This window comes from Corapipo altera, unplaced genomic scaffold (assembly GCF_003945725.1).
Source record: "Corapipo altera isolate COAL_440 unplaced genomic scaffold, ASM394572v1 61411, whole genome shotgun sequence".
Taxonomy (NCBI): Eukaryota; Metazoa; Chordata; class Aves; order Passeriformes; family Pipridae; genus Corapipo; species Corapipo altera.
The window spans coordinates 1718183-1789315 of record NW_020884875.1 but is presented as its reverse complement, the minus strand read 5'-3'; the positions used below and the strand labels follow the sequence as shown (position 1 = coordinate 1789315).

At 42.0% G+C, this 71133-nt stretch overlaps 3 protein-coding genes across 9 annotated transcripts in view; 2 read left to right on the top strand and 1 right to left on the bottom strand.

Annotated features, from left to right (window-relative positions):
* Positions 1-753, top strand: part of LMBRD2 (LMBR1 domain containing 2) — a 26496-nt gene extending 25743 nt beyond the window's left edge. For all 5 annotated transcript variants that reach the window (XM_027634966.1, XM_027634967.1, XM_027634963.1 and 2 more), the window contains one exon: positions 201-753. In XM_027634966.1, the coding sequence (XP_027490767.1) occupies positions 201-261 (61 nt within the window). In that variant the 3' untranslated portion in view covers positions 262-753. The remainder of the gene's footprint in view (positions 1-200) is intronic.
* A 20440-nt stretch (positions 754-21193) lies between these two features.
* CAPSL (calcyphosine like) lies at positions 21194-35031 on the top strand. Its single transcript, XM_027635066.1, has 6 exons — positions 21194-21383; positions 25174-25310; positions 26130-26307; positions 26935-27144; positions 30990-31130; positions 34905-35031. The coding sequence occupies exons 2-5, from the start codon at positions 25174-25176 to the stop codon at positions 31089-31091; spliced, it is 627 nt and encodes a 208-aa protein (XP_027490867.1). The 5' UTR covers positions 21194-21383; the 3' UTR covers positions 31092-31130; positions 34905-35031.
* IL7R (interleukin 7 receptor) lies at positions 31731-58610 on the bottom strand. Of its 3 annotated transcripts, XR_003526302.1 has the most exons (10): positions 58467-58610; positions 53372-53510; positions 51875-52029; positions 50106-50260; positions 47903-48206; positions 47102-47192; positions 45177-45252; positions 42680-43941; positions 34464-34561; positions 31731-32323 (listed from the first exon to the last, which is right to left on the bottom strand). XR_003526302.1 is itself a non-coding variant. In XM_027635064.1 (8 exons), the coding sequence occupies exons 1-8, from the start codon at positions 58555-58557 to the stop codon at positions 43435-43437; spliced, it is 1518 nt and encodes a 505-aa protein (XP_027490865.1). In that variant the 5' UTR covers positions 58558-58610; the 3' UTR covers positions 40042-43434. The 3 variants fall into 3 exon arrangements, 2 of the variants coding, with proteins under 2 accessions (XP_027490865.1, XP_027490866.1); XM_027635064.1 differs by lacking the exons at positions 31731-32323; positions 34464-34561 and having other exon boundaries at positions 40042-43941; XM_027635065.1 differs by lacking the exons at positions 31731-32323; positions 34464-34561 and having other exon boundaries at positions 40044-43941; positions 48029-48206.
* Positions 58611-71133: the final 12523 nt, after the last annotated feature.

Sequence of the window (71133 nt, the reverse complement as noted above, 5' to 3'; positions counted from 1 at the left end):
CACTGTTTTTCTTGGCCACATGATGTTTAATTTAATGACTGTCTATCAAATTCTCATGGAAACAGTAATTCAGAAGAACTTCAGGTCTTTAATTCACTGACAGTTAAGGAGTAAGACTGTAGTGAGAGTTATTTGATTTCATGGGTCTTTATTTTTTTATTTCCTGTGATATTTTTTCATATTTAAAATTGATTCTGCAGGTACCAGCCTGGTGGAAGATACCTGTCAATGTCTCGAAGCAAAATATTTGATGATGTCTAAGCTCCTCAATGCTAAAGAAAATTCAGTGGAAGTCTAGCTCCTTCTCATTGCTTGGAAAATACTGTATTATCACTGAACCATCAAAGACTGTTTCTGTTTAAAAAAAAATATGAAGGAACAATTTTGGAAATGCACGTGTATGATAAGTTCACCACTTATGATAAGAACATGCTTCTTCTATTGTAGATACTGTTGTGCATCAGTGTGGGCTTTTGTGTCACGATGAAAAGGAGAAGACTATTAATTAAATAAATTGTATATACCTGGAACTGTATATACAATTTGAACTGTAACATTCTCAGTTCTAGGAAGAGATTTTCTGGAAGGATTTTTGTTGGGTTTTTTTTTGTTCTTTAACTGATGCTGTGAGAGCATCTTAATGCATCCAAAGTGCAGTTATATCAATTACCATAATAAACACTTCCTGTAATTTTTCTATTTGAACTTTAGTTCAAAATCTGCTGAATAAAATTAAGGCTGCTTTTGCCTTCAGCGGTGTTGAATCAGACTCATATAAGGAGAAAGATTGAGTGGCAGGCTGTTCCTCATAAAACCATAGAAATACACGTTCCAGTATTTAAAGACTGGCTACAAAAAAGATAGAGACTCCCTTTTTACAAGGAGTCAGATAGAAAAGATGAGGGGTCATGGGTACAAGATAATCCTGTGGAGATTCCAGCTGGACACAATTGGAAATTTTTGCACAATGAAAACAATCATCCATTGGAATAATCTCCCCAGAGAAGTGGTGGATTCCCTAAGATTGGACACTTTTAAGATTTGGCTGGGCAAGGTGCTGGATTGTCTTGTCTAGACTGTGCTTTTGCTGAGAAAGGTTGGACAATAGAATCATAGAGTCACAGAATGGTTTGGGTTGGAAGGGACCTTAAAGATCATGTAGTCCCAACTCCCCTGCCCTGGGCAGGGACACCTTCCACTAGATCAGGTTGCTCAGAGCCCCATCCAACCTGTCCTTGAACACTTCCAGGATTGGGCATCCATACCTTGTCTGGGCAACCTGTGCCAGTGCCTCACCACCCTCACAGGCAAGAATTTCTTCCTGTTGTCTAATCTAAACCTACTCTCTTTAACTTTGAAGCACTTCCCCCTTGTCCTATCACTACAGTTTCTGGTGAAGGTCCCTCTCCAACTTCATTGTAGGCCCCTTCAGATACTGGAAAGTTGCTATGATGTCTTCTTGCAACCTTCTGTTCTCCAGGCTGAACAGTCTCAGCTCTCTCAGCCTGTCCTCATAGGGGAGGTGCTCCAGACCCCTTTTCTTTCATGGCCCTCCTCTGGACTCCCTCCATTAGGTCAGTGTCCTTCCAGTGCTGGGACTCCAGAGCTGGATGGAGTGCTCCAGGTGGGGTCTCACCAGAGCAGAACTGAGGGACAGAATCCCCTCCCTTGACCTTGCCCACCCTGCTTTGGATGCAGCCCAGGACCCATTTGGCTTTCTGGGCTGTGAGTGCACATGGCCGGGTCATGTCCAGCCTCTCACCCACCAGCACCCCCAAGTCCTTCTCAGAAGGGCTGCTCTCAATCACTTCTCTGCCCAGCCTGTAGGTATGTCTGGGATTGCCATGATCTAGGTGTAGGACCTTGCACTTCACTTTGTTGAACTTCATGAGGTTTGTACAGACCTCTCAAGCCAGACCAGGTCCTTCTGGATGGCATCTGCACCCTCCAGGGTTTTGACTGCACCACACAGCCTGGTGTTGACAGATAATCCTTGAGGTCCCTTCCAGCCTGGTATTCTGTGATTCTGTGAAATTTGGTGGCGTAAATTTTGGAGCAACGTGTGTTGGTGAAGAAAGGCTCTATTTTTTCTTTTCCAACATTATAAGCAGATAAATGATTTTAGCATGTGTAAATAGCTGAAATTGAATATGGACCAGTTTCACTGTCTTAAGAGCATGTGTGCAATAGCAAGAATACATTATCAAAGATACAATGTCTGCTTAAGATCTTTACAGTTGTAATGATTCAAAATTTTGGCACACTAGTGTTTTTGTAACTGTTAAAAAATATACTATGAAAATTGAGTTAAATACTGAAACATGATAATTTGCACGCACCTCAGGCACGGCTTCAAACTGTAGAGTATTTCTTTAAAAGAAGGGAAATACATAGCATGACTAGATAATGGCAAACACTTTCAATATCCTGAATACCCTGGTTGCATTATGTATCAGTTTTTCAGGTGCCTGTATTTTGCAGTAAGTTGTTGCAGAAGGAATAATACTTATTCATTTGTATGCCATTCAAAAATGCCAATTATTGACAGTGTAGAAAAGCTTCACATTAATTTTATTGGTGTAGATACATTTTTAAACCATAGTTACTTGAATGAAGTTTCAAATGTAATCATAAGGTAAAAGATGTGGTCAAATTCATGATAACTTTGGTAATTTGAATAACTTAAAATATTGCTTTTTTGCAGTTTGTCTGAAGTCTTTACCACTTGGGAGTTTTCTTATGTGCTTATTGCAGAGTTATGTTGAAAACTGAAATAGAACATGTTTCTATCAAATATTCTTTATCATGCTTCAAAAAAAGATGTCTCATAAAGCAGCTACAAATGAGTTGTTCAGAAAAGTAAGTTTTCATGAATGACATATTCTACTAATTTTTAAAAATAGTCTGTGTTTTCTGAAGTTTATTGTTAATGGGGATCTAACTCTACCTCCTGTGATTTAGTATGTGTTCTAACAGTAGTGGTATTTGTAATATATTGATCTGCCTGTTTTAAAACACTGAATTGTTACTATGAAGAAGAAAAAAATCTCTATTTGTATAGAAATAACTATATTAATAAATTGGCAGACATACAATAATTGTCAGTTTTGTTCTTAGGTGAATACACTGAATGTCAGCCATGCCCACATGTATTCTCATGCAATTTCTAGATTGCTTATATGAGGGCACTTTTTTAGTTTGGGTATTTTGTGTTTGTAAAAGCTTGTTCCAAATCTTATGGCTGTATCAGGGACTGGAAGTTGAGAAAATGAGTCTTTATTCAGAGTCTTTTCTTTAGCATCTCTATGTTAGCACCTATTTAATTTATTTTAGTTCTACTTATAAGTGCTGTCCTGAATTCAGCCTTATGTGAATGGCTTTGTATATGTTTTTGGACATCCATCCACATGAATGCTCTTAGACTTGATATGTCTATTTTAAGAATTTGTATCTCATTTAATTGCCCAAAAGTTTATTTATAAAAATCTTGGAGTGAAATAAGGTTCAAGTTCTTTGCTTAACCCTTGAAATGTCACTGCAAAAGGGATCTAATTCAGTGCTAATGGCAAAACTATAGAAGGAATGTTTGTTTTTCTGCATGTCTGTGAAGTATCCTTACCTAGTCCTTCGTGACTTCAGAGACTTGGATCAAGCCTTCTTGGGGCCTGGTTTTCCCCTCTCAGTGAAATGGCTGCAAACAGAATTTTCAGGGGAAACATGGTCAGGATTTTATATACAAAAGATAACTAGTCCCTGGTGTAAGCCCTCTGTGCAGTTTCACTGGAATACAATAGTTTGAGGACTTGGCTGTATAAATTAATGGCAGTGGGATTTCAGATTCTAACATGGACATTCTGAGCTCATTGGGATGGGAATCTGCTGACCTTTTTTAATGTTGCAGTGGAGTAAGGGAGTAACCAGTGGGTGCTTTTTGAGCTCTGAAGATCTCTAAAGATTTCCTGGATTCCACTTGGCAATCCCTGGAGTGTCACATCCTCCCTGGATGCTGTTTAAGTAAGGAGTTGATAAGTGAAGTCATGTTTCATCTGTAGTATGCATTGCTGACCAGCAAGTTACTCTTTCTCTGATTATGTGCAATTTGTCGGCCAATTAATCTAAAGTGTGTTGGGAAAACTAGTTATGGGTTCATATCACTAAATCTGGAAGACTTCAAATAAAGAAATAGAGAGTACAACTATAAAAGAACATTGTAGAAATAAGGGATGTGCCAGCACAGCATTTGCTCTCTGCTTGAGCTAGTTTTAAACTCATTTGCTTACTGATCATACCAACAATACAGAACTTGCCTGGGAGCTCTATGTCTAAGGATTTACCCCTCTCCTGAGAGGTGGTGGATGACCCATTCCTGGAAACATTCAGGGCCAGGCTGGACAGGGCTCTGAGCACTCAGACTAGTTGAAGATGTCCTGGCTGATTGCAGTGGGGGGTTGGACTAGATGGCCTTTACAGGTCCCTTCCAACCCAAACCATTCTGTGACTCTGTAGTGCTTCCCAGCCAGACCGTGGCAACTCTTGATGGGTTCTATGCTGCTGTAGCTTGAGTCCCAGCAGTGCTGCAGCTGAACCAAGTTAAAAATCTCTTTGATATGTGGAGCAGTGACTATACTGTAGGCTAATGGTATTCCTGCATCCCATTTGATGTTCCAGATTAGGTGATTTTTAATACAACTCCCTTGCAAACTGTGCTTTTGGAAACTGAGTGTTAATGTATTTTTTTAATCAGTAAATATAGTCATATTTATTTGCAGCTGAAGAACGTCAGTTATGTATTTCTTTATTGTTTCACCTCTGAATTACCGAGCAGTGTGTGTACATTTCACCATCATTTCTGCAGTTTTCTCTTTGTCTGTAAACACCAAAAAAACCCCCCAAACACCAAAAATTCTACCCAAGTTAAGTACAAATGTTTGAATGTCTTCATGTCAAAGATTTAAACGAGTGAAAAGAATGCATTCAAGTCACAATGAGCTTCAAAAAGCTGGAGTGAAAACTGTAGCTGCTTTAGTACTCTGTCAGTGTTGGAGTTCTTAAAAAGTACAGATAGCAAAAAGCTCTTGTCAAACTTAATACTCCTACATTAGATTTGTAGTTCTCTTTTTTTCATGTGTTTAAAAACATACCTATTTTTATATGTATATTGAGAAATAAGTCCTCTACTCTGCTGAAGAGAGGTGCATCTCAGAGGGGAAGTGAGGGAGTCTTTTTGTGAGGGAAGGTAAAGGATATGTAACTTGTAATCTGTGCTAATAGTGACACTTTGGGCAAACGACAATGTAGCTTATTATTTAGGTAAAGTAACCTGTAACAGTAAGAAAAACTTTATACTGTAAATTTACAGTGCTGTAAATTAGCAGTGCTGGAAAAACTATGATATATAATCTGCCTTTATTTTGCAATCAAGCACTTGTAAAATAGCCATTAGCAGAATTAATAGGAATGGTGGAAAGCTGCTGTCTTTTCAATATTTATGCCTGCGGTTTTAAAATATAACATGACAACAATTTTTACATATGAAGTATTAAAAAAGTGATTATTATGATTTTCTGTGATTATGATAATTTTTATTTTGTTAAATTTATCTTGGAATACTGTAAATGTTGTGTGAAAAATGCTACATATTGTTTCAGTTTTCATTATTGCTGTAATTACTTGAAATATGGGGGCATTCACAATACCAAATAGAGATCACCTTATGAAGGAGAACTTTTTATGAGGCTTCTTAAAGAAATCTAACTTGTTCATTACAGAAAAATATGTGCATCTTAATTATTAACAAGAACACTGCTAAGGGGATATGTTGTGTCCTAGCTTTTATTTTTTCTTTGAAATTCAGAAAATTGTTACTTTTTTCAGAGCAGTTTACTTTGTGAATCTTGTAAACTTTTTGAAACTTTTACATTCCTTTTCCCTAATGGGCTCTGCAGGAATATGTACTGCTTCATGGCAGTTATCTAATACTAGCTGTGCCTCTAAGTAGTCTAGTCTGAAGCTGAGACACTCCTACACCATTTGATTATGTTAACAGAAACTCGGCATTCCTAGCAAAAAAAAGCACGTTGAACTAGATCCCTTTTTTTAGTACATTAATCGCTGTCATTGATTTTATTGCATTATATTTGGTACCTTCTGTTTGGGTCATATGGTAAACCCAGTTTGGTTTATTCTTTGTTTTTCTTAGAATGCATTGGAATGTGTTCCTCAGCATGCTTTTGTGTGCAGGCGTGTGTTTTAGTTGTAATTGACAGGCAATAATAATATGCAGCTTCAGTTATTTCATCAGGATAATGTTGCTATATCTGACGTATTCCTGTGAACTATAGTAGTTTTATAGTGGTAGCTTAGCTGTCACCGTAGAAATTAATTATTTTCTATAGAAATACATTGTGTTTCTGTAGAGGTATCTGGAAGAGAAGGGAATTCATTTGTAAGCCTAGGTTTAGTAATAGATCTTCATTCTCCAGTGTATATCAAGATAGGCTGTAGGAGTGCTGCTTATGGATAGACTATCTTCTTTTGCCTTATGATACAAGTATGAATGCATAAATACCTTGTTTTGAAATTCAGAGTTACAAATTTTTCTCTGTAGTGTTCTAAATTATTGTTGTACTGGACATATTTTTGAAATGTGTGTTATAATATATAGTCAAAGAGTTAAGCTGGCATGAAATAAATCATTTCTGCAATACATTTTCCCTGGTGTATTTTAGATATTCATACTTCTCCAAAATGTTTTTGAAAGTGATCTTTTAGAGAAATTGGACCTGTTTCTTTTTTTCCAGGTGGAAATCATGCTTACTTTACCAAACAATCCGGCCTTCCTTAGGTCATCTTTTTGCATTTTCTTTTAAGCAGATTAAAAAAGGGAAACTGAGAAGATTCTTTTGTAGCTGGACATGTTGTCAGAGTCTGAGAAGGAGACTCTGTCCCTTTACTGACACTCCCCCCAGCTGCAGAAGGCCAAACAGGGTCTGCGAGTGCCAGGAGACAAGAGGTGCAGCCAGGCTGGCAGAGGCTGTGAGCGTCCTGCAGCACCTGGGGGAAGCCTGTGAGGGCCCTGTGTGCTCCTGGGACTGAGTGGGCAGTGGGTATTGCTGTGGGGTGAAAGGTGAGGTCCCTGCACTTCACCCTCTCCTCTGTAAACACTCAAAGTAGGACACAATTCCCTCTAATTGACCCTGGCCACCAGTGAGGCCCAGCACAGGAAGGACATGGATCTGTTGGAGCGAGTCCAGAGGAGGCCATGAAGATGATCAGAGGGCTGGAGCACCTCTGCTATGCAGACAGGCTGATAGTGTTGCGTTGTTCAGCCTGAAGAAGAGAAGGCTCCAGGGAGACCTCACTGCAGCCTTTCAATACTTAAAGGGAGTTGGTAAAAAAGATGGAGAGCTACAGACCTTAGGGCCTGTAGCATTAGGACAAAGGGCAGTGGTTTTAAACTGAAAGAGGATGGATTGAGAATTGATATAAGGAAGTTTTTTGCAATGAGAGTAGTGAGACACTGGCACAGGTTGCCTAGAGTGGTGGTGGATACCCCATCCCTGTAACATTCAAGATCAGACTGGAGGGGGCTCTGAGCACCCTGATCTGGCTGAAAATGTCCCTATTTATTGCAGGGAGATTGGAACTAGGTGATCTTTACCGTTCTTTTCCAACCCAAACCATTCTGTGATTCTTGAGTGATCTTCTGTGATCTTCTGTGTATGTTTGTTTTTTTTTTCCCCCAGAGGTGGTTTGAATAGTGAAGTGAGTCATTCTCTGCATAGTTAACCAACCACACTCTTCCTCCAGATTTAGTGTGATAAGTAACTACTCTAAATCTACCAGTATACGGTTTAGATGATGGGAATTGTCCTTATCAAACACTAACTTCCTATTATTCGTGATCAGATGTTTATTTGCTTGGAGAGCAATATAAATCCTGGTGTTCAGTTGTTAGCAGTTGCTAATGAAACTACTTGAGTGGTCAGTGAATTTTACATCTTCTGCCAGGCTTGTGAATTAACTCTACCCTTTCCTCTGCAGCTGTGCCTGCACAGTGCCATGGTGCACCTGCCACAGCATATGTTGCTTGCTCATCCTAGTCTCTGCTCTCCATTCTGTGACAAAGATCTTAATCCTTTCTCTTCATAAACGTCCTGTCTGTTGCATCTTACCATGCGTTGGTTCATTACACACCATTGCCTTGAGGATTTTTTGAGAGCTTTATCAAAAAGCCAAAGTTTCTCAGAGCCCACCTTGGGACAGAAGACACATTTTTTCTTCCCTTCTTGGAGAACGTGACCTGAGCTGCAAAGAGAGATTCAGCTCATGAACAGAGGTCAGGTATCAGAGAGGTTTATGAATGTGAGTTATGCACAAACACAAGAAAAGCTCTCAGGTTCCTTCCACAGAAACAGTTCATCTGGTTAAAAGTGTGTGCTTAGAATCGCTTAGTCAACATCAAAGCAAGAGGACAACTGGAGGCAGTGACCAGACATGCTCTGTGGAAACCCACTAAGCCTTTGAAATCCAATTGAACACTTGGAGTTAAACATTTCATTGTCAAATAAGATAATTTCCAAAGCTTAGGAAAAGTCATCTTTTCTAAGTAAACTTCACAAAGACCGGATGCTGGTGGGAATTTTTCTTGTGTGTTCCCTATTCTTTTTTTCCCCCAGAGTCTGGCTCCTTCCATAAGCACTTGTACTTCTTTAAAAGCATCATGCTTTTTATTTTGGAAGATTTTACTGGTTTTAAATCTAAGGGAATCGTGAAGAAAATGCAAAAGTGATATACTACTCTGATACATTTCAGTTTGCAAGCAACAGCCTACAAGCTCGGATTTCACAAATAACTAACTACTCAGTCTATTGGAAGAGGCCAGTACCCATGGCAGCCAGTGTGACACAGCACCACCCCTTGTGCGTGTCACAGTGTGTGGAAAGGAATGAGGCGAAGTCAACCCAGCACAGAGAGAGGTAGGACAAAGGAAGAGGCAAAGCAGAGCGTGGGAGAGTATTTGAGCAGGGTTGCAATGGAGATGTGAGCTCTGCTGGCTCCTGGGGTAAGTTTACACCTTTTGCTGCTCCCAGCCTCACCTCAGATTTTCTGTAGGAAATCTGATAGCAACATGCTGACGGCTTGGCCCTTGAGGTCTAAAAATATGTAGCTTTGACTGTAGAGGAGCAATAAAAAGCTGTGTTGGGCTCAGTACTGTGCAAACACCCTGTAGCTTTTGCCTCTCATTTCTGGAATCAAACCTTTTCATAGTTCATGGCTTGAAGAGTATCCTGACAGAAGGAAAAGTAGGAAGTGAGCTGGGAGGGAGTGTGAGCAATTGTGCAATTCAGAGCACCAAAATAAAATACTAATTTTTTTTGCCTCTCGGACTGTTCAGTGGCAGGTTGCAAAGACACAGACAGTTGGAATCAGGGTTTCTGGACTAATGCTTAAAATGGCTTCACAAATCCCCAGAAACTTGTTATCTCAGAGCAATAAACAGAGACTGTGGCTGCAGGCTTGAATGCTGATGTGCTGTAAAGTGATAGCCAAGCCAGTGTAGAACAAGGGGACTGGGATATTCAGGCTCAGGGATTGAGTGGGTAGGCAGAGTCTGTCCCAGGTACCCACAGAGGTAGGAGCCCTCTGCTAAAGGGGGCGACAGCATGAACTTTGGTGAGTGTACCCCTGTTGTCAGTTCTGAGTGGAGGGAATTTACAGCTAGAAATAAATTAAAACCCTAAAAACACTTCCAGAAAATGTGATGGACTTGCTTCCTCTTTAAGCAGACATCTGTTGAAATCCTGCAGCAACATAATCAGATATTAAGTCGCCATTTACTGGGAACAATTAGTACTAATGAGCCTTAGGAATTACTAGAAACAATAATTACTAACAAGCATTAGGAACTAAAAAGCTTGATTTTACTCTCATTGAAATTAAGACCTTTGTCAGTAGCAGTAGCAGACCATGTCTTAGGTGTTTATTTCTCTGGGAACTCTTATAGAGCTTGACTGAGTTCACTAGTGTATTTGAATAAAGAACAAATATGAGACCAGTCATTTGATTAGCTACAGATTCTATCTATTGGAGCTCGTAGTTCGTCAATCCTTTGGAGGAATCTCAGCTTTAACGTTCACAGTGTGGCAATTTGTGGCAATTTTATTTACCACAGGTCAAGATGACGCTTCCCCATACTTTGGGGTAAATAGACTGGACCAAACCAGTATTCCTCCAGAAGAGTATGTTCAGTAACAAGGCTAAGAATAGCTGGCCCAATGTCAAACTGAAGAAATTTGAGCTCTTGATTTTTGCTCTGAAAACTTTTGGCACTTGCAGAGAACAATAAAACATGACAGTCTGTAAAATTATTCTCTGGTTCCAACAGTACAGTGTTGGATTCAGTAGTAGTTTCCTTGGATGCTTACACTTTTGAGATATTTTTCATTTCTCTGTTGCTTTAAAATCAAGAACTCCAATAGTCTCTGCTATCTGCCACCTTGGCTTCTGCCACAAAATCAGGAAAAGCAGGCTAGCAACTGTTACCCTATGTAGATCAAGAGAATTGTTAATGTCTTAAAAATAAATAAATAAAAATCTACATAAACAGTCAAACTTGTATTGGATTTGATTGTTCCTTCTTTTGCAACATTTTCAAATTTACTCTATTCCCAACTTTCTGCTGTTAGTGATCATAGAAAGAGGCACAAAACTGTTCTTCACATGGCACCAGAAGTCCACAGCTAAGTAGAGATGAAATACAGAGACACAAGACATAGAAGTGTTCATCCCAGTGGGCAGTCTGCTACATCACACACCTTAATTTTCTGCAGCAGAGCAGGAAGGATTAAAAACGTCAACCACGTTATACCAAACTTCTCTTTCGAGGAACTGAGATCTTTGAGCATAATATATATGCCAGTTGATTCATAAAACTCATCTAAGCGTTGAACTTATATTTGTAATGGAAGAAAAGAAAGACTCTTTAACTGGGTGCTATTGTTTTTGAGCACTGTAATTGCTACTTCCTTGTCAAATCTGTAAATTGTGAATTCTTTAAATTTTAATGATTTAGAAGTTAATGAAGTTGGTTAACTCTTCAGCTGATCCTGTTGAAAAGAATAATAAAGTATGTATAAAAACATCCTTGATACTTGTTACAACTGCAATGGTAAGCTTAAATTTCTTTCAGAACTTGTACTTGCAAGAATAAATTTCTTTCACAGCGTGTCTACTTAAACAGGAACACGTACCTTGTTTCAGCAGCCTCCTTGTCAGCTACATGTGTGACTGTCCCACTCAAACACTGCCACTTCCCATCCCACACCACTGCACACTCTTCTGGACTGCTTGCTCCTTTCCTTGTGACAGGAAGTCAGGGGTTGCTTTCCAGCAAACCTGAGTTAAGTATCATTGTGCTTGAAATAGCTCCAGTTTTCAAGTGAGACAAAGTCCTGCCTTCCAGAAAACCATGGACAGTCTTGCAAAACTCTAGACAAGAGGGTGTGCTAGTGGGCAAAATCTATTTAAGTATCTGTCTGTGTGTACAGCTCACTAGCTGTCCACATCAGCCACTCAATGAGAAACCTGTTGAATGTTCTGCATGGCAGCTCCAAACTCATTAAATCCCCGAGCTCAGTGTAGCGATACTTTCATCTTCCTCATCAATTGAAGAACCCGTTCCCAGAGTTGTCTCCAAGGTTTTACACTGACTGTGGAACAAGATTTAGGCAAGACCAAAGCAGAATTTTTCAAGAGGAGCCCCACCCTCTCTCCTGCAACAGTGAAGGACTAGGCTGAGGTCTTAGCATGGGCAGAAGGAATCAGTGTTTGTGCTGGTTTAGATCTGAGTTATGACATTTCAGAACAACCATGTGTCAGGAACCCCTAATTCAACACATTGTTCCTTTCCAGGAAACTTCTCTAGGAGAGTCCCTGGGCTAGAGAATCAATGAATCGAGTGTTTTGTAAACTTTTCAAAAGAAGCCTTGTACCACTCAAGGGTTACTACAGTATGCTCCCTGACTTCTGAATTAGACATCAAGGCAGTGGATTATGCCTTACCCATTCCACACACAGAAGATTTCTTGCACTGATGACCAGAAATGTCACAATGAAAAATCCAAAAGCTTGAGAGAAAACATCACTCCACCCAAGTAAGAGACGTGTTGCTTTTGTGCTTCATTTTCTTTCCACATGCCTCAGTTTAGTTTAGTTTAGAAATGCTTAGTATTTTATTCAAAGCACAGGATCCACCAGGACTTGAAACTGTAAGATTTAATTCCTTGAATGTGTATACCTAAAGTCTGTTTTATCTTGCAGCATTAGCTTTGACTAGGAATAGCAAGGTAAAGAACTCTATGTGCATGGAAAAGGGAGAGATGACTTCCACAGAATGACTTTTGCAGCCTTACTTCATTATTTGAAGCATATTATTTAAAAAGCCACTCTGGGACTGTGAGGAATGGTGATGGGCTTTGCAGGTAACACAAGCTGCCTAAGGAACTGTACACAAAAAAAGATCAAGACTGTGCCCTCCACAAACCTGTTGGAGTTGCTGTCAAACCCTTTCTTATATTCAGCAGTGCAGTCCTGGCCACCTTGGCCAGGTACTTTGTACCTTGGCAGAAATTGGACTATTCCCATTTTAACTCACACAATGATTCCAGTATTTTCAAATGGAAGACATTTTTAACATACAGCCGTTAACTCAGCCTTCATTTCTTTTTCCTGTGGATTCTTCAGAGGCTAAAATGAATCTTTTCTTAAAAAACGAGGAATAATTAATACTTACTACTTCACAGCTTTGGGGTAAAAGGAGGCAAAGAGTTCACAGTTAGTTCTGATCTGAATCACACTTGTGACAATGTCAGTCAAGGAACAGCTGGATGTCAGGCACTAAACCTCTTTGGAAGACCCACTGGCTGGGGGTAAGTCTCTCTGCTCTCATCCTCCCAATTTACCCACTTTGTCCCTAACTAAGAGACAAACACTATTTTGTGATCTGTAATGACAAATCCTCCAAAATAAGCTTGAAGCTCCAAATTTCCCAAGGGTCCAGGACCCCCTGTTTTTCTTTAAAAGCTGAAGCAGTCTCAGGACTTCTCCCACCTTATTTCTTGATCCTACATGACATGTCGGTGATGGCAGGAGAAGGCTGTGCCAGGTCAGGCAGTGCAATATCAGAAGAAAAGCTGGACTTGCACACTGGAGTTGCCACTTGGGGGAGCCTGTTACAGTCCAGGAAGCGTCATGTCATGGACTGCAGCGCAGGACTGCAGCCTCTGTCCTTGGCAAAGGTAGCTGGTGATGGAATAAACATGACATTCCTAGAGCTTACATAATATTTACAGTAGTAGTGTAATTAGAATTAACATTTGTCTTGTAATATACTATTCTAAGAAATGTTTTTTTATTCTTTTTTGTGAACCAGTTTTTTGGTTTGGGGTGAGTATTTTGTGTTTGGGTTTTTTTTCCTTGGCATCATCAAAATAGCCGTCTTTGGTGACATCCAGGTCGTATGACTGTTTGTACAGAAACTTGTGAGGTTTCATCCATCAGAAGATAGTGACTTCCCCCTGTAGATAACAAACATGACAGATTATGCAATATCTGTGTAGATGATGTTAGCAAATTCCTGTTAGCATTATCTGGCCTCAAACACAGGAATGGTATATCAGAAACATGGCAGTAGTTGTAGTCTAGTTTCTTGTTCATATGGTAGAACTACGTTTTCCATTAGCATAAATCCATTTGAGACCATATGACTAATTTGTTTTTAAAAAGGATACGTCTTCAGACAGAAATAATAGCTTACAAATACTTGAATGCTGACTCGTGCCAGTATTCCAGACTTGATTCTGTGTAAATGACTGCATCTTGGTAGCTGCTAGTGGTTTGTACTGTGGCAGGTTCCCCATCAACATCAGTGTCTGCAATAGGGATGTACTACAAGACACAAACTGAGAACATTAACTAGTGTAAAGGGCTGTGGTTTGGGTGACTCACTTCAGGGAGTAGTATAGACACTGGCACTTCATCTCTATTGCATCAGGCCTAACTACACACCTTAGACACCACACTTCTGAAATCAGAAGGAGCTTTGCCAAGGAGTAAAGTTAAGACTTGACTAGTGGAAAAGGTCTTGGAACACAGCAGGGGCTGTAACAAGTTGTAATTTGGCATGTGGAGTTAGAAAAGTGTGGGGAATCCTGCTACCATTTCTGCAGCATGGGGTGTGCCTACTTGCCTGCATTTACCTGTCTGTTGCCTGCTACAACATGTACCTGCAGATCTGTGCCACTGTCCAATGTTCCTTGGTCTCTTCCCACTCTATGCACTGTATGAGGTGGGGTCATGAATGATGGGCTGGGATCAGTGGTCTCCCACTTCTGGTGGCACTCCCACCTACCCTGCAGAGACAAGAGCATCCGGGTTATGGAAGAAAACCTTGTGTGCACTTGGAGGAGTTAACATAGTTGGTTTTTTTTTTGTTCCCAGGAGTTGTTCCCAGGTCACACAGAGGAACAAAAGTGTACAGGAAAGAACACGGCACAGCAAGGACACAAGTCCTACAGGCTGGACAGAAGGATCTGTGCTGGATCATCTGAATAACTGATGTCAAATCTGCTGGGCATAGCCAAGATATGCTATCACCTCTATTTGAAATCATTCTTGATTATCTGCTTGGTCACTTGATCACAGGGTCAAGTGAGGGGCCTACACAAAGACATCACTACCCTGCAGCCCATATAGAGAAAGACATCATCTGCCTAACTTCTCAGCTCATAAAGAAAGCACCACCCCATTTCAAGGGAAATGGCAATGGGGAGAGGCAAAGCAGTCTCACTGCTGAGACAAACCTCAGCTCTGTGGGTGTGAAAATATCACACAACCTAACAGTCAAACTTCCCATTAATGCGGTTTGCAGCTGGCAACATGAGTCACGTACCTCAGAAAGAGCAGGAGTGATGTTACAGAGTGCCTGTTGTCCCCCTGCTAGATGAGTCTGAAAAGGCCTTCATGTTCATCTCCCTTCTGCTGTGCTGAAGGTCTTGTTTCTGGTCGAAAAGAAAGAACAGGTCACATATAAGTAAGGCCAAGAATTTACTGTTAATTAAAATCTAAAGAGTATATTATTGCTAATCCAAATTTAATTGATATAGAAAAAGAAATAATAATACTGCAGTTATAACTTCAATGTGGGAAAAGTGCCAATAATAATATTTATAATACAATTGCAACATAAAATAATACAAATACAATACACCTATTTTTTTATCCATTTTCTTGGATTGTACCTCACCCTTCCATTGTTCCTCTAGGTCTTACAGTCAGCATCTTCAGAGTGCAGAATGACTTAAAGCTGTAAATCTTCAGCTTCTGATGTCCTTTGTGGGAATATTATCACACTGATGCTCTAGGATCTCCTTGAGGTCTTTTGTCTGTGACTGCTAAAATGCATTTACACCTTTCTCTTTTTTTTCACTGGTCTTCAGCTACATATTACAGGTGAGTTTACTGTATGTGGTGTATTCCACATATGCTAAAGGCTCTTAATTTTTGTTCTCTTTAGTACCCCTAAACCCAGTTTTGCCCAGGTCTGTGTTTCTCTGACCATTGATGAGGAGCTGTGGGATCTCCAGTGCCAAGCCTGTGTCCCAAATTTTATCACTTCATACCTGTACTGCTCTGTGCTCCATGCACTGTCTCCAGCTTGGTATTTCTTGATCCTGTATTGTGTTAGAAGTAAACATCTCCATTATACATACAACTACTAATAGTTACTGCTATCTATATAGAACTGCACCATATAAAGATAAACAAAATTAAAATTAATTACTGTAGGCAACTGGTCAGCCAGAGAAATTGCTGTCACAGAAAGTAAAGCTATAGGAAGATAAAGCAAGCTTGGCAGGCCTTCATCCTGAAGCTCTGCCAGAGCTGGTTGCCTGTTACTAGCAATGGCAACACCAGCTTACAGGGCCACCTTGCTGCTTTTCTGAGCATTTCTTGCTTGCCTCTCAGGGAATTAGGCATGTTATGGTGTAGTACATCCAACACAAGTCCGTATGTCTCTAGTTGAATGTTTACAGATAAAAGAGATTATCTAGATTTTGGAAGTTTTAGAAATCAATAGCTATGAGTGGAGCAGAGGAGCCTGGCAATAGCTCATCTTATGGGCGACAAAAGTCACTTCTAAAATGCGCAGGCCATGGAGAGAAGGGACTCTGGGACATCACAAAGCTCTCTAGAGCAGTGGGTGTCCCCAGCCATGTTGATGAGTATCACCAGCATGTTGAATGCTGAATTGTGCTGCCCTGTCTAGCATGCCCAGGTCGATAAAAGCATCTAACTCACGTGTCACCAGCAAGTTTCTGGAGTCAGGAACCAAAACAGTCCCTGGTAGTTTGGAGAGGAATCTCCAGAGAATAACAAGAAATAGCTACATCCTACTTGTGGTTGTTTCAGAAATAGTACCACACAGGCTGAAGTCTCAGCTGCAGTCAGTTTGGCTCCATGGGCTGGCAAGGGAAGCAAGCATTCCCCTCCCTGCCAGTACTACAGCTCCTCCCTCCACCACCTTCCTCCAGATACTCCTGCAGCTGTGCCTTGCCTGGCGCTGCTCTCTCCTGTACAACTACTGACATTGCTACCTACCACCTTTTACCTTCCTCCCTAATGGTGCCTGCATGATTCCATTTACCTGTAAAAGCCTACATTTCAGAGGACTGGGAGGGGCGCAAAAACGTTGTCAAGACTTCCCCTCCTGGCATATTCCTGTGCCAATTGCAGAGACTTCACAACAACCCTTTCTTCCCCAGGCCATTCCAGCACTTTGTGATTGTCTTTAGGGAGGCCTTTCTGAGGAGCAGCTGGCTGAAACCTTCTCTCTGGTTTTGGCTCCCTCCTCTTTGCCCCCTTCACTAAGGACAGATTGTTCTGTTTTTTGTTGCAGAGAGCTGCAGAGTGTTCTTGTTCTATTCTTCCTTACTTGCCCCAATTTGCAGTTATTAAGGACAGCTTTTCAGCATCAAAAGGTATTTGATCCCACTAAATGCTGGGCCCATTTAACTGATTTCTTCTGTGGACAAAATAAAGAGAGGGTTGAGTACAGAAGTTTCTCATGCATGTTAGATTTCTATTGCATTGTTTCTCTGTGGTAGACAGAAACTTGCCAATATTTTTGAGAAATGTAATAGAATAAAAAAAAAAAACTAACTCCTGCAACATTGTTTTTTCCGCTTGGCCTGAAATATTTAAAACCTTCAAGTTTCATTATTTCAAGGCACGGGATAAAAATAAGCAATTTTTAGTAAACATTAATTGCTGAACTTCTTAGAAAGCTGAAGTATCTGGTGTTTTAATTTTCCGTTCTCCAACTGAGAGCAGATTTGTGGGAGATTTTCAAGAAAAATAAAAATTCTAAACAACTACCTCCACTTCTGGAATGCTCCTGGTCTCAAATCACCTTCAAAAGCTTGTCGAGTGACACATGCCTTTAGCAGGTGACATAGTGTTAAAAAAATAAGATCTGTTTGTGCTGCACCAGAGTGAAGTGAGAAGGCAACTAAAGGTAGAGGTTAGGAATGCTGCACATGTGTAGCCAAGCAGATCAATCCATTGTGCAGGTGCTGCTGGCAGTGTGCACTCCTCCGCCTGGAAAGGCTCCTCAGCCCAGAGGGATGAACTGAGGGCCAGTGCTGTGGTGTCAGACCCACGTGGAGGGACTGGACTGCATCTCTGTTACCAGCAGGTCTGGGGACCCGACCACGCAGGCAGGTGGGTGGTGACCCCCCTCTTTGGAATTAGTTCAGTAGCATGAGCACAGTCTGCATGTGGCAGCTGGTCTTTGCTCTGGAAAGCAGACAGTTAATTTCAGCTGGATAACTAAAACCCATACAGGGACAGAGTGTTTCTGAATATAAAAGCATTTTATTTGGAGTCAGAGTTCAGGTGGATTTGGTTCCGGTGGATTTGGTTCAGGTGATCTGTAAGGTCCCTTCCAACACAAACCATTCTATGTTTTTGTGACTTATATCTTGGTTTAAAATCAGAATACTTTTTCCTTTACAATGTACTTACCACGAGGGTTTCTTTTTTAGTGTATATGAAACTTTCTTAATTTTAATGGCAGGAAAAAAACCTGAAGGTTTATCCTGTAAAATTAGTCTTCTTTGGTGCATAGTGTTCTGAGAGTTCATGCTTGCTACTTTTTTTAACCTACTAATTTAGTTGCGTTGAACACTAACAACCATGTCGATTTCCCTACCAAGGACAAGCAGATGTGTTCACTTCTCACAGCTGGGGAGCTTCTCCACAATGAAGGTCACAGGTGGCACATTAATAAACAGTGCTATCACATGAAAACTAAATACACAAAACACCCAACACCTCTTTTTTTTGAGACACTTCTTATAATGCTTCTAAGGCATTTCTTATACCTTCCCTCCTGCCTAAATTCAACATGAAATCTTAACTTTTGGAAACTTGAGTTGACAAGTTTTCAATCTCTGTCATGAGTTTGTAGATCATGTTACACCTCAATAGTATGTTTTTCTTAGTAAACTCTGTCCACTGCTGAACCACAAACTCAGCAGATAGTTCAGGGTGTTCAGGCAAAACCAAAAATCAAACACGTATGTATTCAGAGGTAGTTGGAAAATAGTGAGGAAAATTTCCAGAGTTCTGATGAAATATCTATCCCCTTTATGATAAATTCCGAATTCACTGAACTCTGCTTACAGCTTTGTACACAGTAATGGAGCAGGTACAATAAAATAAGCTTCATCACAGCCTGATGCAATCTGAGACACCTGAAAGCATATTAATAATTTTTCAAACTGGTAACTCATTAACCAGCTCAGAGATGGCACAGTCCAGTTTTCAGAGGGGCATGTGGAAGGAGGATTAACATCTATGTGTGTCTGTATATGCCTTGGCTCACTGGCAGAGGACAGGAAAGGCAGCAGAAGGCTGCTGAGTGTCCACATGTTAAGTTCACTTATTTTTTTGCTTTCAAGAGCCCATCCTTGTTGTTCTAATCTTTCCTTTTTGAAAGTCAATGCAAATTCTGCATCTGAGGAATTTCTTTACTGAAGTGGAATGATGAATTTCAAGGACTGACTTGTTCAGTGGAAACCATTTCTCCAGGCCCCAGTGCCTCTGCAAAGTGTGTGGGCAGGCAGCAGAGCTGCTCTTCCCATGCCAGCAGCCCAAATAATGTTTCTAGGCCCTTATCGCTTCTGTATTCCCAGGAGGTCTCTGGAGATCAATTCCCAAAACAAAGCTGGTAGATGGAGGGATGTTACATTTTCACAAGGCCAGTATTTCTGAATCAGTAAATGATCAAATAAACATTGTTTCCTGCTTGTGCATTAATGTGCAATCAGCTGCCAGATTAGAGATATAAAAGCATATTTTAAATCTTGCACAAGCTTCGGTTTAGTACCAGGAAGTACCTGTTGATGAAAGATAAGCAGCCTGCCAGGGTGCAAGTGGTACTACTCTGGCAAGTGCTTGAAACAATTTTCTGCTTTTGCCAGGAAACAATGCACTTTTTCATTCTTGCTCAGTGTTTTATCCATGGCCAGAACTGGGCTTTACCTCTGTTTTACAGAATCACAGAATCAACTAGGTTGGAAAAGACCTCTGAAATCATCAAGTCCAACTTTTGACCTTGTCAACTAGACCATGGCACTTAATTGCCACATTCAATCTCTTCTTAAATACTCCAGGGGTGGTGAATCCACCACCTCCCTGGGCAGCCCATTCCAATGTCTGATCACTCTCTCTGTAAAGAATTTCTTTCTAATGTCTAACCTAAACCTCCCCTGGCACAGCTTAAGACTGTGTCCTCTTGTGCTACTGCTGGCTGCCTGAGAGAAGAGACCAACCCCCACCTGTCTACAACCTCCTTTCAGGGAGTTGTAGAGAGTGATGAGGTCTCCCCTGAGCCTCCTCTTCTCCAGGCTAAACAACTCCAGCTCCCTCAGCCTCTCCTTATAGGACTTGTGCTTGAGTCCCTTCACCAGACTCCTTGCTCTTCTCTGGACCTGCTCCAGCACCTCAATATCCTTCCTGAACTGAAGGGCCCACAGCTGGACACAGCACTTGAGGTGTGGCCTCACCAACGCGGAGTACAGGGGAAGAATCACTTCCCTGCTCCTGCTGGCCACACTGTTCCTGATCCAGGCCAGGATGCCATTGGCCTTCTTGGCCACCTGGGCACACTGCTGGCTCATGTTCAGCTTCCTGTCAATCCAAACTCCGAGGTCCCTTTCTGCCTGGCTGCTCTCCAGCCACTCTGTGCTCAGCCCGTGGGGCTGCGGGGGGTTGTTGTGGCCAAGTGCAGGACACAGCACTTGGCCTTGTTAAACATCATACCACTGGATTCAGCCCATCTATCCAGCCTGTCCAGGTCCCTCTACAGAACTCTCCTGCCCTCCAGCACATTTTCCATCTGCTCTTACACTAACTTGTAGGTGCTGCTATTGCCATCGGCTTTGGTTCTCTGTGTTTATCTTGCTGCTGCCCGACAGGACATGACACAGGCTATTTCTTACACCTAAGGAGTCTATCAACACCCTGATTCCTTACCAAGTGTTACATTACCTCACTAACGTTTGTGACCTTCTGTAGACAGAGTTGCTAATAGCTGTGTCTAGGCAGAGAACAATTTTTCCTCATCATATGAGTGTTTAACCTTTTCAGTTTTCTTCTTGCTGCAAATGAACACAAGCCCAGTGTCTCCCCAGAGATTCTAACCACCAGTGGGTCTACAAAGCGGCAATTAATCAGCAGGAAAAATATATACGCTGGCGAGTTGTTTTTTGTGAAATACAGTAGACAATCTTTTACTTAAATTCTCCTATTAGGTTTTGAGTGCAAGATTGAACCAGCGAGTTTTTTTCAACCCCATCAACTATGAAAGTAGGGAAACGTTCTCAAAACATAACCAAGGCCAGCATGGCAACGCAGCTCCTTTCCACAATCACACCTGGCCTTCTATCTCAATGGGGGAGGTGGCACGAGGTGTTTCCTACTCTCCCACATCCCCCTCTGCCCACATGAGAAGTGGGGCATTATTTTTAAAAGAGATAAAACGAGTCTCGAAGGCCCACAGCAATCGTACAGGGAAGCAGTGTAATTGCAGATTGGGCCACCGCAGCCTCCAGTGTCACCTTGGAGATTAGCTGGAAAACTCCAGGCCTCCCAAAAAGGGGGGGGCCAAGGCAGCCGGGTGTGTAAACAAGTAGAACGAGATCTATAAGTAAGCTTTGCAGGGAGGCTGCAGAGAAGCAGGTGGGGCACAACACCACCCCGGTGCTCTGAACACCTCCACAGTCCTTGGTGAAAACCTCACGTTCAGGATAACATTGCAGGTAGAGGATTTTTTTCCCTCCTGTTTGTTACCTTGCAATAAGTTTCTCTGATCAACCAAAAGCAGGTTTCTAAAATATATATAATTATATTTATTAAAATCATGTATTATTATATATAATTTTATAGTAGAATATATCTTAATATCGTGTATTTTATATTTTATTAAAATTATATATTTTAATATATCATTGTATATTCATATATATATGCTATCTATCTATCTACCTATCTATCTATCTGCAAAATAGTAAGAGCAGTAATGTTAACCTGCCAGAAGGTTGGGGATGATGAAGTGAGAGACGGGCAGCTGCTACAGGGTAGCTCTAGTGGGGGTGGTAAACCAGATTTTTAAAGAGGTGTTTAGATGGTTGTCAGATTTCATGCTCTTAATAATTTAATGGAATTATAAGGAGTAAACCAAATATGTACAATTGGTTTAGGGCACTTAATCTAGTCTCAGATCGTAAGAGCTTGTACATTGGGGTGCGTGGTGTGCTACTTCTGTCTTTGGCCAGGACAGGGGCTTTCTGGAGGCCCAGGTAATCCAGAGGCAAGTATGCGGACTCTGCCTGTCATGCTGCAGCGTTTTCCAGGATTTCATAGGAGGCTTTTGGGCTCAGCTGAGGGATAACATTTAAACAAATGATGCAGAGCTTAGACTGAATCTGACTCTTTCCAGGTTTAATCCTCTGGCACAGAGGAATGTAAAAGGACCTGGTTGCTGAATGGCCCAAGGTTTTGCTGGAAAAACTCAGCCCAAAATTTAAGGGTTTGCATTTGTTCGGAATATATGCAATAATTTCTGTTTAGCGTGCACAACACAACATCACCCATAGAAACAAACAATGCTGACAATGTGTGCTATTGTAATTGCTCATAGCCCAGGCTGTTAAGCAAAACAAAACTCTCTAGCATTCAAAATTAAAATAAACACTGTTGGTTAATTTTAGTGAGGGAGACGTCTGATAATCTTGGGTAAGATATAAGAATTAAAACCATGCACAATTATGGTTATGAGCTATTCTTATTTTATTAATGGGTTTAATATGTAACACATTTGTACGGTGTACAGAGAATTGTTATATTCAGCAAACCCTGATTGCATCTTTAATTACTTCACATTATCCAAAAAGGGGCAAAAGCAAAATAAGAGGAAAGAGCATGTGATTCCTCCTTCCTTGCACTGATCTGGAATCTGTTTTTTTCAATATGGCCTAAGAAAGGTTTATCTCTAGCTTAAACCAGCAGCCAACAGAAATAGGAAAGTGGTAAAAGTGTTTCTGTGGACCAGGTTTGTGTGCTGCAGGGTTTGTATTTAACTGGTTTTCTGTATTTACTGGATGTGTAGAAAGGCTTCTCAAACAGATACTGCTGTGTGACACAGAAAGCCAGGTCATGTTTAAGGTGCTTTAAGATAAAGTGTAAGTGCAATCACTTTGAAAACAGACTTTAATTGTTGAGTTTTGTATAGCATACGCTTGTATAGTTTGTATATGGTTTATAAAGTGTGTGTTTATTGGTGGTGATTTTGTTACTGAACGTTATAGAGAAAGCAAATTTGCAAAGAGCAGCAGAAATATTTATTATTAGTGTTTCTAACCATGATACACGGGGGGAGGGAAGTGGGAATACCTCTACCTATGGCATTAGTGATATTATTGGAGTGCTCTGACCCACTTCAAAAGGAGCACTGGAAAAAAAATTTGAATAGTTCAAGCATAATTGCAGAATTATCTGACATCTGGAAATTCATTTTGTATCAGGAAACCTGAGCTCTGCCTAATTATTTAGCCAAAATGGATTTAAAAGGGACCTTGCATCTGGACAAATTTTTAATAGGTAACTCTTTAGCCTTGTAAAAAAAAAAAGTAAGCAGCAGCTAATGATGGGGGAAATTCACTAGAAGGGAAAAACACCTTTTAAAAGGAAAATGGTTCAATACTAGAGCAACTTGGCCTGGAGATGGTGAGTTCTCAGCCAGAAATGCTTGTAGATGTAGAAGCAAACTTTTTGCTTACTGCAGAGATAACAGAGGATTGGCCAGTTTCAGTGCCTTTTACTGTGGCACAGGAGATCATAATAGATATCAAATCAGATTATCCCTCCCTAGTCTCAATTCATGAATCTTGCTGCAATGATTATTTGCAGTATGCTGGAAATGGTTCCACTGAACCCGAGGCAACAAAATGTTACACATTTTTCATGGTGTGTGTTTGTATAGATTTTTGCAGTGTGCAGTGGAGACAAATTATGTCCTCATATAAATACATATAAATACATAACATAGTGTGGAGGCATACTGCACAGTGCTATGCATGCATTATGCGCTCTGTATTGAAGTATAGTTGTTATATATAAGCTATAGTGGATAATTATATAATGGAGATATAGTTCGCACTGTGTTTATGTAACCTCACTGTATTTTATGTTCTTTCCAACTAAAAATTTCCCCTTAAGGACAGGTCATTGTTTACAGAAAACATTTTTGGCTGCTGATCTCATGCAGCTGTAAGGTCTTTCTGGTCACTGGTTAATGAGTTCCCAGAAGAACTTTGCTTGTTCTGTCTAAACCAAAGGCCAAAATGGTCTCTATTCTACCTCTCTAGACTTCTACAATCATCTATTACTGAAACCAACTGGGGTGTACAAAACCATTTTATTTTTCTGTTTTTCCAAGCTCAACTGGAGTCATCTGAAGGGGTTATAAAATTCATCATATGTGACATGACCAGCAGCCATAGTCATTGCTCTTCAGACAGGAGCAGAGTAGTTAAGAAGAAACAGTTTGATTCCATGTTTCTCATAAGTTTTCTCTGACTATTTCAATTCACACTTCTGTACATGCAATGACAATGGGATTAGAAGTGCCAGGTGCACTAATGCCTCACAGGGCTGCCCATTTTCATCTCCTCAGCGCAGCACTGCCTTAGCAAGTGTCAGTCTTGGCCCTGAGCATGTGCCCAGGGGCCAGGATTCCGCGTGGTCCTAAAATATTGGTTATGGGCATGGACAGCCCTGGTTTTTTTACCACTAGGCAAAAATAGTGTCTGTGGGAGAAGGGGTGACCCTCTGCCAGCCCGGGCATGCTCCTCTTGGTGGTGCTATTGCAGCACTGCAGATTCCACAGGCTGGTTTTCTCCGTTTATTCCTCTGAGGGAAGCTGGAAGGCTTGTGTGACTTGGCAGAGTCTGAAGTCCCGAGGTTCTAAATGCTGTGCAAGTTTAAGGTACTAATTTATTTTGCAGTTGTGTTAAAAAAGCAGGAGGTGTCATCTGCAGGTGATTTCTGTTGCTCAGACATGCCGTGGGAGAAAGCTCTGCTCTGGAGAATTAGGGACTTAGTGGAACAAAAGCAAATCTAAGGCAAAGGTCCTCACCCAGGATAATTTTTGTATTCCTGTGGTCAAATGCTAACTGCAAACCTCTCCAGGTGGAGGAGAGGCTTGGCAGGGATGCAGGGAATGTGGAGGCAACCTCACTCTCCTGGCTTCATCCACTGGTTTTCACTGTATTTTCACATTTTAGGCAGAAAATTCTTACCCAGGCATTCCTATCTAATCACAGGATGGTTGACTGAGCTTTCCTTTCATGGTTCATGACCTATACTGGCAATTTCCTTTCTGATAGAAGGATATAAGGGCAAGGAAATAGAGAGTCAAAATGAGTTGTCATGAAAGAATTGCCACCAGACCTTGCAGGTGAGGGTCTTGGGATGTTCCATATTCTAAGGCAGGTTTCAGCACTATGCCTGAATGTGAATCCATGTCACAAGACTGCTTTTGTCTTTCAGATGTCGGGCACAGCAAGACATGACCGAGACATGGTAATACAGGCTAAAAGAAGCCTGTTGGGAGCTACTGACCCCATCGAAAAGCTGCGATTGTTGTGTTTAGCGAGGGGATCCGCTGGCATCAAAGGACTTGGAAAGTGAGTCTAAGAAATCAAATCCATTATTCAGCCTAATAGTTTTAGCTGCAAGAGGCTCACAGGCTTAACAGGGACCAAAATTTGAGTTTCCTGTTTCCAATGCAAACGCCACAACTTACAGCCTGGCCTCGGGGCTCATGTGTTCTGGGGCATAGGACTGGCCTGCTTGCCTGTTGAAGGGATGAGCCATGTGAATCTCTCATGGGAAGGTGCTCCTGTGAGACCCAGAACAACTCCTGCGAGGGAGAGAAGGGAAGCTTAAGACACATATCTCTCTTTGGTGTTTTTGAAAATTAATTTAAGTATCTCAGTACAGGGGATTTTATGCTTCTTTTCTTTCAGATGTGATTCCCTTGTGTGTAATGGTCTGTGTAATGGTCTGGGTAGTTTGTGGGAGGCACCTAGACTCCTTTTGTATCTCAGTCCTAGGAAAGGGGAGCTGCATCACACCTTGAAACCCCTCCCAGGCCCTATAAACCACAAAAGGATCCAGGTGGTGACTAACTGGAACTTCATTTAAATGCCCAACTTGCCGAAGGCAGAGGGCTATAATGAACAGGAGGACCATGGCAGCCTTCCCCTCATTTACCTTCAGATGTGTCATAATCAGGCACCCAATAGAAACCAGTCATCTCTGCTGCCTATAACTGTGGAGGGTTTTGTTGGTTGGGGGTTTTATTCCTTTCCCCCTGCCCCCCATCAGAAGACTGAACAATGTTACCTCAGTAAAGTGACCCTGTGCTCCAGCACTGTGATAAACCACTGCAGCATTCTCCATGTTTTCCTGTGCATTTTCCTCAAATGTCATGTATCCTGCAGAGTATTTCGAATGATGGATGTCGAGAATAGCAGAACCCTTGATTTCGAAGAATTTATGAGGGGATTAAATGTGTACGCGATCACACTTGACAAGGAAGAAGCACAAAAGGTTTTCCATATATTTGATAAAAATGGCAATGGAACAATTGACTTCGATGAATTTCTTGTTACACTGAGAGTAAGTCTGGAAATTTTTGTTAATACTGCATTAAATGGAGAAAAATATAGCAGAACAGAACAGAACAAGATAGAATAGAATATTTGCAAATAAATTGTTGTGATTTTTTTCAATGAATTGCAGCCTTGATTAAGTTACCTAAATTCCTATGTTATAATCTGAGTACCTATGTCATTCAGCTCATTAATCTCACTTCTTTATGCGTCATTTCATGATGCATCTCTTTATAACACAAACTAATCCAGTTTCCATGGATTAGTTCACCATGCCGTGGCTGATTTTGGTTGGAGTCTCTTTGCTCTGATGAAGTCTAAACAATTAAGATAGAAAATATTAGTGTTTAGAGTAATCAGTAATTTCTTGTTAGAAATATATAAAATGGGTGGAACAGGAAAGTGTTCTATGTAGTATTTTCTCTCTTATTGTCCATTTATATTGTACTGGTTGATACTGAATAACCTCGATCACATTGCTTTTTTATGGTAATATATTGTCCTTTCTAGCTCATGGACAGTGTAGATTGTCAGCCATGCACCTTGAAATAGTTTTACTGCTAACAACAGCAGGTACTTGAATTTGGCAAGTAGTTGGCAGAAATAAAATGATTCTGTTAATATTTCCTTACAGCCTCCCATGTCGAATGCAAGGAAAGAAATAATAATGCAAGCATTTCAAAAATTAGATAAGACCAGAGATGGTGTCATAACAATCGAAGACTTACGAGAGGTATACAATCCAAAACACCATCCCAAATATTTAAATGGAGACTGGACAGAAGAACAAGTTTTTAGAGCCTTTCTGGATAATTTTGATTCACCCTATGACAAAGACGGGAAGGTAAGTAAAACACCTAATGTCAAGCCATGAAATCACCATCTGACTCAACCCTTGACTTATATCATTAAATGTATGAGCAATTGCAGTACCACACATGCATTTGCATCACATTTATATGGAAAAATAAAGTAGATGCATAGTGTGTGCATAGCACTGCTGGTACAGCTTGCTTGCACATTCTGAGGCAAAGGGGCTCTGCAGGAGGTACAAGAGATTACATTACCAGGCTTGTATCCTTCATGCTAAAGCATGCTGATTTTCAAGATCCACATGAATTGGAGGATTTTTCACTTAGAAGAACAAATACTAGAACTCAGTTCAAAAGCAGGTTCCTTAATATGTTAAATACTTTACAGTTAGTTCTTCTCCAGTGTGATTACTCAGACATTTGACTCAGAAATCTGTCCATAATAGAGATAGATTTATCTACAGAGAGTTGGAGGGAGGATGGAGTTGGGGGTGCTGCCACCAGCTGTGTGCCCTGAGGAGCCATGAGCTGGGGCAGAACTGCAAGCTCTTTCTGCCCTCTGCCTAAGCTCTCTGGTGCAGATGCAAAGCCTGGGCAATTTTGGGATGGACTTCTTGTGCATCTGCTTTGCAACCATCTCTAAAACAAGCTGGGGTGGGGAGAAACAGTTTTCCCTCCCTGAAGGTATAAAATAGTAAAACTCCAGGGGGTGGTGACCGTTGAAGTTTTGAGGTTTTACCCAACGAGCACTTTTGCAAAATATAAGCATATCACAAGCAGAACAGAAGAGAAGGTGGTTGTAGTTGTTGTTGAAGAGGTAGCCATGTTGTGAAAGCCACGAGGAAGGGGCTCGGAGCCCCTTTGGGCCTCTGGGCCTCCCCAGCCCTCGGCAGAGGGGCTACAGAGACTTGGAACAGTTTAAAGACTGGGCTAAGTAGCTGTAGCTAAGAGCTGGGGGATGTTTCTTCACTGTGAGCAGCAGCAGCAGCGGCAGAACTGCACTGACCGAAGAAACGGTGGCAGAGAGCCAGAAGAGATAAGACCAAGCAACAACGACAGGCATGCAGCAACACAGAGAGAACTCCTGGAAGGAGAGCCGAGAGAGAGCCAGCAGCAGAGAGAGAATTAGACTCTAAAGAGAGAGAGAGAGGAAGTTGGGGTAAGAACTGAAATAAAACCCCATACCCCTCTGAGACCTCCGAGAAAGGAGGAGGATGATGAACTCTTACTTGAAAGAGTCTTGAAGTGCTACAGCACTGCAGAAAGGAGCTGTAAAGCTCAGAAGGAATGCGGAGGGGTGACCTTGCCCCCCCCCACTGCTTGAGACAGAGCACAGAGCTCTGCAAAGGGGACTTGAATCCCCTGAAGATACAGACCGTCACAAAGACCCCCGTGCTTCGTGGTATGATGTGGTGACGTGACCGTTGTCTGGGTGAACGCAGCCCACGGAAGAGAAGACCCTTGCTTGGAGACGAGTGGCTGAGGGGCTTGGATACCCTCTTGTGTGTACTGGTAGAGATCCAGCTACAGCTGCTTCATGGAAGAGAGAGACAGAGAAACTGTTGCTTTAGAGACATTGCTGCTCTGAGAGTGGAATGGGATTTTTTCCTTCTTCCCTCCTGGACTTTTATTTGGAAGGGAGAAGAGATTTGATCCATTGTAAATACTTTTATGTCATGGTAGAGATAGCTAAGATTGTGTATAATGTATTGTAGTATTTATTTTGTACAGTCATTGTAATATATATTCCCTTTCCCCCATTTTGAGTCTCGTGTAGTGTCTGGAAAAAACCCATCTCACATTGCATTGAGATGTGGGAGAGGGCTTGGACTAGGGAATTGGATTTTGGAGCTCTCAAACCATGACACAAGCCTGCTCTGTTTCCCCTTGTTCTGTGCCTGTAAACTCCTTTTGACTGACCTTAATGCTGGATCTCCATAGTTCACATGGTAATATTCTCAGTCTGAACAGTTAATAATACCAAACTGGGTAAGGTTTTATCAGTGCTTTGTGGAACATCTTTAACACTTTCCACTCTTGAGGCTGCACTTCTGTGTTCATACCTGCATTACACGGATGACTTCTACCTGTCTAGTGGCTGGCTACTATACCCAAATCCTTCACTTGCTCTGCTTCCAACACCCAGGCTCTCATTTGTAGAGAGGTAATGGATTTTATTTTCCTTTGGTATGACTTTGCACTTCGTAGAGCTGAATTTCATCCCTTATGCTGTTGTGTCATCCTTGGAGCTACTAGTTTTGGGCCAGCTGTCCCCTTCCTTCTCTACAACAGTGATGATATCTAACAAATCTCAAACAAAAGGTTCCTGCTTTTTGTGCTGAGGTCATCCAGGAACACATTAAATGAATCTCCAAAGTGATCCTTGATGTGTTCAGTGCCTTGTTTTGCTGAGCACCCACCTCTTGTTCAGCAATCCTGATGTTAGTTCACCTGATTGCTGTTTCTTCTGAGAACTAACTGTGGCTTTCCTGTGCCTGAATCAGAAGACACTAATGATACTGAATACCTAAAATGTTTTTAACAGAAATGCCTCAAGGTAAAGCAATTGCTAAAAAAGGTCCTCTTCACTGTGATCTCATGGGGTCCCTCTGAAATAGGCAGGGTCAGCAAGGCTTGTAATCAGTTCATGATGATAGGACAGTCTATAGTGATCACTTCTCCCTATTGTCATGTTTCACTTAGCTCTCAAACACACAATGCAATCAGAGTAAATATCATAGATTCATAGAGTATGCTGAGTTAAAAGGGATCCATCAGGATCATTGAGTCCAACTCCTGGCTCTGGGCACGACAGCTCAAGAATCCCACCATGTGCCTGAGAGTGTTGTCCAAACACTTCTTGAATTCTGTCAGGCTTGTGCTGTGACCACTTCCCTGGGGAGCCTGTTCCAATGCCCCAACCACCCTCTGGGTGAAGAAACTTTTCCTGATATCCAGCCTAAACCTCCCTGACTCAGCTTCAGGGCATTTCCTCAAGTCCTATCACTGGTCACCACAGAGTGAAGAGATCAGGACCTGCCCCTCTGCTTACCCTCGTGAGGATATTGTAGACTGCCATGAGATTTCTCCTCAGTTTCCTCTTCTACAGGCTGAGAACAAACTGAGTGACCTCAGCTGCTCCTCACAAGGCTTCCCCTCAAGGCCATTCACCATCCTCATGGCCCTCCTTTGTACCCTCTTTAATAACATAATGCCTTTTTAATTGTTTTTATTTTTCTGTGTGTTGTTGATTCAAAGAATGAGCTACATGGTTCAAGAGTTAAGACACCACGAGAGACATGCACTGTTCATCTGCTAATTTTATCCTTATTTTTTGTAATGGTCATTTTAAAATGATTCCACCTCACAGTACCTGTGAAAGATATTCAAAACCCTTAGGTATTTGAAAAACTAATTACTTCATTAAGCGAGACTTGTTTAGAGCAATGATATTTTCTCTCTGTGGGTAGATATAAAGTTCTGAGTTGTCTCTGGATTGTATCAGAAACCCCATCCACCTTTATTAATAGTAACACAAAGAATCAGATCATATCGTCCCTGGAAAAAAGTACTTTAAACATCTGTCTTCTTAGGCAACAGTGATTTTAACTTTAGTTCCTGGTAATGTTTGTGAACTTCACAAGTTTCATGTCCATCCAAGTGTTCTGTATGCTAGACAAGAGCTCATGTCTAGCAAAGAAGTGAACTTAAGCAATTTTTCTGTGTCTTTTTTTGCCTCCTGTTTGATTCCTTTTTGTTAGCAACAACATGAAATAGCAGATGTTCTGTTTCCTAAAGAAACACCTCCATGTGTGGTTTTGACTTACAGCATTAAAAGAAAATATTTGTTTTCCTATTTTAAATCTCTCTGTCTCAGGTCACAACAGAAGAATTCATGAACTATTATGCAGGAGTCAGTGCTTCAATTGATTCGGATATCTACTTTATCGTCATGATGAAGACTGCTTGGAAACTCTGATAATATGGTTAAAGAAGCAAAACTTGACTTCCACCTTCGGTAGGTTTCTTTTCTTAAGTGTATGCACAACAACACCCTCATGTTCCCTAACAACAGTTTTCAGTAACTATGCCAATTACAATCAATCTGCAGAATTAATTCCCAGATGCTTCAGTAGGCTCAGCTTCAGGGGATTGGAGAATAATCAGAGAGCAGATCTGGCATCCAGCCACCCCGCACATCTGTCCCTTTTCTCCCTACATCCTGGCATGTCTTTTCTTTTCTCAGATGAGCTGCTCCTTTCTTTTCAGACATCTGCAGTAGGTCCCTGAGGCTCCTGAACATATCCCCTCCTCCAGTGTTAGATACAGCTCTCTTTGACAAGAGGAGAAAACCAAAATATTCTGAAAGTGTGGTGGTCTTGCAGGAAAAATCCTTGCTTCCAGTTTAAGAAAATGGCAAAAATACCTGCTGGACAAGGAAAATTACAGCAAGAAGTTCTTTATTGTAGCGCTGGGTGCAATCCTAAGTGACATGGGCCTGGAAAGCACACTGCCATTTGAAAAACATGCCTTTTTGTATTCTCTTGGTTATATAAGCTGTTACATATTCAGTAGGTGTCAGGTATTTTACCTTAAAAGGTAATTTTTCAGACTTAGGAGGGGGTGTTACCCTCCCTCTTGATTGATTTGTGACATATCCCCCCCGTACACTGTACAGGGGAGTCTCTCTGCACACAAAGGTCGTCCACGTGGCCGAGAGTACATTTTTATTTTTATACTTTTCCCTATTCCCGGCCACAAAGTTTCCCTGGCGTCAGGCCCAGACAGGACCTTCCACCTTACAGCTTTCATGATATGCCTAAAAAAATCTTGGAATTAAATGAAACAAAAGAAAATCCCACCCCCTTCTGTTTTCCACTAAATTAATTTTGCTTATAATAAAACCAGATTATTTATACCTCATAATCCCCCTTTTTTCTCTTTATTCATGGTTTTATTATAAGTCTTTTATGTCAACTCTCTCTGGGCCTTTCGAGTCCGTTCCCACTCGGTAATACATCTTGTGCTTCATCCATTCTTTCCATTTGTTTGGTAAGGTCCCACTCAAGTAATGCTTTCTGCGCCTTTCCCATGTCTTCAGTTTGCTTGGGGGCCAGCCGCAAGATCATGATTTTTTGGATTCCCAGGCCTCTGGTTGTAGTGGTCTTTGGATCCACTGGCATGGCAGTTAATTGCATTCCTTGGACAACACTAGAAATTAATCTCATAAAACATGAGATTAGGGTAGAAACAATAATCCAGAGATAGCACATAATGAGAAAAGCCCCACTTGCTTCCACCATGCCCCTCTGAATAAGTTAGTCCACCACCCTCCATCTACTATGGAATTCCATTTTTGGACTGGTACATGGGCTATTTCTGGATGTTGGAGGCTATTTCCATTACGGCTTCATAATTATCATAAATCTGTAAACAGCAGTCTGAGGTGTTAAATTGTCCACAGACTTCTCCTTCTTCTGCTAAACGATAGTCTAGGGCTAATCTCTTTTGGTATATGGCTGCTCTGCTTTGACACTGTTGTTCGGCTATTAATTCTAACCTCCCTGCAGTCTGATTTATGACTATTTCAACTACAGTTTGTAGTTGTATGATTCAACTGAGCATATAAACAGGTATATGATAACCCCATGTCTCATCCTGTGCCCATGTAGCTGGTCCATAATAATCAATAATTCTCGCAGGAGGCCACTCCTCCTCTCCTCATTTTTGGGTTCCTCCTATTGAGTATCCCTTAATCCTGATATAGGGTATTTTCTCTTTAATTTGTCTTTTTTCTCGGTTAAGGGAGTCGTATAACAGGACTCCTAATTTGTCCCCGCTTTCTAAGGGTAGTAGGAAAAATCCAGGCAAAATTATTCCTATGGCACAGCAGCTTTTCCAATTTTCTGGTAACATTGTGTACGCTCTTTTTCCACAAATCCAAAAGAACCCATTGGATGCCTTCCAAAAGTTTTTGGACATGTTATCAACGTTGTCCCAAAATTTTGATATTTCTTTTATTCTGGAAAAAGGGTTTATTTTGGTTTTGTTGCATTGGTAGAGTTTCCGGTTTACATCCCACTCACAGCTGGGCTTCTTTTTCTTGACCAATAGTCAGCTGGGGCTTGTGGAAAATACTCACTGTGAGTGAAGTTAGTCTTTAGAGTTTGTTTGCACGGGGTTTCCCCAACTGGATGTACAAAACGAGTTCCTGTTCTCTGTATACAATCCCTTGCTATCACTGTGGAGCTTAATATCTACCCTTCTGGCCTATTTGCTTTATTATGAGAGAATGTATAATTTCCCTTGAGTATTTCTCGAGCATCTAGACTAAAACCTCTCCAGGGCCATTCTTCTGCCATTAAAGGTCCCCCACAAACCAAACAGTGATTCACTCTTAACCCTTTAGCAATTTTCTCTGCTAGATGAACAAACAAATTCTGCCCCACTGTGGGGAGTTCAAAATCTCTGTTCTCCTCTCTTGTTAGTTCAGAATATAAATCATTCAACTGTGACAGTAGTAGGTGATCTTTAGATGTTTTTTGTTCGGTATCTGTGATGATTTCTTCTATTATTAGGTCAGGGACTCCTGACTCACTGATGATGTCCCAACAAATCCATGCCTCACCCACGGGGCAGTATGATCCTAATCGTGCTCCTTCTGACCCTAAATTCTTTTCCACTCCATAGCACCTGTTACCTACTACACAGGTTTCCAATTCTTTCTTATCATAACAAGCTTTGTTCACGTATTCATATGCCATAAAGGTGGTTACCACACCTGTCTCAGTACGCATTTTGGTAACACTTTTTGCAGTGGTCATCTTCTTGTTCTAGTGTTTGTTTATTCGTTTCTTTAACAGTAGCCACCATTATTTCGATCTTATTTCTCTGTCTTTCCTCATCCCTTCAGACATGCACCTTTTGAGCTTCTTTCAACAACTCATTCAATCCTTTTTCATTCCAATCCTCTATCTTTTCTAATTTCTTCCTAATATCTGGCCAAGAATGAGTTACAAAACAAACTTTTAATAATTCTTGTCCTGCTTGACTGTCTAGCTGTATTCCTGAATATTGTTGTATATTTCTCTTCAGTCTTTTCAACCATTCCGATGGTGACTCATCTTTATTTTGCTTTTCATCCAAAGCTTTGGCTGCGTTTTGCCCCCGAGGGACCACTTCTTTAATTCCTTTAATGATATAATTACAATAATCGATCGTATTTTGCCTTCTTTATCCAGCAGGTATTTTTGCCGTTTTCTTAAATTGGAACCAAGGATTTTTCCTACAGCCTTGGGCAGGCTGTTATAAATGGGAAGTCTGTCCCAAGAGGGTCACATAGCCCTTTCACCTGTAGCACTGCAGGCTCCTGTAGCTCTTGGCTCCTTGAGGAATGCAGCAGCTGCTTATCTCTCTCCTGGGAACATTTGAGTTCCCAGTGCTGGGAGGCTGAAGGGAGAAACAAATCAAGAAGGGGAGACATGGACCAGAACTGCAAAATGCTCTTAAAGCCCTGTTTTCTCCCTGACTCACAACTAAACATGCAGGCATCTTTCCTCTGCATGCTTTTTTTCAAACCCCTGTGGGCCTGCTTATAGATTTCCACTTGCCTTCTCCTGCTTTGATTCCTTTATTTTTGTACTGTGAGATCATTTTACTAATATTTTTCTTAAAGGGGATAAATGTGTTACAGTATTTTTTTCTCTATGTTCCTGGAACATTTGCTGGCTTAGTAACTGTTGTCTGTACATACCTACACTGAAAGTTGCTTACTACTTTTTTGTATTTACAGGGGTTTATGACCAAGCTGTGACTTCTGGGAAGTATAGAGCTTGTAACTTGTCCACCAGATGAAAATTCTTGAGATATCTTTGCTTTTCAGTTCTTTTTCTGATGCTGAATAAAGATTGGAAACCTGTCTTCGTTGTCACACCAATGAAGCTGTCTTGGTTTGTCTTTTGTCCTTTGCCCATACAGTGGGGAAATCATGGCTGGGCTTCGCAAACGAAGATTTGGGAAGGGCTCTACCCACATTTGTTACAAGCGCGTTGGTGGCTAAAAAGGCCAGTATGAGATAGGCATGTCTGGTTGCAAAAAGCACAGCAGAAAGACTCCTTAGGTGGTATATTCTGCAAGGCACGATTCTTTCTGCGTTGTCTTTTCTCCTCAAGAGTGATCTTGCCTGCGTTCTCAAAGGCATCAGCAGCGTTATAGATGGTGTGTCTCCAGACCTCCCGACTGGAGGCCAGAGTAGACCAGTTATGTTGATCAATATGGCCAAGGCTGAGATGTTGTTTCAGGGAGTCCTTGTATCTTCTTTTCGGGGCTCCTCTCTTGCGGCAGCCGGTGGCAAGTTCACCATAAAGCAGGATCTTAGGGAGGCGGTGGTCCTTCATCCTGGAGATGTGTCCTGCCCAACGCAGCTGTGTTCTCAGCAACATGGCCTCAATACTTGTGGCTGCTGCTTGTTCTAGAACAGATGTATTGGTCACATAATCTGACCAGTGGATGTTTAGGATTGTATGGAGACAGCATTGATGGAAGCATTCTAGGAGTCACAGGTGGTGGCGGTAGATGACCCATGATTCAGATCTATATAAGAGAGTAAACAGCACTATGGCTCTATAAACACTGATCTTTGTACTTTTCTTCAACATGTCTATCTCGTATTGCCCTTATTAGCCACCAGCGTGCTTGTAACAAATGTGGATAGAGCCTTCCCAAATCTTCCTTCGCGAAGCCTAGCCATGATGACTTTTCTTCAAGTGTTTATTTTGCCAAACTCTTTGCTAACCTGTTGTCTATCTCTCTGTCAATCTTAGTGTCCAAGGAGATGAGGCTACCTAGGTAATTAAACTGTTGGACTGATTTGATATGGTGCACATGGGAATGGTGCACAATGGTGCAATGTGGAAATGGTGCACAAAGAAAACTGTTAAAAAACCAAACAAATAAACAAAAAGAATGCTGTGTGTGTGTGTTGTCTAATTATCCCTGCTTTAGTTCTGTTTTTCTTCTACTTTCTGCTTCTCTCTCGTCATTTGCTGCTCTCCCAGACTGAGAAGCTGCTGCTGTAGCAAAGAGTAACTGGCTTGTGCACGGCAGCATTTGCTCCATTTCAGGCTGGCAGCCAGCTAAAAGCAGTACAGGGTTATAGACCAGACTTTCAAAAGAGCCTTTCTGATGAAGTCTCACTCTTACTTGGTCTGGGTTGCTAACAGTTCAAACACTGAAGTCCTGAGTGCTTGCTGCAGTGATCCTGTGCAAACCCTGTTTTTGTTTTGTTCCATCATGATCTCAGTATAAGCAATAGCTGCTTGAAATTCCTTAGGGAAGGCTGTGCAAATTCAATTATTTTCTTTGACCTGTAAGCCTCCAGAAACTTGCATACTGGCTGACACTGGAAGCTGGTAGAAAAATTCTCCTTATGATTGCCATCAATCATAAGAGGAGCGTTTACTTGCAGCAATGCTGCTGAAGTGCCAAATGCATAAAAACCAAACTTGCTATCAAATAGGAGCTGTACATGTTTTGGCAGTTTCAGTAGAAGCCATTTATTTCTCTTTTATTAATTGATTTTACAGCAAGCTGTCGTGCTATCTCTCTTCTCTTTCAAATAAAAAGAAAGTATTGTGGATGGACTGTGGGAATCACAAAATGAAAAAAACATTTCCTTTTGACATGCTATCTCATGTCTTCAGACCCCACAGCGATCTGACAGGCTGATATTTAATCAAGTGCAGTGGAAGTTTTAATCTGAATAACTGCAACCAGTTTGTCTTTGATTACTAATACCTTCCAGTTTTACTTAATCCCCCTAAAATATATTTTTTCAGAAAGGAGGAGTAGTACATAAAGCAACTGTTCTTTTTTAAAACCAGCAGAAGCTTTGTCACTGACCTCTGGGAGTCTTAGCTGAGCCTTTGGTGGCTGGGGAAAGCCAGTGCTGGGGAAAGTGCTGGGGAAAGCCAGTGCTTCAGGACAAGATCTCTACGCTGAGCTTGACTAACAGAGTTTGTGTGGGGATCTGAAGGACATGAGCCAGGAGAGCTCAAACCCCCTCATCCTGGTGGTGTATCCCTGGTGCTTTCAGAGCAGTTCCCAGCTCCTCAGGTCTGCCTGTGCATGGACCTCATCACTTACTGGGTAAGTTTCTCAGCATAAGAACATTGTTCACAGACAAGGCATTTCAACATTTGTACAGAACCATGTTTCCAAGGGCTGATTTCAGATTCTGTAGAAGTCAGTGGCAAAGTTTCCTTTCACTTCTGTAGGAACAGAGTTGCTCTTGGAGCAGTCTGAATAAAAACTGGTAACTGCAGAATAGGCACAGTTTTTCCAGGAGAAAAATTAATAATCTGAGAAGGAGTAACATGATTTTTCACTCTTAATCAGATGATGTCGAAAACAAAGTGGAATCTGTCCTATAAGAACTGTAATTTGATTTATGTGTGTACAAATTCATGGAACAAACAGAGGCATTGCATCAACTGCTAGGTAGGAAAATCTCTCCTGGGAGACATGCAGCCATAATGACACACTGAGCAAACACATTGGAGTTTCAAAGGAAGCACTTTTCAGGGCTTAATGGCAGGTTAAAGGGATTTTAAGCAGACATGAAGGATTATCAGGGCTAACAGCAAGTGCCCTTCAGAACCATCCTTTAGCACTTCACTGTCCCTGTCTGCAATCGGGGAGAGCCAAAAATTAAGCTGAAATGCCTGTGTTCAGCTGCAGGCTGCTGTATGCTGGCTACAGACCCACCAGATGCAGGAGATAGGTGGAGATGCAGGCTGTCCTGCCAGCCTGTGGCTGCACAGCACACACAGCAGATTTTGGGAGATAGGTGGCAATGCACACCATCATATCTAGTGCTAGCATCAAGATTGTAGATCTTGGTTGGTGCTTCATGTTTGAAGCAGCGTTTCTTCTTTCTGATTGTGCAACAGATGCTAAACAGGATGGCACAAACCATAGGAGCATCTGAGTCTGCAAGGCTGTGGGGCAGTCCCAGAGGCAGAGGTTTCACCTGCACCTTGAGCTCCAGCCTGCCCCCGTGGCACAGTGCCTTGACAGGGATAAGTTCTGCCCTCCCCACCAGGCAGCACCAAAGCTTGCTCCAAAATTGCTGGTAGAGCCCTGAGGAAAAGAGGGAAAAGCCACCCTTATAACTCCCCTAAAACTCTGCCCCAGCTCCCTGCCTCTGCCTGAGCCATCAGAGCATGTCTGTGACAACATCCGACCACCCCAAAAAAACACAAGGATTGAGGGCAAAGAGGTGTGGAACAGCCTTTTCTTCTGGTGGTTTCCCTGGGAAAGGTGGCACTTCTGCAGCATGCTTCATTGCATTTTGATTTTGCTCTTTTTGTGCTATTGGTGGCTTTGTGTTTTTGTCCTGGAGAGGAAATTTTTGGGTTGATATGGTACAGAATTGTTGTTTGGCTTACACTGTCTCCTGCAGCATAAAATTCTGCTTCAAGCAGCTGAGTTTAATGCAAGCCCCACTCTCAGCCATATATTCTTAAAACTAGACCACAAGATATATTCAGTGATCTGATTCATTTTGCTGCCCTCCTGGCACAAAGCTCCTGGCAGAAGCAAATGGAAGCAGCTGAAGTTTTGCAGATGAAACCACCTGTGCACATTGCTGTACAAAAGCCTTTACGTAACTCCTTCTACACAGTGCCTTCTCAAACCTCTGCAGATGCGTGGGCAGAGCACAACTTTGCTATTCCAGAGCTGGGCTCATGGCCTACCTTGTCAGCAGCTGGCAGAAGGAGCGAGACCAGTGCTTTCAGGGATTCTTGCCTTCCAGCTCCTGTCCTGCCCACTGGGAGCAGCAGCAGCACCAGAACACTCAGCTTTCCCCAGGAAAACAGATAATGCCGAGAGCAGCCTGCCACTGTCAGCAGCTGCCCACTGCCCGTGGCTTTTGCTGTGATTACAGCCCACTCTGTTTCTCCAGCAATCCTCCCTCTCAGGAGGACAGGGTGAGCAGAAAGCGGGTTTCCCAGTAGACTGTACTTAACACCAGGTCCTCGGGTGGCTCAGAGCAGCCTCACTACTCGCAGCAACCCCTCGACTATCCTAGTTTGCCTCAGCTAGGTTTGAAATCTCCGTGATTCCGAAGTGAGCACTGGTTTTGGCTCCAGAGGCGTTTCCACTCTCACGCTAACGGCGACTGCAGGAGGAGGGAGCGCTGTAGGACAGAAGATCTTCAGCTCCCTGGTCTGCAGCCACCCCAGACACGGCAGCCCCGTCTCTGCCAAAACCTGGATGCAGGTTTCTTCCCAGCTCGTAACACTGCTGCTGATCCCAACAGGAGCTGCAGCTGAAGCCTGGGGACAGCATCCAGACTTTTTGAATGTCTTGACAAGTAGGAAAAAATGAGAAAGAAAGGAAGCACAAGGTATTGTGGAAGTTAAATTGAACCTGTTTTTCTGTGGAAAAGCAGCGGTTGTGGTAAAATGTGAGAAGTGTTTATTTTCCAGAGATGAATCTCTTCTTTTTTTCATTGAAAGCATGGGGGTTTTGCCAAAAGCTGAAACACATTTTTCTTAAATTTCAAAATGTACAAATTGGGGTTTTTTTGTTTTGGTTTGGTTTTTTTGTTTGTTTTTGTTTGTTTTTGTTTGTTTGTTGTTGTTGTTGTTGTTTTTGGTTTTGTTTTTTGGTTTTTGGGGTTTTTTAGCTTCTGTACCTTTCCTGGAAAACCAAATACTAGCTTGTGTTAGAGAAGCTCCAACTTTGTGGCAGATATTTTTTCCTTTAGACATTTCCATCAATGCAGTTCTGCTTTGTGTCTCATTTTTTTGTTGTCTGACAAACCTTTGAGGCTTTTTACGTTCATTGTGATGGTGCTGATGTTGGACAAATCTAATTTTACTGTGACATCTAATTTATGCAGTCAATATTTAACGATAACTGGAATAACTCTTCTTATATTATTTTTTTTAGGACAAAGCAGCAGATCTGTTCCCCAACGCAAGAAGCTCAATCCTTTATGTGACGTTTTAGCTGGTTTTAAAGGATAGTTTCAGAAAGCCACAACTACAGAGATAACTAGCTTGCTTAGACAAAAGCATATTGTCTAAAATCCAACTTCTGCTCCCCACAGGCTCCAGCACTGCAGCGTTACTGAATTAAGTCAGGTCTTTGACTCAATAAACACTTCTGCTAAGTAGCTGAGAAGGGGCTGCACTCCTGCCCTGCAGAAATACGCTGTCAGCGTTGCCAGGTCCCTTGCTGACAAAAGAGATGGCTCCCTGGTCAGCTTCTGCCTGCCAAAAACTTACTGAATTCAGCCACGTGTCCCTGTGGCAGTGGAGGTCAAGCCACTGCTACACCATTTGTTTCACAGCCTAGACTTCACATCACATGCATTTAACCATCCCTTCACCCTGGCAGAAGCAATTCTCCTGCCTCCCCACACTTATTGGTTTTGTGCTGCCCCACTGACACACAGAGCATTTATGTGTGTTTTTTCAACCCGTCTGATGAACATGCACAAGAGGAGTATATTTGGTAAACAAGCTGACAATTTAAGCAGGGGATAATGTAATTAACATTTTTCAACATCATTAAAATTAGTCCATGACTCAGTGTTGTAACTGACAACAGTCCAAGTTTATTTGTGTATAGCTAGGAGACATTTGCATAGTGCAAATGAGCTGCACATAGATAAGGGGAGAAATAAAGATAGGAGAGCATCTGTATTGTGCCACAACTGCAGAAGAGCTGTCAAATTCCATCGGGCACATGCAGAGAAAGGAGCAAGCAGCTCCTGTGTCATAAGGCAGCTACATACAAACCAGGGTCACCAACTTCTTTTTGGATGTGCAGCCGAGTAAGAGCACCAGAGGCAGAAAGTGTGGAGGAGGAAGATTATGCTGAACTAAAGAAAGTGCATGGAGTATGTGAAAGCCAAGCAATACTCCTGTGTGGATACTGAGGCAGATGGTAGTTGTGAACAGGTATAGGAAAGCTCTGTCCTGTAGAATAAGGAAACTACTCAGTAAAGTGTTGTCCTATATTTAACCTGGCATTAGACAAGAAATACTTGTGGTGCTTCTGGCTTTGGTGCAAATTTGGCTTTATTTTTTTTTTCCAAAAAGTGATTATATAGGAATATGACCATCAAATTTGTTGATGGCTATAAAATTGAAGAAAGCATAGCACATGCCATAGAGAATTTTCCTGATGTGCTTTTACTTCTTCTTCTTCTATCCCCTTTTTTGTTTGTCCCTGTTTTGCTGGAAGAAGATATCTTTCCAGTACAGTCTGTCTCTATCTACAGTCACACTGTGCAAGTCTACACAGTATGAGCATGACCAGCAGCTCTTTTGAATAAAAATACAAGCGTTGTAAACCAAATGAATGTCCAGGGCTTTCATCTTTTTCTTCTGCATCAACCAGTGCTTCATTCAGCAATAAACAGCAGTAAAAACCATTCTGTAAAATGTCACTGGAATGCTTTGAGCTAAATCTGAGGCCCCATTGCACACAGTGACTATAAGTTCTCCCCGTTTGAAGGTTTCCCTGGTGCTGAGTGGAGGTGAAGAAGGTGGAGTACTGTCTTGGGAGGGCTGTTTTTGGCTTCATATGGTCCAGAATTTTTTGTCTGTCTTCTGCAGCATAAAATTCTGATTCAAGCAATGGAGTTTAATGCAAGCTCCACTCTCTGCCATATCTTCTTGAAATTAGACCACAAGATATATTAATTTTGATGTTCTCCTGGCACAAAGCTGTCTTGGCAAAGGCAGATGGAAGCAGCTGAGGTTTTGCAACATCTCTGTGACCATTACCAGACAGAACAAATTTGAGCAGCTTTGAGCATGAGAGAGGACTCTTTTCACCCTTAGACTCTGGAAATGTGAATACAGTTTGGTAAAGGAGAATTTCAAACAGCTAGAGGAACTGAGACTGCACAGTGAGGTGAACCTGAATCCCAGAGGGCAACAAAGCAGTTTGGATGTCCCAAGGCCACACTGCTCTGCTCTCATGCAATCATGTGGCTGTAGCAGCTTTATCTCCAAGTATGTACTCCACAATGTACAGAATCTAAGGAGCACTGTGAAGTGGCTCAGCCATAATGTAAAAGAAAAAAAATAAAATGTGATACTGTAAAGAAGAAAAAAGTCACAATGCAAAAAACCCCCACAAACTCCCAAACCCAAACAAACAACATCGCCTCTCCAACAAGAAACTAAATACTATCTCCTGGCAATTTACAAGTTACTTTAAAAAAGAAAATAGGTCTTCTGATCACTGGCAGAATTCATGACATTCCATTCATTTTCCTAAGTCAGATGTTGCATGAGAACATTGCCTATCCAAATTCATAGTATTCATATGCAGTCACAGCCATTGGGAATAATGCTAGTAAAAAAACATGGTCAGCTCAGCCTCTGCCCTGAAAAGTACTTACATGCTGGACTAATGCCTGCACAAGAGCTGCAGAGAAAGACAGCATTGTGCATTTTACAGTCCTAATTCAGTTTCTAGGAAGAGAAAGGACTTCGATTTACATAGTTGAAATATTGAAAACGTTAAAAGTATCAGAAGTACCCGTGGATCCTGTAATTGGCTCCAGGGCAGATCTTTGCCAACAGCAAAAAGCAGTGGCATGTAGAGTTTTACTTTGTTTTGTGTCTCAAAAAAAAAAAAAAACCAAAAAAAACCCCACCAAAACTTAATCAGCCTCAGGAAACATCTTTCTAAAGTGGGTCTATGTACTATTTCTCCTGAGGACTCAGCTAAATCTATTTGTGGTGTTCAAGATCCTGAATCCCCAGGCAGTTAATGCTTGATAGCAACTCTGATTTACTGTCTTTTTGCAAACTCATGAATTTACCCTGACTGTAGAGGAATTACCCTTGAGTTACTACTGTTTAAAAGGGATTGGGTTCTGATTATCTTGAATATGTTGCCGTATTTCTTGCTTAGGCATTAATAAGAGCGCATCTCTGTAACCAAGAGAGTAACAGAAGAGTTCATTAACTTTTACAAGACATGTTGTGGTCCTCAGCTGGGACTGCACTGTTGTTGCTCCAAATTAATCAGATTTGAAGATTAAAGTCAGGTTGAATTAAATTTAGTTTCTGCTGCAGTGGAGACTGCTAGCAGTGTACTGAGTGCTGAAGTTAGGCTACTTCTAGCTGGAACGTAGGAGAACCGACTTTCTTGCAGATACAGCATTGCACTGTGAGCAGGGTGAGTGGAGGAGGCGGGAACACGCAGGATACAGGAAAACAAAACAGAAAGCTTCAATGTCCTGCTTGTGTTAGAGAAAAAAAAAAGACATGTCGTCATTCTTGCAAGGTTTACTGAATTTTGTAGAAGCTGGACATTGTTACATAGGCTTCCTCCTTGTTTGGTGATCTCATTTCACTGTTAGACAGCATCTGGGATACAGTGTCATCATCTGGGGGCTCTGGACTGGGCTGGCCAGAGGGATCCAGGGGAGGAGCAAAGGAAAGGTTGGAACCTCTGCTGTTGTGCAGGGGCACGCTGTTGCCGTGGCACACCTCATACGTGCTGGAGCTGCAGTCTCCTTCCGTGACTGCAAACTGACTTGTGCCCAGGAGTCTGTGTGGGGCCTCAGCTGGCCAGAGGCCTCCATAAGTCACAGACAGATTTAGGTTGCTTTTGTCTGTCATCGCAGGTATCATCTTCAGGTCTGATCCCTTCCTGAATTTTTCTGGAAGACTTGTCTCTGGAGCAACTGATGGCTGCAGAAAATTTTCCAGTTCAGCTTTTGCCTGAATACTGTCCACTTTATGGATATGAACATAACCAAAGCTCTCTGGGTTAAAGCTTATATCAAAATTCTGTGTGGCAAAGGGAACAGCACAGTTAGTTAACAGTGGGTAATAGCTTAAGAGAAAAGGTACTTTGATAATTTATTTGTTTTTAAAAGGGTATTCATTAACTCTGGATGTAACCTTGAGCACACTGAACAGTAGGTTAGCAGAGAATAAACTATCACATGGCTGAAAATCTCTTTCCCTATTAATCTAGATCTATACTGTGTCCTCCTGAAGGCAGCGTGTTTATGCTGCAAAGTGTTTCATACTCTACATGATGTGGTGGGAACTGGAGTCTCAGAGACTTTTCTGACACACCCATCTGTTGCATGCCTGCCATTTCACAGGACTGAGTGTGTCCATCCAGGCAATTTTTTTCCATTTTACCTTCTTAACTTAGCAGAGAGGAAGTAAAAGTTTGCCATGACTTTCTGAAACACATCAGAAATCCCTGCATTGGGGAGCACAGGGGGTGGGAGAGTTGTCTTAGACCTCCTGTTAAATTAAGAACGTGCTGATAATGTACCAGCTGGAGAGAACAGCACTGATGACTTTCTTTGTGAAAAAAATGAATTAGACATACAGCTTTAATGCTACAGGTTAAACCCATACCTTATGGTTTGTAGCGTTTGCCCATCTGGCTTTTAACTGGCTGAGCAGTTCATGTACTGCATGTGTATGTACAATTCTGCTGACCATGTAAGGGTACGTGGACATCACTAGGGATGTTTGCAAAAGGTCCCCATCCAGCCCTATGATCACAGTTTCACAGAATCAACAAAGCATCTTGATTGGAAGAGACCTCTGGAGTCCAACCTTGTGTGAGAAACGTGACCTGGGTTGGGTTATCCAGAGCCCTATCAAGCCAAGCCTTGAACATTTTCCCAAAGGATAATCTACCTTGTCTCTGGGCAAACTACACAATATTTAATTATTCTCATGAGAAAGATTCTTTACTTATATCCAGTTTCTATTAAAAAACCTTAATTCTTTCAGCCTTTCTTCATACATCAAGTTCTCAAGCCCTCTGTAGTTACTTTGTATGAGTTGAAGCTCAGCCTCTATTTGAATTGTCTGTTATTTCCATACCCTTGGCTGGCATCTGCCTGTGGAATTGTGGGCTCTCTTCAGTGAAATGTAGCAGAATTTCTGAAAGATGTCCTAATTAGTGCAGAAAATGCATGTATTGTCTCTCATGAGTGTTAGTTTTGTTCCCAACGTTCTATACTCAGGTGGAAAAAAACAGTGGAAGAACATACATTTTTTGGCTTCTTGCATAGTTTCTCCAGTGTTTTTTTATGATCAGGAAGGTTTGGCCATACAGCAGGCTTGATCCTGAAACAGCAACAGCAGACAAAAAGCAGCAAAAGGAGGGATATGTTGAGGTATCAGAGGTTCATATTGCATCATTGGTACTAATTCTCACAAAGCTTTAGGGCTGGGTTGCATTATCCAGAATAACAACAGAAAAGTCACAGAATAAAACAGACAGGAGAAGAGGAGTTGTAAAGGCCGCCATTGCTCTCTTGAGTGCACAGATTGTCATAGTTAAAGAAAGACACTTCGCTAAGTACTGGAAAAGCAGCAAATTGTGCTGGCAAGGAGCTTGTTTGCATCTAGCTGTGTTAACAGGGCTCTGTGTGGTGAAACTGGTTTCTGCCAGTGCAAGAAGATGCTGTGGTTAAAGTACAAATTTGCTGATATTTTCTGCTGCATGTTTACATAAGTCAAAGAACAGCATATTGTCCTACTCCTTGGCCAGCTGTTTGTGTCTCAGATATCTGTTCTGTAGCCTTGTCCCACAGGTCTTATTTTCACTCTCATGTTGTTTGTTCTGCTGCATACCTCCAGCTAGGATGCATCTAGAGAATATTGTCCAACTGAAATTCAATGTTGCAATGATATAACTGTATGTGTGTATGAATATATATTTCATTTTATTTATGTGTCTCTATAAGTGGGTGTATATACACACATATATAAACCCCTCTTTTTTTTAACATGGAAATATCTGGGATCCAAAAGTCTCAATTGTTTCTGCTGCAGTTTTACATAAGCAAAACTTCTAGCAAAGTTAGAGAAGTACAGGTTGCCAGCAACAGTAAAATACAAGAAATAGAAATCTCAAGCTATGTCTGTACTTGCAAATAAAACAGCACTAGGGCAGATAACTCCAGTGTCTAAAATGTTTAGTTATTAAAATTGTTCTTGGCATGGTTTGGCTGATGGCAAACCCCATATTTAACTCAGAAATTAGCACAGCCTAAATGATGTGCCGAAAAAGCAGCTCCCACACAGCCACCTCTCTTGAGGTGGATGTCGTGGACAGGCTGCTCTGAAAGCCATTGAACAGTCCTGGGCTTTCTGCCTTGCAAGGAGTTAATCTTCTATATTTAAACTTGAATTTTTTCACTTTAGATTCTAGTGTCACCAGATTATCTGCATATCTGTTCACTTTCTTAAATTTGTCAGCTCTTAATGCCCTATGAGTATATATAGCCATGTGGTTGAAATTGTATTTACAGTTATCTGTCTACTGCTGTGTAGCAAATACATAAAGAAACCCCAATGCAGACAAAGGACTTCCTGGGTAATGAATCTATCTCCAGTCCCACTTCTGCTGTAACTGCTTTGGTGGAGGATGTGGAGCCTGGTTTCACCACATGGCTGGCTGGATGTGGATCTGACCGAGCTGGTGTCTGACACCATAAAGCTGTTTTTGCAGAGGGCTCTGCCCTGCTGCTTCTGAAAGTGCTGCAGAGCAAACACCCCGCTGACTCAGCCTGTGAAAGGGAAAAAGTCAATCTCCCTGGTATGCTGTTTTCACACCTCTTGGGACTTTACTAAAACCTGCAGGTCGCTTTCTTGCTCTGGATGTTGCTTTTGAGTCAAATCTGCCCCCAGCGGGACACTGACTCTATACATGTTTTGTGGTGACTTTGGCTTGCAAAAGTCCCAGTGTTTTGGGCTCAAGACTGAACTCTGCTCAAAGTGGCAGTTCATCTTCTGCCTGCCAACACTATCTCCTGTATTGCCCATTTCTGCTCTTGGCCTCCCTTCAGCTTGATAGAGAGGTCCAGAGATGGAGAGTGAATAGTTCACAGGTACAGCAGGGAAAGCAGTAAGACTGTCAGAACAGGATTGGCTTCCAACACCTTTTCTGATATTAAGAGAGTTAGATTACCTGTTTTCCCAAAAAATTATGATCAGTGCAGTCATAACAACGCACAGCATGAATCCCAGGATGGAGAGTATAATCATGACCACGCTGCTATCTGAAGGAAAACAAAGAATATCAGCTAATGCATGTAAATGTCTTACTGTTAAGCCATTGTAACTGTGATGTCTTTTCAGATCATAAATTGGAAATTAATTCCAAGAATTGCACTTGCCTATCGTTGGACTGGTGCAATGATCCATTTCTCTTGTCTCCCTGGAGGAGGAAAAAGGTAGGCTGCCAGAGTATCTGCACTTGGCTGAGCTCCAGACTGGATTTCCAGACTGGATTAAAGCAGTTTGAAGTCTGCTGTCACCTCCAGTGCATTGAAACCACCATTTGCTGTGTCCTGACAGCAGCACTGAAATGACTTCCAACACACGTAATGCTGAGGTGCCTCTGGGTACTGAAGGGACCCAAAGGACTACAAGATGAGATTTTAGCCGGTGTTGTGATTGTGATTAAAGTGCCATGTTTGCACACAATCCAGGGCCCTGAAACAGATCATGTTTCACTGCTCTTTGTGCCTTACTCAAAACACTCAGTGCAAGCTCTTCCTTCTCCTGCAAGCCAGCTGGCAGCAAACAGAGAATCAGCCTTCAGCTCCCTCTGCACCCACCCCCTCCTGCGCTTATAGCAGCAACTCCTCTGAATTTATTGCCCGTGAGTGAGATTTAAATTCACATGGAGGGTCAGCCCCAGTCCAGCAGCAATACAGCTGCTTTCTGAGTCCCCTCCTCGGGGTGCCTGGCATCTGTGAGGGCTGACCCTGTTGTGGCTGTGGGATCTTCCCTCCCCATGCTCTCATCCCTCCTGCTGCTAAGGGTGTCCAGGGAGCCCAGGACCCCCAGCTCTGCTTTCCTCCAGGTAGACCAAACCATTTTCTGCCCTTACAGCTCTCTGTGGAGTGCTGATCTCTTGCTGTCCTGAAGCTCTTGGAAGTGCTCCACTCACTCCATGTGCCTTTAAAAAATTTTCCGTTGGGTTGGGAACGTACTTTCACCTCATACGATGCATTATTTTTGAGATTTTGTCCCAACAATCTTACGTGATCGTGTGGCGATTCTATTGTCTAAACACACAAAAAAATCCAGTTATTTTTCCAGCAGACAATGGAGAATTACCTTTGAGTTTCAGCAAAATGTGCAAGATCAAGTGCATCCCTGCAACATTGTGCTGTTTGTTCCATGCCTTTTGTTACTACACAGGTGTTTATCAGGGCATCAACCTAGTTTAACAGCAAGGTATGCCAGACAGTATTGACAAGAAGACAAATGCTAGGTAAAAGTTCTTTGGAAAACAGCTGGGACTATCAACTGTGCTTTGCTACTGTCGACACTGCAGTGGGAAATACATGCTTCCCTAGGAAGGCTCAGAAGAGAGAAAGGTGAAAAAATACATTTGTGCAGTAGAAAAAGACAACTTCTGAAAGAGAAGTTACAGGGAACTCTGAAGCTGAAATCCCACAGTGCAGCTCTGGTGCTCTTCATTTCAATATATTTTGCTGCCTGAATCCCCCCCTTTTTTTCTCCTTCTAGTTACAGTTCTCTTGTTTTTGCAAAATGTGGAGTATGTAAAACTTTCTTAAGAAAGGTTGTCCTTTGATCTTTGTATATTTTCAGGTCTAATCAACAAGAAAGGAGACATAATCCCTGAAACAGACAGCTAACAAGCTCTAAGTGATGCCCAGGTGTTAGAAAAACTTGTTGGTAGAATTGCCTTGTTATTACTTAGGGCTTGGCATGTTTGAATTATCTCAGACTTAGGAGGAGGTTAATAAAGCCTGGGAAGAAGGATGTACCACTGATAGTGGACACAAAGAATCCAGAATTTACAACCACAAGGACATCTGGCAGAACTCCCAAGATAAGGAAGAAACTGGGAAAAACAACTCAGCAACGGTGCTGAAATTAGCTCCAGCTGGGTAAAAGCTATTTCCAGCAGGGCCAGATCATGACCACCAAGTCACAAGCAACTAACCCGAGAAACTCACCAACTTAGAATAAGGGAAAGATTGAACACATAGATTAATTAAAAGGAGAAGCGAGAGAATTATTAACCAATAGAAAATAGAATACTAATTAATAAAAGAACTATGTAACTTGTAGTCAACAAACACTAATTCCTTTGTTTGCTAAAATCTGTAGTAACATAGTGTATAGTAATATAGTATATAGTAATATAGTAAAAGGGTAATATAAAATAGTTAAAAGTTTTGATAGGTGGGTGTTTGATTTGTGGAATACCACCGGGCATCCAGGCTTGCACAATTCTGAAACAAATAATCAATGTCTCTTTCATGTCATTATTGGCTCATTGCACACTGTGTAACAAATCCTATTTGTTCCCTCTGTAAAAACTGTGGACAACACTGTGTTTCCTCCATAAAAAACAGGTGTGGCCCATGCTTTTGTGACTTGTATTTGCGTGGCTGCCTTTGTGACAGGGACACAGATGTCCCTGCAGCTGGGCAGCCCAAACCAGACCCAGTTCACAAGCAGTTCACAAGCAGCGGTAGCCTCAAGGAGTTTGAGGGTGGGAGAGCTGCAGGGCCACACCCAAAGCCTGGAAAGACTCAGTGAAAAGGGGAATGTGAAGAAACTTGCTAAACAAGAAAAGAGGGTATACGTTTTACTGGCTGATGAGCACAGAAAATAAGAGCAAAAGTACCACAGCAAAAATCAAACCATCGAAACACTTAGAATGCTTCACCACATCATGTCTTTTCTTCCCACTGCAAAACCTAAATGAATAAAACTTTGTTAGCCCAGAGAGTGCCTAACTGAGAAGGGTGCTGCTAGCCCAAATTGTTTTGACTCATGAAATTTACAAGAGCCAAACATTGCACTTTTGCAAGTTTTCAGCTGGAGAACTGTAGAAATGCAGATTTGAGAATATTTACATGCTACTGGTAATTTTGATAATGTTTAATTTTGGAAATTAGTGCAAACCACAGCAGTACATCACTTACCTTCCAGGTACCTTCTTCCTGCCGATAGGCTATTTGGTGCATTAATTTGCCCTCTAGGTATTTCTTCCCTGAGTGTGGTGTACGGTAACGAATAAGATATTCATTTGCCTCCCTTTGATAAGTGATGTTTATAGCAAATGGCACTTCAGGCTTAACTGCAAATGACAACAAACCAGGATACAACAGGAGTCAAATAATGTTACTAGAAAATAGGTTTTGAAAAGTAAAAAAAAAAGTCCAACTCAAAGCCCCTGCAGGGTGACCTATCCTGAGCAAGCAAGGGCTGTCCTGGGCCAGGCATGCTAAGCCCCAGCTCATCCTTACTCCCAGATCCTGCAAGGGGCTTGGTTTTGACCTGCTGAAGCAGCAGTTTGACTAGTAGGGAAGGTACTTGTGATGGATGTGACATTTAGCCTTTGAAAGCAATTCCTGAGCATGCCCACCCCTCTGGTAGCACTGCTCGAAGGCCTGAAATTCAGTCCCTCTAACCAGTGCTCTGAGATAGAGGCCCCATTGCAAAACCCATCTGGGAGGAAGGCACTGGGCAACAAAGGTTCCTGGGTACAGGAACTATTGGGGCTGGCTGTGAGGGCAGTGGGTCTGAGGAAGGGACAAAGTCTGACAGTGTTAGAGCAGAGTGGGCTGTGGCTCCAGACCCTCGCTACGAACCCACACCCAACCTGGTCTGCTGGACACTGGGTTAAAGGCCATCTGTGCAAGTTCATCGAGTCTGATATGCAGCCCTCAGGACTCTCCCCAGACAGCCTGAGCTGGATGTGCTGGAGATCTTTAGGGACCTTTGCTGTGACACTGAAGCTTCCTGAATTCAGCTCGTAAAGTACATCAGCTCTCACAGGAATGGAAATGTGAATGCCCACACCTCCCTCCTCTCAAGAAAATGCATATAGCCATAAATTGTGCTCACTGCTTCTACAAGCCCCAAATATTCAGTCCTTCCATGCAGATCCCACAGTTTCTAGAGTAGGAACCACCAGAGATGGTCCAGGCTGGCCCATAAACTGAGACGTAGTGTAAGATTATTACAAAGCTATTGAACTGAGGCAAAAATGTTTCACAGGAGAAGGATGTTGTAGTGCCTACTTCAATGGAAGACAAAGCTATCTGGCACCAAAGAAGAACAGAGAAGAATCTGTCCTACATGGGCTTCTCTGCAGACCTGGAATGAAACCAGTTCCCAAGAGGGGTAGATTCTATGGACACCCTCTTCCTCTTGAGTTTCCTGTTTCTTGGCTCAGGCAGGTCCCCAGTTGGTGTTGACAAGGCCATTCATGGTTCTCAGTGCAGGGTGCACCTTGTTCAGACAACAGAATGCACCACAATGCAAGGTGTGAAAAGTTAGATCTTGCAACCTTGTGGTCCCTGTGCTACCGAGCTCATGTTGTACATGGGGTGATCAGTCCCAAAACTGCATAATCCCTAATAAGAGATGAACAAGATGTCCCTGCTTGACAGTTTATCTACACTCAGGAACAGCTGCTTCACCCATGGAGGGGATTTGGTCTATGCCCAGGTCTAGGCAGAGTGTCACAATAAGCCAGAGTTCAGCTGCACATTTTGAACAGAGCTTAATCTTGTTTAGCTTTGAACCACACTCTGACAACACCCCAATCCAGGCTACATGCCCTGCTAAGACACTCCTTTATACTGCCTCTATGTCATCCAGATTGATGCTTAGGCTTTGTGCTGGGCTATTTTTGCCCCCAATAACCCCTATATCTTAAAAATATCCAAGATGTTAAGTGTCTTACCAATGTGAGTCACAACCAGACTCCTGCAGACCCTTCTCTTTGTCTCAGAGAACACGCAAAGGTCTCTATTTGAGAGTATATCAGTGAACTGTAAGAAGTATGCATCTTCCTGTTTCTTCATGTTGTTGCACATGTACTTGTTGTCTTCCTTGGTACTGTTGGCCAAAGTGATATGACATTAATTTCTTCTCAGTCTTACTATAAATTAACTACTTGCTATAAGGGATGGATCCTGATTGCCCATTTCGCTTCAACTGAAGTGAGACTCTGTATGAAATAAGAGAAAATGCCATGCAAATAAGGAGTTTGAGAGGCTGATAGTTTTTTTCCTTGTGGTCTTCAAGCACAATAATCAAGTGATATGAATCACATTAAGAGTCATGGAGCTCTCAAAGAAAAAATGTATTTTTTAATTAGAAATATACCTGTTTGAATATTTTTATCTTTAAAAATTATCTCACTGCTGCTGTTTTTAAACATATGGCAATAGGTTTTGTACTCAGTGAAGATAAAGAAAAATTTCTTATTGATTTAAGTGGTAGCAGATACAGGGTCAACAGTCAGCCTGGCCATGAAGGAGTCATATGGCACTTTCAGAGCTGTGTTTTCTCATCTCTGTGGCTCCCATGTTTGAGGACTGTCATAAAATTTCAGCCAAAATCCATAATAAATCCCATGAAATAGAAAAATTCTAATAAATTGGGGGGGGGGAAAAAAAAAAAAAAAGGAAATAATTAATGGTTAGAATAACAAGAGTTACAAAAAAATCCACTTCTTTTGCTTGCTGTCACAGAACTTTCCTTTTCAGGAAAAGGGAAGAGCAGAAGTATGCTAAAGAAACAAAATTTAAGCTTCTTCAGGTAGGTGGAACAGTGAAAAAAAAGGTGGAAAGAGTTTCAAGGCCTGGATAAGAAGTGGAGATGACTGATTAGTGTTGTCACTGTTGGGGTTTTGCATACTTGTTCTAGTGTGCTTTTTGCATGTCTGTGTGTCCAAAGACAATAACTTAGTTTAGTCTTAGCCTAGATAAAGACATTTCCTGTGATGTGGAAAATTAACCTTCTTGCTAAAGAACTTCCTGTGGTAAGGATCTGTGTCTTCACAAACATTTTTTACTTTTCAGTTGATAAAGGCTAAGTTTGAGGGTTTTTTCAAATATCATTTAATTTAAATAAAAAAGTTCTCAGTTCATGCTGGGCTGCATTCATAATTACAGGTGTTCCAGAACAACAGAGGCAAGATAGAACTATTGGAGGTGTTATAATCCCCTTTAAAGACCTTTCCAGTTCTTTTTTTTTTCTTATAAGAGAGTTATGTTCTGTTTCAGTAAACTCTTCTTCCTTGCTGAATATAGTATTCAAACTTGGCAAAACAGTCTGAATAAGAATTTTGTCTAGCTCTGCTGTCCCTGTTTCCCAGCATGTGGCAACATGACTCACTAGTGCTCAGGATTTCACTTCCCAGAAGTTTACCAAAGGACAGACTGACAGCACTTACCACAGAGACAGGGTATAGTTAGTGTTGTGAGGAGGCAGCTCAGTAAAATTGCAGGTCAGGCTGCTAAAGGGATCCTTAATGTCCAGCTGGCTGAAGCAATCAATGTCAAAATTGTCTGGTTCATCGTCTCCAAGAGTCCCTAAGGAGAGATTCACAGGATGTTACTGAAGCAAACCTGAGAGTGTATTTGATTTGCAGCTGCATTGTATAGGAGGGTGTTGCTTCATGTGATTGCCTAAAAGGAAGAGGATCAACCCACCTGTTTAGCAAGAAGAAAAAAAACCTTGTTTAAAATGAAGTTAAATCCATTTGCACCTTCCAAGGTTGCTCTCCCTCCATGACAGTGAAGCCCACCCACTTGCAAGAGTATTTTGGTGCCATGAGGCAACTAAGCCCCATTTTGATTGTACTGAACAGTTTTCTGAAATGTCACAAATTTGGGCTCAAGAGGGAAAGCTCAGACTTGCTGCCAGAATGCGTGGTTTCCTGCCAATTTTCTTCAATGAGTAATAACGCAATCATGATTTGACTAAGAGCATAAGTCTTGAGTCCTACACTTGAGAGGTATAAGTGACGCAAACACTGATGCTTCTGAGAGAAGTCCTCTCCAGCAGAAACTGCAACTTCAGCCTCACTTCATGAAATCTCATCCACCACAGCAGAGTGGATGAGAAAAGGGTAATTGCCATGACCCCTTGAGTGGATCCTTGGGGCAGGAATGCCTCTGTCTTCTTTCACATAAACCTCTTCCTTGTGTCCAGGGACTATGCTTGATCCCCCGCTCAGTGTTCTGCTACCCATTCCTCATATATGTCCTTGCCATGTGAGGCACCTGATGCAGTGAGAAAAGAATCGAATCAGAGAATGAGTGGATTGGAAGGGACCTTAAAAATCATCTCATTCCAACCCTTCTGCCATGGACAGGAATGCCACCCAATAGACCAGGTTGCTCCAAACTGGCCTTGAACACTTCCAGATCTGGGGTATCCACAACTACTTTGAGCAGCTTGTTCCAGTGCCTCACTGCCCTCTGAGTAAAGGATTTCTTCCTAACATCTAAACATCTTCACTTTTAGTTTAAAACCCTTCCCCCTTGTCCTATCACTGTCTGCTCTGAGGATATCAGTGACTCACACTCACAAACACAACAAGGAAATACTGAAACATTGAAATGTTTCCAATGTAGAATTCCTCCCAGAAAAAATGATGGTCAATTCTGCTGTAATCCAATTGGATCACTGAGGTGTGATCACCTCTTCAAATACTGTGATTTATAGTCCAAATTGTGATGTCCTATGAACCCTGGACAATCCTGACAGTGTGCAGGGAGACCCAGACCTTGTCTAGCATGGAAGCATATCTGAAGATCCAAAAGCCATATGGTTTGACAGCAGGGAGGAAGCAGAGGAGAGTTTTTTGATTGCTTTAAAATGTAAGTCAAGAGCATCAGCAGTGCTTCTTTCTGACCTCAGAGCTGAGCTGCATCTGAGGGGTTTTGAGTAAGAGAAGAAATTCAAAAGTCACTCAGGAATGCAGAGTAACACACAAAAAGCACTTCAGGCAGAGGCTACGGAGACTGCTGCCACTAGCACCCAAGATGGGCAGCAGAAGGGATGGGAGCATCTGATGCTGCACTAATGCAGAACCCACAGGCAGATCTATGCCCTGTGAGCTAAGATTTAGTGCCGTTTGTCGCCATGAGCAACCAGTGCTGAGAAATTATTACTGGTCTTCTCACTTCAGTTCTGTGAGCCCAAATCTCCCTGAAGGACAAGGAATGCAGTGTCTTTTACCAGTGTTGCTGCTTTGAAGGGAGAACCTGTGCAGCACAGAAAGCCTCAGCATTTGACCATTGTATTCAAGAGAGAGACACAGAAGTCAGCACAACTCTAGAGTAAGCCTTGCAGCAGTTTCACACAGCTGAGAGTCTTGTCCAATGCAGCTACATGGGCGGGCATACATGTACAGAAACCTGTACCACATAGAGTTGTGTATTTGTGGGTAGAAATGCGGGCATATAAATGTATCTATATTCAAAACTCGTGAGATAACAAGTAAGCTCAAATGAATCTGTGTAAAATGGATAACCCCCCCATATTTCATATAGATATATACACACCCAAAGTTGACATGCACAGTTATGTCACATTTTAAGCCTGAGATTTTACTTGCAACTGCCAGGAGTCTTGCTAATGTATACTCCAGGCAATGTTAAAACTTATAGATTAGGAGGACTAATCCTCCTTTCTATAAGACTGCTTGGTGCTCTCTGTATACGCAAAATACATAAACCAGATTTTACAAAAATACACAAAACAGATAATCATCCTCTTAATAAATTAATTCATCATCCTATTAATAAATGGCTTATCATAAAAAAATCTTTCAGCTGCCCACTCCTCCTTTGTTGAAAAGTTACAGAAATTGGAATTCATTCTCTATCAGGCTGGTTGCAAAATGAAAATAAAGATTTAGTCTCGCAGGTCAAACAACCATTTAAGGCTTAACCAACACACCACAGCTTTGGTGTCACACTGGAAGGAAAGCTTACTTTACCTCTTTTACACCGAACTTCCACATTGTGATTACATGGTTCCTTATTCATGGAAATAACATACTAACCGTAGAGTATATGGTAATTAAATCTCATCAATAGTGTGATGTAAGCAATTTCAAGTGTGTTTTCTGCTATGGTTTTTCCATGGGCTGACTAATTTTTTTGTCTGACATAAGTATGCATGCATCTTCAGTCATAATTCTTCCCTAAACCTCAGAACCACCATGTGCAAATGTGTTTGCTATGTGAATGGTTTTGATGACTCTGACATGACTCATGCCACTAAGGACTCTCCACTCAATTAAAAATTTACGAGATTACAATACTTGCCTTGAGAAGCCCAGATGAGGCAGAGCCATGAGCCCAGCTCTGCTGAAATCAAGGCAGGGCTTGGAAGGGAATGATTCTGCTGGGATAAAAGCTGCTATCATAGCTACAGCCATGACAGGTCCTTCACAGAAATGGCTTTGGACAACATCCAACAGGATAGTTTGAACTACAGCAGGAATCTCAGGAGCCTTTACCAAGGGTGTTAGCAGAGGCTATGGACATGCTTCAGCTTCAAGCTCTAAAACCGCCAGGACTGACAACAAAGTGTGAAACTGAAGGCACTGTTAAGCACTGAAGAATCAGTGGCCAAATTTCCAAAGTCAACAAAGTGACTTTCTCCATGGACAGAATAATGTGGGATCTTTAGCGCTGATGTGATTCAGACAGAATTCATTTTAATCACAACAGTTTCAATGTGGGTTGGACAAACCATTCCAGTGTGGGTAGCAGGACCACTGAAGCCATGGGACACCACAGCCCACAGACCTGCTGCCTCCCGCTCCCCCTACCCGTGCCCTCCTGCCCCTCCCTGGCTTCCCTTTCTTAGCTCTGCTTGTAGCTCTCTCAGGCCTTTTGGGGACTTCCACCACTTCTGCCAGGCTGGGGGACAGTGCTTGGGAGGCTCAGAAAAGAGGAGAAGAAGACAAGTGCTGCCATTATTAGCTTTTCCCTCCTCTGCCCATAAGAGCACCCATAAGTGTAAGTTCATGCCCAAGTTGGTGGGTGGCACTTTGTCAGAAGGTGGGGTGAGTCAGAAAGGCAAAGAGTGAAAATCGAGCATCTGTCGATTTTACCAGGGTGATTTTACCCTGGATTGATTAGTTTGTTGGCCAAACCTAGGAGATTCATAAAGAAATCGTAAAAGCTGGTAATTGCTCAGTAGGGATTTTCTGAATCTATTTGTCTTTAATTCTAAGTAAATTATGATTTACTGGAGATAGTGACAAAACATGTAAAGGTCTGATCATATCTGCTTTTGGGAAGCCCTGGAGATTTCAGTGACACCAACAATAAATCACTAGCATTGAACATTCATCACCATAGCTGCTTGCCAAAGCTGCCTCTAAGCAGCTGCAGATTGTATGGATAAAAGGCAAATAAAAAACCCAAGGTGGTTAGATGCAGTTCTGAGCCAGACCCTCTTTTCTTTTAATTAAAAAATCTGTCATGCATATCTTATCTATGTATATATGTACAATTGTCTACACACACATATGTTACATGTACAGCACAGGACACCCAGGGAAAAATGAGATTCCCTAACTCACAGGAACACAGCCATTCTCTTTCTAAAAACCAAAAACTCTTTTGTCCCCAAACAATGGAGCTCTAAACTACTACTTAGCAAATGTCCATGTCCTTCAGGCATAGTGCACAAACTCTGTCACTGCTGTTTGTTTAGTATCAGACAAATAAAAGTTTAGCAGATCTGGGACTGAATCTCTAAATCATATTTTTCATCTCCCTTTTGAGAAAAGGAACAGCAGCCTGAAACAGTAGTTTTATTGCCACTTTTTAGAGTTTTGCATTTGATCTTGATGCTGCTAAATAATTTTCACTTCTCTAAATGAGATAATGAAATCTACAATAATTTATAATTATTTGCTGAGTAAGGAATGAAGACTACTAGTGATGGCCTGTGAGAACCCCCTGGCTGAGTTGCTGCATCAGCTGTACTAGGAGGGAGACTGAAACTATCCCTCAGATCATACCTGATGTAACGGCTTAAAGAAAATGTAAAGGTTTGGCTTTTAGAGCGGAACAGTTTCGGTCAAGTTTGAGTTACATGAAGACATTTTATTTGGAGGAAACTGCCAAGAGAAAAAGAGGCCAGAATCTCACCCCTCTCCAATGGCAACTCAGAGTGACCATGAGCTGCAGAAGGGTGAAGTGGTTTCCTGCTCCCAGGCATATGTCCTCACATGAACACTAGATACAACAAGAGAGGATTAACAGGTCTGACCCTGCATGCCCTGTGCATACAGCTATGATCTCCCTCAGTTCATATGGATTTGTAAGGACAGCAGACTTGGGGATAAAATTAAATAGGTATCCTCCAGCTCCACCTCCACCTCAAGTTCTGGCACTGAAAGAGAGACTGGAAGTTAAAACATTAACATATTTAACCCAGCAGTTGCATTTTGGAACTCTTAACTGAGGTTTTTCAAGATCACCCAGGAGTGGAAAGATGAAGATGAAATGACTCACCATCACCGTCTGCTGAGGTGCAACCACTTTCCCCAAATGTGGTGTGAAGAAACATGGCAAAAATGCTCAACAGTGTACTGGGCTGTGTCATTCTGAGCAGCCTGCATGTGTGCAGTGCATGTGTGTGCGAAACCCGCACCCACTGCCTTTATACCCGGCGCTGAGCAAACCTATCGGCCCGACAGAGAGACCTCAGGCGAGGGGAAATGTAAACATGCCTACGCAGAGGATGGCTGGTGGCAGAGGGCAGGAAGCCAGCTTGAAGATAATCACTGAGCTTTTACTTTGAAACTGGCTTCCCCACTTCAAAACTAAGGACCTTCTGGATCAGGCCTGTCAACCTCTTTGGGCAAACCTGGTAAAATCCAGCGAGAAGGGAGCATGTTTCATGGACAGTGCTTCTGACTCAGCTACTGTGATTTGTGCTGCTGGTTTCCCTGAGTGCATGGTTTAGCCCTTGCACTTTACTCCCCACAGAGGTGCACAGGTCCAAGGAAGAAAAATCTTCCAGGTATGAAACATTAAGTGTGATTGCTTTTGTTTATTTTTTAACTATTGGTCAAAAGCAGCACTGCCAGCAGCTCAAGGGAGTTGATTCTTTACCCTTTGAGATCCTGCCTGGAGTACTGCATTCAGCCCTGTGGTTCCCAACATAAGAAGGACACAGACATGTTGAAGCAATTCCAGAGGAGGGCCATTAAGATGATGAGAGGGATGGAATACCTCTCCTGTGCAGACTACCTGAGAGAGTTGGGGTTGTTCAGCTCGGAGAAGAGAAGGCTCCAGGGAGACTTTATAGATTTAGATTGGACATAGAGAAGAAATTCTTTACTATGAGGATGATGAAGTCTTGGCACAGGCTGCCCAGAGAAGCTGTGGATGCCTCATCCCTGGAAGTGTTCAAGGTCAGGTTGGATGAGGCTTTGAGTAACATGGTCTAGTGGAAGGTGTCCCTGCCCATGGCAGGTGGGTTGAGACTTGATAATCTTCAAAAGTCCCTTTTAGCCTGAAACCTGCTGTGATTCTGTGAAGTTCCGTGTAAGGCAGTGCTGAGCCAGAAAAGCTGTGATTTAAAAGACTAGTCCTGCAAAACCTGGCTCCTGAGAACAAAGTGGCGCATCTCACATTTATTCAGGTTTTGGACAAAGCAAAGGCAGAAAGTGAGAGATAAAGAGGTGTTAAATATTTCCTTTGCACACTTTCTGTGGCTGTAAACACCAACGCACTCCAGATCGTAAAGCAGAGCCGTGCACACAGCTGACTGATGTGGCTGACTACAAGTGAGCTGAAGACCTGAAAGAGAAGAGCAAGCTATGGCACAGGCCTGGCTGCACCAAAAAAAAGCTTTAGGTTGGAGGCATAAAGGAAACTGAGGGCAAAGTTAGTAACAGTGCCCAAGCAAACAGAAAAGTGATGACATTACAATAAGAAGGCTCAATATGGAAGCCACATCAGCTTTCCCATTTTCAAGCAACTAATTCAAAATGCTCACCAAAGTGATGAAAGTTCAGGACTCATGTCCAGAAGAGTGGCCTTGCCAGAACATCAAGGACTGTCCTGCAATGTCAATTGCTACCCGAAGCCGGGGGCAGTGGATTGTCAAGGTATTGCTTCTGGGCTCCACTGCCCTTTTCTAATGGGAAGTAATTATCCCCTTTCCACAAGATTTCAAGAAGACTGCCTGGAAGATGGGCATCTCAAATATCTGCATCAAGCCCCTTGTGGTAGGACCCTGGGGCTCCCCACTGAAGTGTTCCCTGAAGTTGCACTAAGCCTAGGTAGACGCAGAAGAATGGATTTGGGTTCACTGGCCAGTGTGCAGGCATTTACAGGGTGTCCTGCTATGTTAGAACTCTTCATGCTGCACCTCTGTCTGGCCAGTGAAGAACATGATTCAACTCATGCCAAAATAGACATTAAAAAGATGAAGTCTAAACCTCGAAATATATTTATTTCTCTCCACTGAATTTAAAAAGAGCCCAGGGCGTGGCAGGGATAGACATCTGCTTGGCAGACCTCTACGATACCTCCCATCCACAAACAGGAGAGGGACCTGCCAGGCCACAGTGACCACCCACACAAAGCAGAGCAGGAGCTGGACATGGTGTGGGGGGCACGGAGCCACTGACACTGGCACCACCATGGCCTGACTGACCCTCAGTCAAGAGACTGACTTCACCTACAGAATTATTTGGGTCACTGCCAAATTCTCATAATATCCATCCAAGAAACTCTCCCTTTCTGAGTCAGCTGGTGGAACTTTAGCAGGAGTTTGTCCTCGTCTCTCTCTCCCAGGTTTTCTGTGATTGATCCAAGCTCATTGCAGCCAAACTTGAATTAGTGAGGTTGGGCCCCCATGACTTTACATCACTAAGGCCTACCCCTCGCTTGCTTTAGAGAAGTTTAGTAAAGAATTTCAACACCTTTCTTCATACTCTTCAATACTGTATTCTTCTAGAAACCCTCAGGCTAATTTCTACATAATTTTCAGCCAGAAATGTCTTTAAAGGAGGGCTCTCCTGTGCAAATTGACCGCTATCCAGAAATGACACCTTCTCACTTTAAATTTGTCTTGTTTTAAATTGAGTGGGCTATCGCTTTGATCTTTTTTTTTTCTTTTTTCCTGTTTCAGTTGGAGCAAATTAAGAGTCTTTTCAGACATAATATTTTTCTTGAACCTGAACAATCTTATTATCAGAACTGTACTGCTCAGGGGATTTCCATGTTGTCATGGCTGCATTTTGTCTGGGTAGGGAAATAAGGGACCACAATGAAAAGAAAAAACCAACAAAACTAGTGTAGAGAAAAACCCTGAAGCAAAAGTACATTTTGTTTTACTTCTGCATCTCTGCTTCAGAAGTTGTTTGATTTCTAAGAGATATCTGAGTTCATTCGTCTCACCTTGTTGCCTTCCTCTAATGCCCAGGAAATAGGAAATGAAATCTTTGAGAGTCTAAATCTTAGGACATCTGAAGGGTTAGTGCCCAGGAGACGCTAAAAGAAAGCTGTATTAGTTTTCACTTGCAATACATTTACACTGCTTCTGCCTCTTAGTTCAAGTTTCCACAAAAAAACCACCCGAAAACAACAAAACCAACTCACAACAAAAAACCCCTCCAATTTAAACAGATGATTTTGAAGGTCCAGCAAAACTACCTGTACTTCATCCAATGCTTTCTTGGATTATCATCTTTGTTACATCTATTGAAAATTACTAACTAGGCAAGTCATCTATGAGTTAGCATTTCTATTTGCCTTTCATACTGTTTGTTCACTTATTTTTTTGTTCACTTATTTTTTATTCTCCTGAGGACAAAAAAGTATTTTTTTATTCTGTTTTGTCTCCAAAAAAATGCAAAAGGCTTCTGCACATATGCTAAATTTAAATCTGCTATCAGTATCTATTTAGAAAGATGAAGTTAGTAGATCCCTTGCTTCTACCAACAATGCTTTTCAAATGTTCCAGTTCAGGGAGTTCCCAGGATGTCTGTTGGAGACAAGCGGATCGGGTCCTCCAGATACATCCCAGTCTGCAGCACTGGAGACAGGATTGGTGCCTAAGACTAAAAAATGTGGAGGTTGCTATGTTTAGTATTACTTTCTATTGTTGTTGTTAGCAAAGAGTTTGGTAAAAGTTAAGGCAAGTAATAAATCAGAATCTTATTAGAACTTGTATTACATGTATGCTCAAATGCCATACTTAGATTTTTATTTTTTTAACCAGATATGTCAGGAAGCAGAAATCTGCCTGTAAGCTTCAGATGTGAGGAGGAGGACTTCTACCTCAAAAAGAAAAAGGATTCAGAATTTTCTTTTTTTGTTGCTTCCTGACATTTCTTTCTCTAAACTGCTTTGTAAACTTTGTTCCACGTATCTTCTCTGCTCTTCTCTGCGCTGGAGTCATCTCTTGACAGCTCCTCAGCTGAAGGTCTGTGGGTTGGCCTGAGGCTGCTGTAAGAAGTGTTTTGCTGGCCCAAGAGCAGCATTATGTGGGAGCCAGTATTGCTTAAGGCAACATAGCCATGGACAACATAACTTGAAGTCTTGGGTGGAGAGAGTGAACAAGCACAAGAGCAGACACTGCAGTGAATTGCTGAGAAACCCCTCTCCCTAAGTAACCAGTACAGCAACAGCAGTAAAGAGAACAGTCATATTAACAGTTCTGGGCTTCTTTTGTTTGCTTGCTAGTTTCTAAGTCTTCAGGGTGCTCAGGATATTTTCTGCTGTTCTCTACATCAATCAGAGTAAAAGCACAAAGACATGAAAGCTTAGATTGTTTTCACATTATTTGTTTTAGGTCTGAAAGAAACATAAACTACTGCAAGATATGTTACTCACTTTTGAAATCTGGTAGGAGAGCATCTGCCAGTACTGCTCATATACATTTTTCAGGCGCAATGTTGGGCCAAACCTCTGTCATTTTGGTGACAGTGAAGTATTTTGTGAATGTATTTTAATTCTGTAAAATGTTCCATTCTGATGCTTGCAACTTTTAAACTAAATGTTTGAATTTTCATTCTTTTTAACGAATTTGGTTTTAGAATTGCCTTTAGTTTAAAAATGAGAATTACTAAAAACTGATTTGGTTTCATCTGAATACCTTCTTTAAGAATCTGTCCATGACAGCTGTGGTTATTTAATATTTAGCCATAATGTTCTAGCATGCAGACCCCATTCCAAAAATAAAGGCCAAGGGAATGTAGGAGGCTCAGTTCCAATGTATGACTAGTCCATGATTCAGACCTGGACTCTTTCGTAAGCTTCAGATGAAAAACAGGCATAGACCTCAACAAACAGGACAAAGGGAAGGAGCAAACAGAGGCAACATGATGCCATGTCCCTATAAAAACAGAACAGATGGACAGAAATCATCTTGAGAAGCTGAGGCTGGTGGCATGTATGAAAGAGCATGATGAATGTGAAATAGCATTTGTAATATCAGTGTTTAATGTGCTCTGGATGTGAGGCTTCACCACCACTAGGTAAGTAGGAGAGAGGGACAGTGTGCACCCAGTGAGTGTGGCAGCAACCCATTACTTCTCCCATTCCTTCCTACTTGGGCAAGCATATGACCCACATTTGGCTGGGCACAGTCCAGTATGCAAGTACTGCCAGTAATAGCTCCTGCAGTTAGGAAGGTGGACAACAATGGAAACTGAAACTTCAAGGAAAACAACTGGTGTCAAACACAAGTGGTTGTGGCAAAGCCAGGGTGCCCATGGGCCCAAGGGAGCCAGGGATAGGTGGGATGGGAAGGACCATGGCTGCTGTGCTGAGTACCCTGGGCAAGAGGTTGGCACTCAGCACAGCAGCCATGTCAATGTTTGTCATCTTGTGCCATTTCCATGGGTTTTGTTCTACAGCTCTTGAATGCTGACCCCGGGTCCTCACCCCTTTTTGTAGCGAGCCTTCAGGGAGAGGCAAGTCCTCCAGGGATGGGCTTTGAGGAGGATGATGGGTTTCTAAACCAAGATTTGTGCTGTTTAGGTGGATGTGAAATGAACTTGGATCGCAATTTGAGTGGATCAGTCTACTGAAGGCAACCTTCAATATCACTGTAGATACCCTTTGCTTTTCCTTGCACATCTCAGTCTTCTAGAGGCTTAGTGGGCAGCAATGAAGAGACAGCTACAGCTCTGCTGACTGTTAGCCATAGGGATGACAGAATTTATTGGTTAAATTTGTCACGGTTGAATGTAGCTTCATCAGTAAGTTTGAACTCATTAGAATACTTCTAAGATTTTTTTATAAAACATTTAGTGATACTTAAGCAAATGAGGACTAGATAGACATTAGATAACAAAAGGTCACAAAGGAGAGTGATAGTTTAAATGTTTTTATATTTCAATATGTTTTAAAATCTCTTTTCTGGTATAAAACTTATTTGAAAGTAGAGAAACCGAGAAAATCAGACAAGAAAATGAAATTGGAACTGAAAATAAGTATTGTAAACAGATATTATCAAAGGTAACAAAGAGATACATATTTAATGTGATTTGTTTGGACCAAATTTTGTGCACTGAGATGTTTATATGTTCAAAATTAATTACGTCTATGTCATACCAATTATATAGGAGTAGTGTTTGAGATATCATTAGATTGATGTCTGTAAACAACAGGAACATATATGTGATCAACCTGAAAGATTATCCTCCTTTTAAAAAATGAATACGGTGGTAGGGAAATCTCTGTAACAGGGAAAAATAACTAAACATTTTCTCCCCAATCATTATGCGAGATTAGCAAAGAGAAAAAGAAATATGCAAATGAGGCATTGATTGCAGAGAGATATATGTGAGATGTGACAGGACCCCATCTGGCAGAGCTGGCATGCAGAGATTTATTGTCATTTTATTGCTACAGTGAGCATTTAAAAACTACCCAGAGATGGTTCCACAATTCAAAAGAAGAGACTCCATCAGATTTCAAACACTGTCCAGTGTATTTGAATGGTCCCAACAGGGACCATTCTTCAGGCTTGCTCTCAGCCCAGCTACCAGCAACAGGCTCCACACTTCCTTCCATGCCCTTTGGAAAATCTTTTTCTTTTAATCTCTGTTAAAACCTGCTGCTGGCTGCTTTTGCTGTCCCAAATTTTCTCCCTGCTCCTCATGCTCCATGTTTCTCTTCAGTCAAGCTCAGGGGCAGAACTGCTCTTCCCTGCCACCTCCTGAAAAAAAGGTTTTCACAACTGCCACAGCAAGGCCAACAAGGCAGTGCTTTGCTCTGCTCCTGCCAGGGCAAGGAACAAAGAATGCTCTTCAACCATTGAAATAAAAATTATGAGCTTCCGAGATAAGGCAGAACTGTTGGCCACCTGCTTCACCCCAGGGGACACATTCTTACTTGCTTTATATTTTTTGTTTCATTTTTAACTGGCTCCTCCTCTGTGCTGATCAAGGCAGTCTAAACCCCCAAGCTGAGAAGAATTGGTCGTGCCTTCTTTCTGTAGAGGATTAAATTGGTCTCTGTTAACAATGTACAAAAATGAAACGTGACCTAGGACTGAAATCTAGAGTATGGTGTCTGCTTAATGGAAAGCTTCGAGTGTGGAATCCACAGCACAGCAGAAGACTGACACATTATTATTATTAGCAGTAGCAATAGCAGCAGCAGCAGCAGCATTTACATGGCAATTCTTTATAAGGGATTGCTGTGTCAGTGGAGTGTCTAATGTGTAGTAATGTAGGACTAAAAAGCCTTTCCAGTTATTCTTTGCTTTACATTGAGGTACATCAGCAAAATGACCAAAGAAATACAGGGAATTTCACCACAGGAATGCCGAGAGTGTAAGAAAGAATATAATCTGATTCAGTGCATTCTTATCTGAATTGGAAAACTGGGTGAAGGGTACAATGAAAAAAATTGCTCCCAAATAGGCTGAGCTAGGCTGAGCTTTCAGTGTAATGTGAAAACTGCACGCTCTGGTCCAGCAGTATTCTCATGTCACAGTTCAATGAACATTAGGGGTACAGCCACCATTCAGATGCTATACACCTCTAGTTATGAAAGCTATATAGCATTATTAGCATACAGCTCTGATTCACCCAACCTGTTTTCATGAGAGGTGGGCCTAGAGGACTGTGTGTCAGCACAGCCGTGTCACCACTGCTGTTCACTCCCTACATCCAGACGAGCTGTCTCTAGTACAGGCTGCACTGTGTGCTGTGAATGTAACCTGAGGTTTGATAAAGTAGAACAGACTGTCCTATTGCGGTCTGCCCTGAAGCACAACATTGTCCAAAGAATATCTCTCTCTCTTTATCAGGTGTATTTGTGATGCCTGAGTTATTATGTTGCTTCTTCTCAGGACCTGAGCTGGAAGAGGAACTGCTGCACACCTGTAAGCTTGTTTAAACATAACTTTCAGTGAGCAGATCTTGTCTGCTTTGATTTATAAAAATAATTATCAGAAATCCTTTCTCATGAAGTTAATTGCAGCCAACAATGAAATTATCATTTTATCATGTTTTTGAACAAGTAAACTAAATACAGGGTCTTAAACTTCTCACTCAGTGAGATAGGTCTTCCTGACACCAGATTTTCCTTCAGGGTTTTCCTGAAGTGCTCAGAACCAGACACGATACTCTCGTAAGAGTCTCACTAATCCCTGTGTGCACGGAAATTGTCACCATTGCAGTTCTTCATATTCTTGTGCTTATACATTAATTCTGGATCACAACAGCTGCTTCAACTGCTGCATTTACTGGTACCACTTGCTGAACTACATGGCCACAGCCTTACCTAACTTCATTTTGGAGCCATTACCTTCATAAACTCAGAGCTTTATCCAATGAAAGGGGTGAGAGAGCGCAAATATTGACCAGATGATATACAAAAGCTGACTTCTGGGAATGTGAAGCAGCTATTATAGTCAGATCCACTTGGGACACTAATTGCTTAATTTCGCGGTGGTGTAATTTGACTTCCTCACATGCCTTCCCTACAAGCTGCAGTCAACCTTCCAACTGCTTGGTCTGCCTACCTGGGCTGCCCAACATGGGCTGAATGGACATCATCATAGCTAAAAATTTAAATTGTCAGTAGGGAATACATTACCCAAAGTGGTTCTGATGAGCAAAGAAAGGGTCATTATTCTTTTCAATTTCAGCACTATGGTTTAACAGACCACAGTGGAGGGAGTAGAAGAACAAAGATGAAAGGAGAGTTGGAAATTATAGTGCAAGAGCCCTCAGAGCCTGAAGGGGCAGAAAAAGCAGGACAAAATGACCTGAAGTGGGACAGCTCACCCATCTTATAGTCTTCTGCATGACCAGCATGGTGCCTGTGGAGAAGTTTACCAGGAACTGTGCAATGTCAGCACCACCTGAATAGGAGCCAGTGTCCCAGAGAGAAGGAAGACAAGAGACCTGACCAATTTTTGGATCTCTACACATAGCCATGGCACAAAATATACTGCCCCTGAAGTTATGGCTTCTTGTAAATAAAGGGATGATTTCACCTCCAGCGTTATAGCACCTGTCCCTTGCTGTGAGTGCAGTGTAGGCCAAGAAGGAGCTTTTTGTTTGCTATTCACCTCCCTGAACAATATTATAGAATCATAGAATCATTAAGATTGGAAAAGACTTCCAATATCACTGAGTACAATCTTTGGCTGAACACAGACAATGTGAACTAAACAATAGCACCAAGTGCCACATTCAGTCATTTCTTGAACACTTCCAGGGATGGCAACTCCATCACTTCCTGGGCAGCCTGTTGCAATGTTAACCAGCTTCTCAGTGAAGAAATTCTTCCTTATGTCCAACCTGAATCTCCCCTGGTGCAGCTTGAGTCCATTTCCTCTCATCCTGTTGATGGTTGCCTGGGAGAAGGGGACAACACTCACCTGGCTACAATCTCCTTTCAGGAAGTTGCAGAGAGTGATGAGGTCTCCTCTCATTTCCAAACCGAACCCCCACAGCTCCCTCAGCTGCTCCACATAGGACTTGTCTTCTAGACCCTTCCCTAGCTCCTTGTTGTTGTCTTCTCTGGACATGCTACAGCACTTCAATGTCCTTCTTGTGAGGGGCCCAGAACCGGATGCAGGATTTTGAGGTGTCAAGTACAGGGGGACAATCACTGCCCTAGTCCTGCTGGCCACACTATTTCTAATACAAGCCACGTACCACTGGTCTTCTTGGCCACCTGGGCACACTGCTGGCTCATGTTCAGCTGGCTGATGACCAGCACCCCCAAGTCCTTTTCCTCTAGGCAAATTTCCAGCCACTCTTCCCCAGGCCTGTACTCCTGCATGGGGTTGTTGTGATCCAAGTGTAGGACCCAGGACTTTGCCTTATTGAACCTCTTTCCATCTGGCCTCGACTCATTGATCCAGCCTTGACCCATCAATTCAGATCCATCTACAGAGCCTCCCTCCCCCCAGCAGATCAACACTCCCACCCAACTTAGTGTTGTCTGCAAACTGACTGAGGGTGCACTCAATCCCCTTGTCCAGATCATCAATAAAGGTATTAAACAGGACTTGCCTCAGTACTGAGGCTTGAGGAAAGCCACTAGTGACCATCCAACAACCAGATGTAAATGTCAATTCCCCTGGTAGGATGTCTTTGCAGTGAGCAGAGGTTCATGCGCTGCAGGAGGAGCCAGCCACCTGCAGACCCTCAGCGGGGCCAGACAGTTCCCCTCCCATCCCGGCTCCTGCAGCAGCTCCCTGCTTGCACTCTGTCTTTCACAGTATCAGCCAGCATTTTCTATCACTACAAAAAGCTGATTTCTCTCCACTATAATGCATATAGGGAAATTAAGCATATGCTGGCTCTTACTGTTTACCATGGGTATGGATTAAAATCACATACTGCTGTCTGGACTTGTGGGAATGGCACTGAGTTTTGTATAGAAGACACAATTTTTAACTTGGCTTTCACTCCATAGTGGGTTATATGCAAGGAGTTTTTCCTTAAAAGTCAAGGAAATGTGAAAGCTAAGTCAGAAATTGTTCACAGTCCTGTGAACCTGTTCCTAGGCCTTTTAAGAAAGGTAAGCTGGTGAAAACAATAAACATGGATTGCTGGCAGGTTATGAAGGCTGCCCAACCTTTCAGTGACCTTGGCCTGAGGTTTGTTTGTTAGAACATGAAACACACATACCTCCCCTGGTTTCACTTTCCAAGGTGAGCACAAGCCCAGCTCCAGGGCAGCTTAAGTATGACTGCCATGGGAGCCACCAGGTCAAGGTGTTTCTGTTCACAGCCAGAATATTTTCTGCTAAACTAAGGCTGCACCAAATCGCCTCGTGCTGGAAAGGAAAAAAAAAGAAAAAAATAGGGAGGAAAGTAAAATTTTGAATATTGAACAACCAAAGAAAAAAACCCAAAGCACAACAGACAGCAGCTGCTGAAATGCACACTTGGTAGAACCCGAGGTTCAAGTGATCAATAAGGTACTAAGCGCAGCTACACTAGAAAACAAAGAAAAGGCTCTGACCATGGACTTCTGGACGGGACAGTGGTAATGTTAGTGTCCACTATTTCTTCCTGTGGTCATGTACAAAGGGAATTAATGAAGTGCATGCTTCTTTTCCCAAGGAGATGGTGGTGAAAACCATAAACCAGTTCGTGGTCTGGAGCCTCTGGTCTCTGCTTGCCACAACACAGCCAGTGAGAGGAGCCAAGCTGTTGCAGTGAAGGAAGCCATCTGCACCTGGACATAGAAGGAGAGCAGGTTCTGGCCCCTGTGAGGAGTAGGAAAGGCCAGGACTGAAGTGAGACACAGAGACACTGAGACAAACACCCAGCCTGTGTTGCTGTCTGGCCCAGGGCTACCCAGAAGGCATGTGCACCAGAGTGCTCATGGCTTGCCACCTGCTCCAGTAACAATACACTAAACTCACTAATTAGGGTGCAATATCAGTGTTCAAACACTTACCCATGTCATGGAACCCTAGAACCATAGGAGAATAGAACCACAGAAACCTTAAGGTTGGAAAAGAGGTCAGCTTCAGCATTTGCATTTCCTTCCTTGAACATTTCCATTTCCCGTATGTTTCATTTCCCTTCGAGTCTCAGATCCAGCAAATTTTCCTAAACCTACCTCCATGGACTCAGTACACTCGAGGGAAAGCCAGAAGTTTTAACTGCTGGATGCTCTAACTATTGAGAATCAGGAGAGTATAGTGAGATCTTCCACAGCCACAGATACACCCCTTAGTGGTTCAAGATGATTATGTTTATGTGTACATGGTAATATTATAATTCTCTATGCAAACTGCATCACATTTACCAGTGAAAATCTCTAGTGCTTGCCAATGCTCCACGTGTTGGCTTCTCCTGTCAACACCCTTTTTTGCGTGCTAAAGCACTCATCATTTGTGTATGCTTATGTGAAGTGAACTTTGCAGGGGAAAGGGATTTGCATTGCCAATGGAGCTGGAATCACAGCTTCACACCTCCTCAGCTGTTACATTTAAATTTCTCAGCATTCTGATTATTACTGAGAAAAAAGTTCAAAGTGGTATCATCCAGTTTAACTTCAATTCTAGGAAAATATTTCTAAAGTCATAAATTAAAAAGAGGGGAAAAATAATTTCAGTAGTATTTGTACTTTTCAGTCACTGGAAAGCTTTCGAAAGTCCCATGATCAGCCTTCGGTTACCTAAAGTTTATCTTGATTTTCAAGGCTGATCAACACCTTACATTTATCTGTTAGAAGTTGTTAATTACCTCTAAATAGTTGACTACATATTTGAGTAGCTAGAAATGGATTTCTGCACCTGACTTTAAGGAACTATTTTGGAATTGACTGTCCATACTTTCTTATGCAGAATAATGGTCCTTCCATTTCACAGCTCCTTTGCCTAACTATCGGGCTACATGGGGCAGTTTTATTCATTACTGTGGATTGCCATTCAGTAATTAAGGGGAAATGTGTGCATAACATTTTGGAGAAATGCTCAGAATTGGGAGAGATAATATGTTCGTTCATTCAGGACTTAGAATATGCACAAGGAGTACTGATTTCCTTCTACAAAAAAAGTCAGAAAAGGATCAGCAGTAGATGGAACTGGGTGCTCATTTGAAGTGTTAGCATTGGTAAGTGCAGTTTTGAAGGCAGGCAGAGGTTGCAGCCATCCCCCATCCTAGGGCAGGTTGGCTGCACAGGTTCCCTGTGTCTGTTGCACTTACCTTCAGCCTCGCAGTAAAGAGGAT

What these genes read in the sequence shown, in the direction of transcription:
- CAPSL (XM_027635066.1), top strand. Translation starts at nt 25,174, where the DNA reads ATGTCGGGCACAGCAAGACATGACCGAGACATGGTAATACAGGCTAAA. An exon ending in AATTTCTTGTTACACTGAGA is followed by an intron (nt 26,308 to 26,934) that starts GTAAGTCTGGAA and finishes ATTTCCTTACAG; the next exon opens with CCTCCCATGTCGAATGCAAG. An exon ending in CCTATGACAAAGACGGGAAG is followed by an intron (nt 27,145 to 30,989) that starts GTAAGTAAAACA and finishes TCTCTGTCTCAG; the next exon opens with GTCACAACAGAAGAATTCAT.
- IL7R (XM_027635064.1), bottom strand. Translation starts at nt 58,557, where the DNA reads ATGACACAGCCCAGTACACTGTTGAGCATTTTTGCCATGTTTCTTCAC. An exon ending in AACTATACCCTGTCTCTGTG is followed by an intron (nt 52,030 to 53,371) that starts GTAAGTGCTGTC and finishes TTTGGCCAACAG; the next exon opens with TACCAAGGAAGACAACAAGT. An exon ending in GATCCCACAGCCACAACAGG is followed by an intron (nt 47,193 to 47,902) that starts GTCAGCCCTCAC and finishes GTTTTCCTTCAG; the next exon opens with ATAGCAGCGTGGTCATGATT.